The sequence below is a fragment of the Enoplosus armatus genome, chromosome 18 (assembly GCF_043641665.1).
Source record: "Enoplosus armatus isolate fEnoArm2 chromosome 18, fEnoArm2.hap1, whole genome shotgun sequence".
Classification (NCBI taxonomy): Eukaryota; Metazoa; Chordata; class Actinopteri; order Centrarchiformes; family Enoplosidae; genus Enoplosus; species Enoplosus armatus.
The window spans coordinates 9,516,851-9,586,953 of record NC_092197.1 but is presented as its reverse complement, the minus strand read 5'-3'; the positions used below and the strand labels follow the sequence as shown (position 1 = coordinate 9,586,953).

At 42.0% G+C, this 70,103-nt stretch overlaps 7 protein-coding genes across 9 annotated transcripts in view; 3 read left to right on the top strand and 4 right to left on the bottom strand.

Annotated features, from left to right (window-relative positions):
• Positions 1-6,133, top strand: part of LOC139301649 (ADP-ribosylation factor-like protein 3) — a 13,590-nt gene extending 7,457 nt beyond the window's left edge. Inside the window, exon 6 of the mRNA XM_070925090.1 lies at positions 6,070-6,133. Within this exon, the coding sequence (XP_070781191.1) occupies positions 6,070-6,084 (15 nt within the window). The 3' untranslated portion in view covers positions 6,085-6,133. The remainder of the gene's footprint in view (positions 1-6,069) is intronic.
• Positions 6,134-13,732: 7,599 nt separating this feature from the next.
• pax8 (paired box 8) lies at positions 13,733-21,835 on the top strand. The gene is made up of 11 exons (XM_070924249.1): positions 13,733-13,754; positions 16,327-16,492; positions 16,700-16,897; positions 17,053-17,129; positions 17,328-17,453; positions 18,054-18,229; positions 18,411-18,516; positions 18,725-18,970; positions 19,382-19,483; positions 20,628-20,717; positions 21,765-21,835. Exons 1-11 carry the CDS (start codon positions 13,733-13,735, stop codon positions 21,833-21,835), a joined length of 1,380 nt encoding a protein of 459 aa, XP_070780350.1.
• A 7,172-nt stretch (positions 21,836-29,007) lies between these two features.
• On the bottom strand, positions 29,008-39,922 carry LOC139301034 (PH and SEC7 domain-containing protein 4). 2 transcript variants are annotated; one of them, XM_070924285.1, is made up of 16 exons: positions 39,825-39,922; positions 37,348-38,025; positions 36,912-36,993; positions 36,471-36,795; positions 35,347-36,330; positions 33,896-33,976; positions 33,686-33,798; positions 33,534-33,592; positions 33,354-33,443; positions 33,222-33,265; positions 32,954-33,126; positions 32,076-32,146; positions 31,795-31,940; positions 31,561-31,705; positions 30,754-30,900; positions 29,008-30,657 (listed from the first exon to the last, which is right to left on the bottom strand). In XM_070924285.1, the coding sequence occupies exons 2-16, from the start codon at positions 37,846-37,848 to the stop codon at positions 30,370-30,372; spliced, it is 3,249 nt and encodes a 1,082-aa protein (XP_070780386.1). In that variant the 5' UTR covers positions 37,849-38,025; positions 39,825-39,922; the 3' UTR covers positions 29,008-30,369. The 2 variants fall into 2 exon arrangements, with proteins under 2 accessions (XP_070780386.1, XP_070780387.1); XM_070924286.1 differs by lacking the exon at positions 39,825-39,922 and adding an exon at positions 38,424-38,535.
• Positions 39,923-41,547: 1,625 nt separating this feature from the next.
• LOC139301648 (zinc finger protein 300) lies at positions 41,548-44,774 on the top strand. Its single transcript, XM_070925089.1, has 2 exons — positions 41,548-41,746; positions 43,141-44,774. The coding sequence occupies exons 1-2, from the start codon at positions 41,548-41,550 to the stop codon at positions 44,772-44,774; spliced, it is 1,833 nt and encodes a 610-aa protein (XP_070781190.1).
• A 2,064-nt stretch (positions 44,775-46,838) lies between these two features.
• hcar2 (hydroxycarboxylic acid receptor 2-) lies at positions 46,839-47,729 on the bottom strand. Its single transcript, XM_070925088.1, has one exon. It carries the CDS (start codon positions 47,727-47,729, stop codon positions 46,839-46,841), a length of 891 nt encoding a protein of 296 aa, XP_070781189.1.
• A 3,989-nt stretch (positions 47,730-51,718) lies between these two features.
• On the bottom strand, positions 51,719-62,870 carry sapcd2 (suppressor APC domain containing 2). Its single transcript, XM_070924852.1, has 6 exons — positions 62,069-62,870; positions 58,712-58,845; positions 54,934-55,080; positions 54,049-54,150; positions 53,464-53,583; positions 51,719-53,367 (listed from the first exon to the last, which is right to left on the bottom strand). The coding sequence occupies exons 1-6, from the start codon at positions 62,856-62,858 to the stop codon at positions 53,239-53,241; spliced, it is 1,422 nt and encodes a 473-aa protein (XP_070780953.1). The 5' UTR covers positions 62,859-62,870; the 3' UTR covers positions 51,719-53,238.
• Positions 62,871-66,468: 3,598 nt separating this feature from the next.
• On the bottom strand, positions 66,469-69,454 carry tmem141 (transmembrane protein 141). Of its 2 annotated transcripts, XM_070925156.1 has the most exons (6): positions 69,325-69,454; positions 69,082-69,148; positions 68,270-68,353; positions 68,028-68,138; positions 67,760-67,839; positions 66,469-66,528 (listed from the first exon to the last, which is right to left on the bottom strand). In XM_070925156.1, the coding sequence occupies exons 1-5, from the start codon at positions 69,376-69,378 to the stop codon at positions 67,778-67,780; spliced, it is 378 nt and encodes a 125-aa protein (XP_070781257.1). In that variant the 5' UTR covers positions 69,379-69,454; the 3' UTR covers positions 66,469-66,528; positions 67,760-67,777. The 2 variants fall into 2 exon arrangements, with proteins under 2 accessions (XP_070781257.1, XP_070781256.1); XM_070925155.1 differs by lacking the exon at positions 66,469-66,528 and having other exon boundaries at positions 67,630-67,839.
• Between the last annotated feature and the right edge of the window lie 649 nt (positions 69,455-70,103).

The following is a 70,103-nucleotide window of genomic DNA, read 5'->3' as shown; positions in this document are numbered from 1 at the left end:
ATAGATTTCCCAGGCCTCAGAGCCTGGCTAGTTTAGGGGAAAGGGCATAATTTGTGTAATAAAAACATAATTATTCATTTGACTTGCTTGATAATATGTTACTCACGTGTTCTTAGGCATTACAGCTAAAATATGTGAATTTTGTGTGTGTCTGCATGCTGGTACCAGTGTGGGTGTTTTAATATATCTCAGGATGGGGCTTCACCATCTTTTCCATTAAGTTTTTGCGTTCCTAAGTTTTAACAGCTAGTTTCAAACTAATGATTACTAAATCAAGTTGCACCATCAAAACTTAAAAAGTGTCTTAGCTCGTAAAGACTTAAGTAATGTGTAAATCAGTTGCTAAGAAACATCTGTAACTGTGTCCAGTAGAAAGTTGTTATACATTATTGGGTTAGTAGCATTACTGCCAAAAATAAGAGAGTTTTAGGGGGCCAAACGATATGTTTTAAACTTACCAGATAATCCTTTGTAAATGTAGTTATGAATTTGTTTTGTTTATATATGCATACATAGAGAGAGGGGGGGGGGGGTAGTATTCATGTAGTTCAGAGTTATGGGGAAATTCAGCTAACATTAGCCTAACCGATGTTTAGGCTAACATTTTTTAATGTCAGATCAGATAACCTTCTTTTACCCCTCGGTCTTAACAGGCAATATATTAGCAAGCTAACATTAGTTTAGTCCGTTGGCTCAGTTAGCTCGGCAACAGTTACACCTGGCAGTGAGTTGGTGTAATTATGTAGTAACAACTTATCTCTATGTGAGAACTAGTTTGTGTGGTGCAACCCTTTTTTAATTTAGTGCTGTGTACATATCCACTCAGTAAACACTAACTAACATTGTAACTAAGCTAACCATATGAGCAGCTGGTGCAACCAGCAAGGACTGAACTAGGAAGTTTAACAAACAAAAACAAATTGAGATACATCACAGTACAGAATACAAACAGCTTTATTTCCAAGGTACCTTATCTGTAAATAAAATAATCTATATTTCCTGCAGCAGTGTGAATAAAATGTTCATGTTTATGATGCTGCTTTCATATTATAAATTACAGCTTAATGCACATCAGTGGTGTGTGTTTGTGCACAAATCTCTGCACTGTTCTGTCTGACAAACTGAGAGAGTGTGTGTGTGTGTGTGTGTGTATGTGTGCCAGAGAGGCAAAGGGAAATATTGTTTGGGTTTTTTATTTTGTTTAAATCTCCCTGCCTTTTATGGCCTTGCGCTCAAGCTTTGCCAGCACCAGAGAGGGTAAAAGAGAGGGAGAGAAAGAGAGTATTCTCAATTTCCTTCTAAAAAGAAAATTCATTTGCAGTTGCTAATGTAATGTCACCGTTGTGTTTACTGAGCGTGGATGATGTATAGGGGATGTTGCATTGAGTGAGACTGCTTAATGATGCATAGAATTAAGTCTGTGGCTTTCAGCTGAGCTCCCCTCTCTCTCTCTCTCTCATACTCTCCCTCTTCCTCCCTCCCCTTCTCTTCTTTCACACACTCTCACTCACACTCCCCATTCCCTTCCTCTTTCCCTTCCCTCCCTTTTACCTCTCTCTTCGTTTAATCCCCACCCTCCTCCTCCCCCTCCTCCTCCTTACCACCACCACACCAACCTCACTCTTTCTCTCTCAGATGCAGGCTGTCTTGGACTGTTGGCCACACGTTGCTCTGTGCTCTGTTGCCTAACTCCATCAATCACTACGAAGGGAAGGAGTGTGGAGGGGAAGAGGAGAGGGCGGGGGGCGATAAAAAAAGAATAGAAATAAGATATGGTTGGAAAAAAACGAGCAGGATGAAAACACACATTGGGTATAGACATCGGGTCGGTTTTAGAAACCTGGAGGGAAGAACACCTCTTACATTTAATGATCCGCTGTGCACGATGGTTGTCCAAATAATTCCCTGAATACTGTGTGAATATATGGATACAATTGTGTTATGACTATGGCTCTAGATATGATTGTAAATGTGTTGGGACCTGGGACGCTGATGATAATGATGATGATTATGATGATGTGATTTTAGTGCTTATGCTAACGGTTATTACCTGAGGGAGATGACTACCTGAGTGGGAGGATATTGTAGCTGTGGATGAGTTGCAAGAGAAAGAACTAAATGTGGTTTTTTTTGTTATCGGGGGAAATATATTCCTTAATTCATACATCAGGGAGTGATGTAACTGAAATACACCTGTTGTTTTTGTTCTCCAAATTACTGATATGTGCCTCTCGGAAATAGCTTTGGTTGATTCTGTTTTCACTCTTCTGTTTAACAAGCATTTAAAAGCCAAACAGCCCGTTATGAAGATCCTGCAGAGTTGTGTATTGGACATCTGTGCCTGTTCAGTTTTAATGAATGAGATTTTCCTTTTTGATTGATCAAACTCTCCAGTCCAATTTACAGAAGCCCTCGTGATTGTTTTACAGTCCAAATATAGATATTTAGAAAACAGGGCCAATACTTGTCAGAAAAGTCGCCTGTAACATGAAGCCCTGAGTTGTCTCATGACGAGTATACGACAATAGACGAGACGAATATATGTCAGCATTTATGTTATTGGTTGTGTTTTGAGGCTGTTTTTAGTGGCATATTTTCCCATATTTCTCTTCGTATTTCAAATAAGTATTGCCTGAACTTCATCTGAACTTCCTTCCTTCTTTATATCTTTAATAAGCATGGCTAACTGTGGAGGAGTTCAATGTGTACGATCTAGACCTGCTTTATATGAAAAGTGCCCTGAGGTAACTGTTATGATTTGGGGCTATATAAATAAAATTGAATTGAATTGAAAATGCCTAAATAAAAACAAATGAAACAAAGATTGATATACCAGTATGTGGACCCCTCTGTCCGTATACTTTTATGTTTGATCTGGGGCTGTTTTTCATGTTCTGGGCTCTTTTCTTTAGTCTCAATTATGGGATCTTAATGCTACATCATACAATGACATTATATATACAAGTTTGCTTCAAATCTTTCCTTTTCTGTTTCAACATGACACAAAGCCAGGTCCACAATAAAGTTTTTTTCTTGACTATCCTGTACAGAGCCTTGCTCTCATCAGCCGACACCTCTGGGATGAGTTTGAGTGCACTCAAATCTGTACCCAGTAGAGAAAAGGCTGTCATAGCAGCATATTAATGCCCGTGGTTTTGTAGTGAGATGTCTAACAGTCACATATGGGTGTAACGTTCAGGTGTCCAAATGTTGATTTGGCCAATTGAGACAGGGATCAGACTTGTCCGCCCAGAGTTACCCTGTTACAAAACCATTTCAGTTGTCTGACCATGTTTTGTTTGCGTGTTGATTTTTACAGTTTCTCTACTCCTTCATCTCTCTCTCTCTCTCTCTCTCACTCACGCACTCCATTGCTCCGTTGTGATCCAGCTGTCCACCCCATTCATCATCCCGCCACTCTCCCCCGCACAGAATTATTATTTCTTTGATGTGTTACTAGTTGAAAACAAATCCATTTTTCTGGCCATCAATTTATCATTTGGAATGGGGAGTCACACTTGAGTTGTAGGGGCAACCACATTTTCCCAATTTCAACTTGCACTGTGTGCGTGTTTGTGTACATAGTGTGTGTGTGAGTGTTTCTCTGTGCACTTGAAGTACATGCATGTATGTATGTGTTTTGATCTGAGCTTCCTGTAAATGTGAGACGCAAGATGAGATATCAGAGGTAAATAGAAATGATAGGAGGAAGTCGAGGGAGGAGTAGTTTGGGAAAGTGAGTGAGGATGGGAGAAAGGAGTGTGTGTGTGTGTGTGTGTGTGTGTGTGTGTGTGTGTGTGTGTGTGTGTGTGTGTGTGTGTGTGTGTGTGAGAGAGAGAGAGAGAGAGAGAGAGAGAGAGAGAGAGAGAGAGGGGGCTTCCCTCTTCCTCCAGTCACCCTCCTTCACCTAACGTCTGTGATAATTTATCACTCCTCCTAGCTTGGCTGACAAACTATTTGCAGGAAAATGAGTTTTTCCGCCACGGATTTGTCCTCTGGGAATAGAAAGGGGAGCTGCTGTGTTTTTATTCCATCACACACACACACACACACACACACACACACATATATATGGTTGTTCACGTACATGCACACACACATGGATTGAGGTCTCCAGTATTTATTGGGGGGAGGGGGAGGTGGTTAAGATAAATGAGGTAAATTAATAGAGTCACTGAGGGAAAAGATCTGCTTCCGCACCAGCAGATCTGCAACTGACACACAAGAGATGAGCACATACACCAACCCTCCCTCCCTCCCTCCCTCCTTCACCTGCCAGGTCCTCCCTCCCTCTCTCGCTTTGCTCTCCAGTCCTCCTGATCCCTCGTTTGCCCTCCCACAGATGACAAATGTAACACTCAGACAACAGCGATCAGGGCCATACAGCATAATGTCAGCTTAGATCAACACAGGGACAAAAGCAAATATCACAGCATCAACACTGCATTACAAACACTCTGCCTGTGTGTGTGTGTGTGTGTGTGTGTGTGTGTGTGAATGTGTGTGTGTGGTTATTACAGCGGCTGGCCCGGGTCACTGGATCCCAATCTCACTTTCAACCTCATCAGGCAAGCTATTGACAATGTGCTTGACGGAGAATTACATGACAGTAAAGGCCTAATTACATTGCTATTACCCTGGGCTGTCCATAATCGTCAAACACGACGCATCAGTGGGACATCACAGCAGTAAATCTGCAGGAGCTCTCTCTGTCTCTCTTAATGCCTGTTACCATTACAGTGTTAACATCTCTCTCCACTTTATCGTCTGTTGACAGCAGAGACAAATATACTGAAGTCGGTCACACTTACATTATCTAATAAATACAAACCTGACTGTATGAAAATATATGGGTTGCAGGGGAAGCTGCATACCTAACTTCTCTCTATTATTCTTACACACCTCCCTATGTGTAGCTTGACAGTAAAAAGTGTCCATCAAAACATGATAGAGAGTAAAGCTATGCTGCCACTATAATGCTAAACCTCTTTTTTGCTTGTCAGATGTTTCCATGTGAAATCTCAGCTATAGGTATATTAAATAACCCTGTGACTGACTCTATCTGGGGTACAATACACAATCGTAATCGCTGTGTTACAAATGTGAATGTGGTCCTCAGCTTCAGATGTCACGAGCCAAAAGTAAACTGGAAACCTTTTTGTGTCCGTTAAATGACCAAAAGACTAAGAGTCGATAGCCATTTTAGCAGCTGTATGTGAGGCTGTACTTCATGCTAACATGCTGATGTTTAGCTGATATATTGTTAATCATGTTAACCATCTTAGTTTGCACACTAACACATGCTAATTAGCACTAAACACACAAAGTACAGCTGCGGCTGGTGGGAATATCATTAGTTTTGTAGGTATTTGCTCATAAACAAAAGTATCGCCAGATGAATAATTAGGTGATCACCAAAGTTATTAAAATTCATCCTGAGGGGGACGTGAATATCTGTACCTAATGTCATGGCAATCCAATCAATAGTTGTCAAAACATTTCACCTAAAAGCACAAATGTCAACCTCAGGGGATCAACAAAGTCATTAGGGTTCGTCATCTGGGTACCATGAATGTCTAAACTTTCATGGCATTTTATCCAATAGTTGTTGAGATATTTCAGTTTAGACAAAAATAATGAACCAACCAATTGATCGGGCCGATCAGAACTACCTTCTACTGACGAAATAGTCCCTAAGAAAACTGTTGACAGCTCGGGGTGAGTAAGAAAATATGTTTGTTTGGCTTTTGTAATTTTTGTAATTTGCTTGAACTGACCCTGTAAGTTTAGTCAATTATAAATCTAGACCTTCTCTCAAAGACACTTGTGCAGAGCAAAATGTACTCTTGTGTAAAGTGGCCCCAACGTGTCGTCTTCTGAGTCTCTTTAACAAGTTAATTGGAAGCTGAGAGAAACGCGACACTAATCCAGAGGATGACACAAAGTGTTCTGGTTTCCTCACTGACATTCACTCAGCCTGCTAACAGAGTTTATGCTTTGATATTTTCTGCATTACAGCCACATCCTGCTGCATGGATAATGAGACTCTTTTGCTGTCCGTTTGATTAGCTCTGTGGCCTGTAAGTCTGCAGTCGTGGGAGGAAGACCTGAGGACGTTCAGCGCCACACCCCATCAAAACATCACAGCCAATTGCCAACTTTGTGATGCTCGTCTCCGTGGAGACCAACTCTGACCGACAGGCAGGTCCACTCTGATGGACCGCTCTGATCTTCAAAGTCTGCTGCAATTACTAGTGTGTGTCGACGGAGGTGCGTGTGTGTGTGTTTGTGGCCTGTATCACCCACATTGGATTCATTCATACAAATCATTAAAGTAAGGACTGCAAATTTTGGTAAATTCTTATACTTTTACACCATTTTAGGAGAAGTTCAATCTAAAATGAAGCGAGGAAGAGGGTCGGTAACAGACCAACAGGAAGAGAGGCAGAGCAGATTAGAAACTTGAGGCTGGCCAATTGAAGATTATCTGACCACCAGCCCAAATTGCATGTGGGCTAAACACAACTAAACACTGCTCACAGGCCGAACCCCCTCTGTTGCTAATGGCCATTACTGCCTGTTTGCCATTGTAGGCCTCACAATAGCAATCACGCTGGGATTTTGTGTGGAGCTTGCTGGCAACAGTTATTAGCCCCCAAAAAAAACTTAAAGGGGGAGCAGTCAAGAGAAGAACAAGAAGATTTGGGGTCCCTGGCAGGGGTGGTGGTGGTGGTGGGGGGGGGGTGTCAGCAGGAGGCACAGGGGGGAGGACAGGGTCTGGGGTCAGAGGGCAACAGCAAAGCGGAAATGGGAGGCGCAGGGGGGAACAATGCACGGGGCTGGACTAAGACAGACAAAGCTGGAAGGAGGGTGGACAGTGCACAAAACACAGGAAGATGAGGAGAAAAAGATGAGGGGACCGAATGGAGGGGAGCCAAAACAGATGGTAAAGGCTGGTCGGAGAGAAAAGGGGCGGCACTGAAAGGATGAGAGAGTGTGTGTGTGTGTGTTGCGGAGGGGGGGGCTGAAAAGCTATTGGCAACACATGCATGCATCATGACAGTAACACCGAGGAAGAGAGGCTCAACACCTAAACATGACTGAACACCAACAAACAGGCAACAGACCGCTGTTGGTCTGCAGCCAAATAAAATTCCTCATATCAACTATATCTACAGACTTCACTCTCTCTTAAGGGTGATATGTTGAGTCCCAGTTGTCATGGTGACATTCGGGGACCTCCTCAGAAATCCCTTAGCAAAATGCAAAGTATCATATTTAACTCACGGATAAAGTCTAAAGACATATAAATGACATTTGAGTGAATAAACATAAAGTATGACTACATATAAAAAAAACTTTAATTATTCTCCATGTGAATGAAACCCTCTTAACCAAGAGCAGCTCAGAAAATATACGTTTCAGCACTTGTGAGGTGAGGAAATCATCTCACTAATGGGGTCATCAATAGTGAGGTGTTTCTCCAGCTATTATGACCTAATTATCTGCCTCATCTCGACTCGCTGACCACAAAGAGTCATGCGCTCGGCTCGGCTGAGATTTATAAAAGTTGTCATTAAGTGGGTGCCTTTTTTTTGCGTTTCCCCGTGAAGCATTCATCTTGTGCGGGAGCGCGCGCGCGCAGAGGAGGCAGGAGGCGATGCATCACTGTCCGCGGGAGCGCGCGCTGCGAGTCAGGCAGTGTGAGTGAGGGATGAAAGATGAGAGAGGAGAAACCTGACTTTTATAAGACTTTGTATGTGTGGGCCACTCACTGCACGGTGCTTCATAATTGAATTTATCTTCAACGGGTTTCACTGTAATATTCCTCCAGGTGTGTCTCTGGTTTACCTGTTTATTTAGATATATTCCTCATGTACTTTTCATCTTATTCTCCCACTTCTGGGGTTTGTGCTGTTTTATTTTGACTTATAAAGTCTAGTAAGGGTTTTGCCATAATATCCCTGATAACAGATATAAAACGTGCAGAATTACAAATAACCTGTAACTCAAAATACAGATCATATAGAAAAAAATCCAAAATCTAATCGTTTCCCATTTATTTACTGCTGTATTGCATTAGGTAACTTGCAGGCAGCTCCGTTTAGAGCTGAGTTGAAAATATCCTAAAAACTATAAACAGTAAAATAGTTGTGCGTGTTTTCTTATCTCTGCAGCAGGAAGTGTTCGCGCTGACCTTTTACCCTCCTGTTGCCACCTGTCGCCGCAGGTTACGCTGCTTTTTCTTTTGCGAGGGACACAAACTTTGCTCGGGGAAGTAAATCCGGAGATACACCCGTCAACAAGACACACCCGCAGATGAGGAAGAAAAGAAATCAGCATTGGAGGAAACTCGGTTGTTCTCGGCAGTTTTCAACAGTTTTATCCAATGTAAATAAATGTACTGGAAACAGCTTAATACAAAATCAGCAGCAAAAGGGGCAACATGATGGGATGGCAGATTTGAGGATGCACACAAAAATCGAAAGAGGGCCAATAAGTCAAAGTGTCTTTTATGAATCATTTTAGCTGCAGTGGGATACTGCTCATTTTGAGTGGCTCGAGGGGCGATGCAGAGAAAATCCCACGTCTGACGAGGTTTAGTTTGGATAGTTAAACATGTTAAATATAATGTGCCAGCTTGCATACATGCAAAAATATATTTTAGCAAAAGCATTTTTATTATTTGTGCCTTTTTAAAATGATGTGTGCACCTTGTCAGCATCAACAAAGCATTTGTATTGAGCAGTTGCACCCAACCACTCAGCATGTACCATTTAAAAATCACCTGTTCATTAAGACACATAGCCTCATGGGCAAGTTCATATGCACGGTAGAATTGCAAATTGTTTTGTTAAACTCTCTGTGTTCTTTTTGCTATATCAGTTGTAAATGAGGACACGGTCTGTCTGGCCCATAATACCTTTCACACATTTGTTTCGTTTGAAAATAAAGATTTGAATCACTATAAATCCTAGAATACCAATTATTTTTAACGAAAATGTATTTCTAAGTCTTCTTGGATTTCTCTGAGTGTTCCTGCAGTCCAAGCTGAGTCTACATTATTATCTGTAGGTATTGCTGGCATCTAACATTAAGAATAACCACAACTATACACGTGTTGTGTAGCCGAGATACGCACCCTGTCAGTAGGCCATACTGTATGAACACCGCTGGACGGAAGCTTGAGGGAAACACCAAGATGCTCCAGTGGGACATTTTCTAAATATCGGGCTTTATGCGTTATGAGAGTCCGGATTTAGGGCGTGTGTGACTCCTGCCCCTCGGCAAGTGGACCTATATAATTACGCACTATTTTAATTCACAGTATCATCGCGATAGATACCAATCTGCGAGTTTTAATCCCTTGTTAAACTCTCTGTAACCTCCTCTCTCTCTCCCTCTCCTCTGGCTCTTCTTCTCCCTCCGGGCTCTTGTCATTTTCTCTGCGCTCTGGTCACTTTACAGAGGCCTGTCTCTGTTTCCAGCTAATGTTGTGATTCCCTTTAGTCTCTTGGCACTTGTATTTATTTAAAAACAGTCGCCCTATTGTCCTGCAGCGGCACTGATGTAGAGGCAGAGCAATGACGGACTTCAATCACAAACTGACGAGATAAGGACTGAAGTCGCCTCTGCAGCATTTTGGTTCCCCTTTTCTTGCTGTAAACCCGTCGCGAAGCTGAATACATCTGTATGAAACTATTCATTAATGATCGCAGATGAAATAAATAATAATTTACTTATAAATGCGTCTAATTTCCTCTCACGAGAAGAAGATAAATCCCCCACATGGCTGAATAAACCTGCCTTTTTTTATACCAGACAGACGACGCGGTGCCATGAATGAATGGCTGTCATTAGAGGTGTCGTGTTTGTTTTACAGGCTCGTGAGAACAGCATTAACAGCGTTTCAACTCGGGGGGATCCTGACACCCTGGTGTGACATCACGCGCATGCAAGCCCTGTTTCACGCGGGGTGCAGAAAGTCAAATCAGCTCTTACTCAGAAGCCTCGAGTCGTTTGCATGCGTGCAAGGAAACGACGCATTTTGTGCAGAAATCTCTTCTCTAATGTGTCTTTGTGCAGCATCCAGATGTAGCATCGCCATTGTTGCACGTGAGTGCTCTAAAGGAGTTTGTTTTATTTTGTTACTTTTTTTCATCTAAAACTCACCCTGTGTTTAATCCCATTTAATTTTCAAGATGAATTCCAGGAAAAGAGCAAGATGAGGCTGCACTATTACACTGCCATCAGCCTCAAGAATTAAGCCCAATTTTTATTTGCAGATGTTTTAACGTGTTTGAGCAAAAGACAGAGGAAAGAATATGTTTTCCTGCATTTTTTACAGGACAAATAGGGATAATAAAGAGAGATTTCTAAGTGAAATGTCTCCTTTAATGAACATCCTAATTCACTGTCTGAGCTTGGACACAACAATTATTAAGAATCACATCCATCTCTCATAGAATTACAGGACTGTGCTGGACTGCAGAAGTATTTTCTTCCCAACGAGCTGTTAAAAAGTGAAAAGTTTTGAAACACACTTTGGGGTGAGTGGTTCACCATTCGTGCTGGATTTCCGGTCACTTCCTCAGCCAGGTGTGTAAGTCTACCTGTCAGGGGGAAAACGGTGACGGATTGCAGCAAATCAGGCACTAAATCGTGTGTGAACGCGGCGGAATCGGACTCACGAGCCTGTACAGAGTCTAATTAAAGCGGGGCTGTCTGCGGGAGGAGAGTGGAAACAAGCCGTCTCCCTGACAAGTGTTTCCGTACAGTCACTCAGTGGGTGTAACGCCATCAAAACACGGGGTCAGTTATCCTGTCTTTTTTTTTAGTGAGAGATGAAGGGGGGCTGCTCGCTCCTCTCTTTTCCATAAAACCACACCTCCTCCTCCTTCCTCTCCCCTCCTCCTCCAATGGCTGCAGGGCTCCGTCCTCTGCGCAGCCCCGGTTGGATAAAACCTGGCTGTGTTGGCAGCGCACACACACACACACACACACCACAACACAACAGCAGCAGCAGCCCGGACACACCGTGTTACACCGCCAGAGTCCCCATCATTTGGATAATAATCAGAATATCTGTTTGGGAGACGTTTTTTTCTTTTATTTTGAGCTGCGTCGTTGAAAGGTAAGCCCTCGTTTCAATCCACTCCTGTTATGTGATGTCTGAATAGTGATCCGCAGTCCTGACAGCACGGCGAGCTGGGAAACGTAACAGAGGAGACTTCAATTATCCAGAAAACCACTCGCAGGAGACGCTGCTGTAGGCTCAATGTCTCTGCTGTGGTGATACACAGAAAACTGAGGCGTCATAATGAGAGCAGTTTGTTATGACGAGGGTGTAAAGATGTGACCCGGTCCTCGTGAGCGCAAAGTTTTCTGAAGAACAGTAATAATCAGTCGTCGTTGCACAAAAAGAGCTGAAGGATTGTGGTGAATTTTCACGAGTTGTGTTTTTCAGCTTCACACATGCTGCTAAAAATGAACCCTCGTGCTCGGGCCCGAATTAGAGGCTGTAATTATGATGGATTACACATTTTATTCCCTCTCATCTGTTGTAGGCAAATTATAAAAACAAGTCAGAAATCTGCCTGTAATGTGAACATCAGAAAATGTTGTAAATCATTCGTCTCTTTCCTGAATAGAAACCAACATAGTTAAACCGAAATAATTCATATTTAACTGGAAAACAATAGGAAACAAAAAGCGAGCTAGACGTGAACTGGAATTCAAATGCAAAAAGTCACTTTAAAAGAAAAAATGACGGTGAACATGAGATGTTAAAATAAACTAAAAATGTCTGCAAGGCACCGAGGCTAAGCGCAAAAAAACAGCAGTCATTGTTCAAATAAATACATATTAATTATAATTATTAACAGGAACGATTAACAACAGAAAGTAACAGTCAAAACAGTTGTTTTATGCTAATATTAACATTATAAAAGCTACACAAGAGCCACCAAGTTACATCTAAAAATCATGGAAATATAAAAAGTTACTTCAATCCTTTCTTGTTTTTCCAAAAACTCAGACCTCATCGCAAACAACTGATTCCATCATTCATGATGTATTAATTACTGAGAATGATGTTTTGTTATAATAATGATTCTATAATTTTGCAACATTTTGATTTCAGCCAATGAAGAAGTGAAATCTTTTTAACTCACGTTATATAAAGATGTGTAATTTTTAAATATGATTCAAACCAGCTGCTTTTATTTTTGCATGAAACCAATAAAGTTATAAATTAGAATATTGACAACTCACAAACGTCATGCTCAACAAAACGTTGAAGAGAAATTCTAAGTTACACCACATTTTACAAATAAATAAATGCCAATTAAGTGAATCCAGACACAAACAGGAGCTAATTGAAGCTGGTAATGCACAGTAGGGTTTATTTCTAACAGTAACACGTTATTAGCTACAAAACAAAATAAGTCTGGATCAAACCGAACACTTCCCCATAACTTATGTTGTCAATCATCACAGATATCTGACAGTCTGCTGATTATTTGTGTAATTTTAAAGTGTCCACTCAGCAGGACATGACAACACCTCACACACTTTAATAGCATTTTAGCATCAAACAGTTCCACACAGTAAAATGAACTGTGGCTTAAATCATTTTTTCACAGGTTAGATTGTTTCCCACCTGAGTCCTGTGTCACCCTGTAGAACCAAACAACAGATAATAGTTGATGTAAATTAACAGCAGTCCTACATGTAAGTCTGTGCGTCAGTGAAGGTGCTGCCACTGTCTTATTTCGCTTGACATATCACATGAAGTTCGCCCAGCAGAGTGGAGAGGTGTGCAGCAGCTGAGCAGATGGAGCCTGTAAACAAGGCTGATACATGTGGACAATAACAAGTGACCACATTTACAGCAGATTTAGCATCTTTTAGTTAAGAGATCCTAATAATTTGTCTCACCTCTGAACTCCACCTGAGTTGTTTCTTACTTCTTTTTAATTTCATTTCTGTTCAACACATCAGAGATGAAGCAGCCACTTGACATCTTTGATTCATGTTCACTTGACACGTCATACTGATTGCACTCATTCTAATTGAATCTGGTTTGTTTAATATCAATTTTAGTTTGAAAGGTAAAATAATTCATTTGAACACAGTCCTGAAGAGTGATTCTCTCGCCTCAAACTTTTTCCACTTGCACCTAATCTACCTTACATCATTGTACATATATCACTCCTCAATTTTTTCGGCTCAAGACCAAAAATAGAATACACTTTCTGGTTATAATAATTATAAAGTGATTAATGGGAGCAGTCAATCCTAATTACCAAGCGGCTAATGAAGGGAAATTTTATGTATAACAGGAGGAGCCGTCTGGGTTGGCCGAAGGGGAAGAAGATCTTTCACGTTTTACAAATACTGCTTAAATCACAGTGTTTTTACACAAATACAGATGCACAGGCCTGTTCTATATAGTCTTAAGTCTCTTCTGCTGTCCACAGCCTATCACATGTGCAGGTGACCTGGAGACAATATTCAGTATTTTGCTGTATTTCTCAGAGGCACACAGAGTATTTGAATATTTGACAGTTTCCCAAACCTCTGCTCTCCAGCAGCGATCGGTTGACAGTGACGCTCAGGAGCACACTCATGCCAGACGAGGCAGGGCGTGGAGTAAAAACACTTTAACTGGGACAGTGTGGAAGAGAGCGTCACGTTCAGCTGGTGGAGCAAGGACCAAAAGCTCAGGGAAATGTCCATCAACAGTGGAAGAGGTAACTACACAACACGAGCTTCTTTCTGCTGCCGACTGAACATATTGGGCCATATGGAGCTTGAAGTTTGGGGGGTTATACAAACATTTATAACACATGCACATAATGTGGTTGTAGGCAGATATAAGTGTAACTCCTCCTGTGGGCACCCATAAGCAAATTGTCGACAAATAGTAAAAAAGTGGACAAAATGTCCTTATATCTGCTTACAACTACATTACAGTATAGTTAGAAAGCCTTTAGTGTGCATCATTTTACACACATTTAACCAAAATGTGGCCTGACATATTTGGTATCTTTGGAAACTTATTTTAAACCTCCTCTACAGTTTAAAATAAAGTGCTGTGGGTTTGAACACTGTTTGGCAGCACAGCAGCAGACTTTAAAAGGCAGGCCAGCCAAACATTAGCAGTGAAACATTGGAGACACTGTTGTCTGTTGACTGTGAAGAAGGCCTTCGATGGGATGCAGAGAGGTGTCTCTTCTGCTCATTGTGACTTCTTGAAGGAGTGAATTGTTATTTTCCTCTGGTTGCAGTGCAGGATATTAAGGAAGTTAATTGGATGACACTTGAAGCTGTCAGAAATAAATTTGGAACAACCCTCTCCTGGTCAGAGTCACTTCAGCTGGGTCAATCATGGAGCAGCAGGAGGCTAACGGCTTCTTTCTATCTATCTGTATATATAGCTATGTATATATATATATATAAGTGTTTTCGTAATGAATTCACGCTTTGTTTTTTTGTGCACGAGGTGTCTGTGCACAGTGCGCGTGCACGCGAGCGTGCTCAACACCCCCCGGGTCTGCTCCGCTTTAATATCCTGCAGGTTGATGAAGCTTGGCGGGGAGATTTTTTTCCACACTCCGCTGGCAGCGTTAATAGAGGCTCCCCTCCCTCCCTCCCTCCCTTCCCCTCCCTCCCTCGGCCTCGTCCGGCTGTTTGATGTGGAAATGAAAGCTGGGAAAAGGCTGAGAAAGAGAAGTGTCTCAATGGGTTAAATTAAAAGCAATGGTGTTCTTGCAGAGTCACCACCGTGCAGTCTATAGAGAAGATAGTGGAGGCTGCTGGTGAGACGTAGCGAGCGCTTTGTCTGCTGCTGCTTACCGGGAGAACCGTTTTTTTTGTGGTTTTGTAGGTTATTTTTGCAGGAGCAGACTTTGACAGATCTGTGCATTTAATTTAGATCAATGCACGTGCAACATATTACAACTGTAATACATCTATATTTATCAAAATCAAATATATTGTTAGTGTCAGTTTTTATTATATTCACAATACTTTCAGCATGAGTTCAAACACATTTCGTTTTGATTAGCACTAATAAATGATAAGCTTCAAATGCATGTAAAAATGTAATGAATAATATAATCATGTCTAAAATGTATTGTCACTATATTGCAGGATACCAAAGTAACTTTTTATATTATAAAATCCATATTTATTACATGTGTACATGAATAAAAATAAGCAGTCTGCCATCAATTTCTTATATATTCATCAAGTTTAATGTAATAGTAATAATAAACATTATTTGTATATTTCATACAAAAAGATGCAATACAAAGTGCTTCACAAAAGATGAAAAATACACATAAAAAGACAGATAATACCACATATTTAAATGACATGTTTCTCTATAATTTCCAAGCACAAAATAACAACAGCCACCTTCACTGAGAATTGTGAGAGTAAGCCTGCAGGTATCATTAATAAGAAGGTGATTCGTCTGTTAGTAATCAAACAATCATCAGTTTAAAAGTATGTGCTTTGCAGTTGGGTATAAAGTTTAGACCCAAATAAAAAAAAGTGTGAATGTCTATAAATGACAGAAATCCCTCCTTTTTAATTAAATATAAGTAAATCAACTCTGAAACATGGATGTCTCCATCTTTGCCATCACTCAGCGCTTCTTGTTTGCTCACTGCAGTGAAGGTTTGTTTCTTCTCGCTGCTGCTTCCACCGTCTCCTGTGTCCTCCACTGTTTTAATGTAAAAACTTCATCACACTCCTGACAACGCAGCTGCCGCTACTGACACATCCGACCTTCAGCCCGTTAGAGACTGAATGATAAATGTCGTTTTTAAAAGATTCAATATGGCTCTTCAGTTTTCAGGGACAACATAATATTCTGTTTGGGACAATGAAATCTTCATCTTCTAATATTTTAGTTACTTTGCTGTACTGTAACATTTCCTAAGCTTCTTCCTTCATTTCACAGCCACTTTTTCATCATCGCTTGCAACATTAAATGAGTTGATGACTTAAACGTGCCTTTCATGCAGTCAGAAACTCTTTGCATCTGTGCAGTGTGTGTGTATGTGTAATGTATTTATTATCAAAGAATCTGATCATTTTGACAATGGGGAACAGCTTTTATGGATCTAAATTTGACTCCTTGGTTTAGTTTCACAATATTTTCTGTCTTCATTGTGGTTATTCTGGGTCTGCAGTGTCCCAAAAGGGTGTGTTTGTGTCCAGGTGTGTTTGACTTTTATAATTGCAGTGCGCTTGAAGTTGGCATGTCTCTGGGTACATGACATTTATGAGTGTTCATCCCCCCTCCTCCCCCAGGTCATGGGGGTCTTAACCAACTAGGTGGAATGTTTGTTAATGGACGCCCGCTTCCGGAGGTGATCCGGCAACGCATCGTGGACATGGCCCACCAGGGGGTTCGGCCCTGCGACATCTCCCGGCAGCTCCGGGTCAGCCACGGCTGCGTCAGCAAGATACTGGGACGGTAAGCACGCCGACGAGTGCCTTACTGGACTTCCTGTCCTGTTGCTGTTAATGAGCCTGTTGGTGTTCTTTGACCTCTGAGAGTCTGTTGACTTGTACAGGACACTTTGATGATGTGTTTGTCTCACAGCCAAGTCTAAAGTAATGACTGAAACTTGCTTTACCTTTATACACAATCACAGCACCTTCCTTCTCCTCCATCTTCCAGTTACTACGAGACAGGCAGCATCAAGCCGGGCGTGATTGGCGGCTCCAAGCCCAAGGTGGCCACCCCGAAGGTTGTGGACAAAATCGCAGAGTATAAGAGGCAGAATCCCACCATGTTCGCCTGGGAAATCAGGGACCGGCTGCTGGCAGAGGGAGTGTGTGACGGCGACACGGTGCCCAGCGTGAGCTCCATTAACAGGTGACAATCTGAAATATCAATTAATTCATAGAGGTACAAATATGTCTCTGTGGCTCAGCGGCACATCGATATCTGGTTTCCTGGGTCATAGATGAGTAGGATTACACCCACCAAACTACATTTAAAGAGAGTGTTAAATGTTCTTTTTGTTTCAGAATAATTCGAACGAAGGTCCAGCAGCCGTTCAATCTGCCTCTGGATGGAAAAGGCCTGAGTCCAGGACAAACCTTAAGTAAGTCTTGCACACATGCACAATGAATCCATATCACCAATCATTATCATGTGATGGCGAAGGATTAAGGTTAAAGATTAAAGAACGTGCTCATTGTCCGGTAGGATTAAGTTCATGACCTTGTAGTAACAGGACTAGTGAGTATGTACAGTATCATTTCCGCTCTGTGTCTCAAATCTGTCTTTGTCTCTCTCTCAGTCCCCAGTTCAGCAGTGACCCCTCCCGAGTCTCCACAGTCGGACTCTTTGGGCTCCACTTACTCCATCAGTGGCTTGTTGGGCATCCCCCAACCCAGCGCCGAGGGCAAGAGGAGCCACGATGACAGTAAGAATTACATCAAATGGACAAGACACCACACATTGGCATAATTTTGTTTTATTGTGGCGGTGCATGGGAGGAAGCCCATCAGACTTGTATCATTGTGAAAGGTGAAACATGGCAGAGGGTGTTGCGTCATGTTTTGACCAAAACAAAGAGGCAAATGTGGTTGAAAAGTAATTTTCTGCTAGTTTCTGGGGCAACATGAAGTAATTTCCAAATACAAGCAGCTACATTCAGCAACTTTTTTCAGGTTAATGTTTAGTTTCTGACAGTTTATTGGCATCTTGCCTAAAGTGGAAAAACACCTTTATTTAATAACTTATTTGACCTTTATTTTATTTGAAATTCAATAAGAACAAGTTTTTCCGAGAGGTATCAAACAAAGAGCAATGAAGTGTTTCAGAAAAAAATCTGTTCAATTGAATTCAAAATACTTCCTTCGTCCCTTAAAGGGTAATTTGAGGCCTGTTGGTGTTGCAAGCATTAAAAAAACAACACATAAACAATTCATCCACACTCTTAATCATTAATCATTTACTGCAGAAATGATTTGCAGTTTTCACTACACACACATCACATACAAACATCCTCGGTGTCTCTCAGGTGATCAGGAGAGTTGTCGGCACAGTGTGGACTCTCAGGGCAGCGGAGGCGTCCCGAGGAAACAGATGAGGGTGGATCACTTCTCGGCAGCCACGCAACATCTGGACTGTGGGTTCGACCGCCACCACTATGTCCCTGACTCATTTGGCTCAGCCTCCAGCAGCAAGACAGAGCAGGTAGACACGAGTCTCAGGTTCAACATGCACTGAAACACTGAAACATACTTGAACGTGAACGCAGCTGCTTTTCTTGGTCATCTTCAGTCGTGTGAGGGGTTTGACTTGCACGTATGCATATTTGCTCCTTCTCACACACACACACACTTTACACTAATAGCTAATCCCTGTTCGTCCACAGACTTTGTACCCTCTGTCCCTCATCAATGGCAGCCTAGACGAGGCCAAGACCAGCTCCGCCATTGGACGCAATCTGACGGCGCACCAGAGCTACACCATGGTGACTGGTGAGACTCTTAATGTTAGATGATGCCCTTTGGTCTGCGTGCTGACTCTCACCACCACAACAGTGTCCTGCAGCCACTCACTCTTTGTTTGTTTTTGACATCTCACTCAGTTTATTTTGTTCCACTCATGTTCACCATTTGTTTCCATTTTCTCACCCACCTGCACCCGGCCCCCTCCTCACTGCACACTGGCTGTCCTCCACCTCAGAGCCCCTACAGTCCCTGCCGCTCTGTCTAAAACAGGAAATGTCCCCAGAAGTGACCAGCACGAGCCCCTCCCCAAACATGGCAGCATCCAACCTGGCGTTCGTAGAGCTGCAGGCGCTGCAGAAGCCCGTTTCTGTCAGCAGCAGCAGCAGCTGCGGCAACTCCAACCATTTCCCCAACGCCTTCAACTCATTCTCCCATCATGCACCAGTGTACGGGCAGTTCAGCAGTCAGCCTATCATCTCAGGTAATGCAGGCCATCCATCTCATTCATGTTCACACTCATAGCAAATGTATTTGCATTTGTGCTGTACAACTTCTGTGTACGCCAGAACCAAAGTTTATTTTCATTATTGATTAATCTGCTGTTTATTTGATACATTTTTCAATATAGGTTTTGTGTATGAATTGTCCGAAAATAGTGAAAAATGCTAAATAGTTGCTCTTGTTTTGTCCGACCAACAGTCCAGAACTCCAAAACACTCAATTTACTGTCATACAAGACAAAGAAAACCAGCAAATAGTCACATCTGAGTAAATTGTTGCAATTACGTTAGGAGCAAAAATGTTCTGACGATCAGCTAATCAATTTTGCGACTAATAGTTCAGCATCTTGTAGCTTGATGTTGAAGGTGCGTGTTCTGGTGTGTGTTTTCAGGGCGTGACATGGTGAGCTCCACCCTGCCAGGCTACCCACCTCACATCCCCTCCCCTGCCCAGTCAGGATACTCCTCCTCTGCCATCACGGGCATGGTAGCAGGTAAGGCACCGTTTTCACTTTAGGAATTAGGTAGGAAATAAAAAGCAAAGGGGCGCCAACGGAGTCAGACAGGTAGAAAGAAAGAGACGGGAGAGGTGAGGAAGAGAAGGAATAAAGAGAAGGAGAGGAAGCAATGGAGGCTTGTAGATTAACAGGAAGACAGGCTGAGTCAATGAGTAATCTTGCCAGGGTGATGGTGGTGTGTGTGTGTGTGCGGACGGGTGCACATAGGCCCAGGGGGTACAGGGAGCAGGCTGGGGGTTCCGCCCTGCTGCCCACACCCCCCACCCAGACACCTCTGACCACACATCGCCATGGGAACCAGGGGGCCCAGGAGGGAGATGCAGGGTGGGCGGAGGGGGTGTAAAGTCTGGGTATGAGCGAAGAGGAGGAGGTCTTTGTGGTGTGTGTGTGTGTGTGTGTGTGTGTGAGAGTGTGCATGAACGTGCACATTTGTGTGGGTATCAGTGTGTGCGTCAGGATGCCTGCATACGAGAGAGAGAGAGAGAGTGTGTGTGTGTGATGTGCCTTTTTTTATTTGAAGTCTGCCCTCCGAAGCGCGAAATGAGAGGGTCTGATTTATTATTTTTCTGGTGGGCTCGCTGTGAGGAAGCGTTGCTACACAATTACTGAGTGGGGGGGGGGGGGTTAGGACAGGAGGAGGAGGTGGGGAGCTCAGGGATTCATTCCAGCCAACATAATTACCAATTAGATATTGGAATGTTAAAAAAAGAGAAAAGAAAGAAAGAGGAGTGCCACAGAGGCTAAAGCAGGAAGTGTAGGACGGAGAGAGGAGGAGGAGGAGGGCATTTCAGAGGGCAGAGGCTGAGCGACGCGAGGGGCCGAGCGCTCAGGAGAGAGGGCGTAGAGACTAGCTGCATGCACGCACCAGTGGGCCGAGGGATTTTACCCTCAGCCATCCACCTGCACCACAGATTAATGGTTTACAGGCTGCGCTAACTGTTGGTGAATTATGAGCTAAGGCTGAGCAGATGCTGGCACACACACAAACAACCCGACTCCACAGAGCTCCTGGCGACGTCTTAGCTTTGCCTTTTAATAACCAATGTTGCCTTTGTTGCAATGATGTGTTTTATCTAGATGTGAGTGTTTGATGAAGTTTTTATTTTTTTCTTTCTTGCAGCCGGTGCAGACTACACAGGTCAGACCTACAGCCATTCGCCCTACACCTCCTACAGCGAAGCCTGGAGGTTCACCAACTCCAGCATACTGGGTGAGTAAGGACACACTGACTGTACTGTGCTATATTTCTGTTTGTTTACTGCTGACAACTGTATGCACTCAGCACATTACCTCCAGATGTATTTTAGTTTTACTTTAAGGGAATAATTGTGACCTCCACAATAAAAGACAAATGATTTAGATGATCTAGATAGCGAAGAGGAGAGACTCACCAGGAGGCCTCAGTCATATGATCACATTACCAACTACGGTTTACTGAAGGCTCTCTGCTCCACCTGATTTCAATTCAAAAAGTCCCATTAAGGCTGGAAACCTTTTTTGCAGCATAAAAGGTCACCGGCAAAACAATATAAAATCAGGCGACAGATAAAACAATACTAACGGCACTAAAAAGGCTAAAATAAACACAGAGAGGAGACGATCAACAGAGGAGAAATTCACCAAATATACATCCAATTTAAATTCCTTTTACAGCAGTTTTTTTCCCCCATCTCTGTTCATACATCATTACATTTATATTTATTCATTTGGAAGACTTTTTGTTTTGGTCCAAAGCGACATACTAATGAGGCACATTAGACCGAGGAGAAGCCTTCAAAAACAAGTCAGTTCCATGATCCACCTGACTTTGGGAACAGACAGCAGACATACAGTATGTCTTGTAGTCGCGTAGTGTGTCATTAGCAGAGATATAGTGGTAAAATTAAAAAACATGGGTTTCAAACAAAAATGCTAGACAAAAAACTGGTACATCATCTTGTTTTTGCTCTGATGATGTAGACTATGAATTGACATCAGACTGGTGTGTATCAGCCTAGAGGCATTCTGGGATATCTCCTCCTCTGCATCACCAGTCAACCTGGTTAGAAAAGGAAAAGTCCTGCATTTGTCTCGTCTTCAGTCATGTGAGGGGTTAAGACTCGATGCACTCGCCAGACAAACTCCAAGCCGTTCAGACTTTCAGCTCGACCATCTGCTGTAAAACCTCAGATCAGATGGATAAAGAAAGTCTGATCCAGCACCACCCAACACCTTCCTCTTCTGAAGGCCTCCATCTGTGTGTCTCCTCCCCCCGCAGGTTCACCCTATTACTACAGCTCGGCCTCCCGCACCGCTCCACCCTCCGCAGCCGCCTACGACCACCTCTAGTCCCACCCCACCCCCCCTTCTCCCTGATGCGTGGACAGACTCGGGGCGCTGGTGCTGGACCTGACTTGACCCGGACTGAGACTTTGAATCGGCTGACACTCATCTGATCAAGGACCAAGGCATGAAAGTCAAAACTGGATGTGAACTTCAGACTCTGCTGATGAACCAGCAACACTTTTTATTTTACATCCTCTCATGGTTCACTGCTCACGTGTTATTTATTTGTCATCACTGATGCCGTTGCCCGGGGTAACTCATGCACGTTTACACATTGCTAACACTGAACCTGTTTCCAGAGACTCAGCCTGACGTCTCACATCAAGGTGCATATTTTCAGTATATCAAGCTCTTTAACGCTGTTTTGGCCAAAGACTTTCTTTCCTCGCACATCTGCAACTTGACCCCACTGATCCAGCGAACACGGATATGCAACTTCTTTATACTGAACTATGCCTGCCTTTTGTTTACAACGCTTTTTCAGTCCCATCATCGCAAAATCAAGTCCTTCTCTTGATCTGTGTGTGCTTGCAAATTCATTTTGTGACTTGTTTTCACTGTAAATTCAGATTTAAGAGCTTTCCCTGTAGTGAAAATAGACTAAAAGGTGACACATTAAATCACAATGACAACAAAATGCCCCACATATGCCCCTCAACAACAATTAATGTGTTTATCTAGCAATATGTACATATTGTAAATGATGAATGACTTACGGGGGAAGTGATGCAATTTACCGCAGAGAGTGACTGATGGGGGACGGGGATGACGGTGATTTGGCTACTAAAACCAACAAGGCTTGAAAATACATTTTGTTTTGAGTCAAATAAATTTAGTTTGTTGTCATGCTGATGTTCTGATGTTTGGTAAGAACTGTGACTATTTTTTCTTATACTGTTATTAATATTATTGCAGATGTAAATAATGAATTTCTAAAGAATTATTTTAATTAAAGCATGACAAATTTACTGTTGTTTTTTACTGTTGTCTTTTTGAAGTATTCTGATTTTACAAACTAAAAGCTGATAATAAACACTTTAAATTGTAAATAATTATTTGTATAGAGTAGAGCTCACAGTACTCATATTTTCACGTTGATTAGTCTTTAGCTGAAGTGGTTTAGTGTTTAGTTTATTTTTTATGTTGTAATAATCAACATAAAAAATAAACTATTACTATTATCATTCTTATTTGTAGTAATAGCCTCGTACTTACGTGCTAAAAGTCAGCTGCATATCCTGAAATGTTGCATATTTTATTTTGCAACTCTCAGCATTTTTAAAAGGACGAAAGCAATGATCCTGAAAACATGCGCATCTGTTTAATTTCTTTTTTTATTTTCTGCATCATGTAGTTTTATTCGCAATTATTTCGTCCCTCTTTGCGGCCTCGTAATTGCAGCGCGTTAACGATGCCACGGTTCGGCGGTGGCGCGGCCCACCTGGTGCCGCCGCGTGGGACTGGCGCGAGGACGGTGTGATGGAGAAGGGAGGCCGCGCGCGCTCCAGGACCGAGAGACCTGCAGCACGTGAAACTGGGTGTTTCGGCGCGCGCTCAGAACAGTTGGCTTTACATATTGAACATATTGAAACTGTTGTAGTGAAACTATGCAGCGTACTATCAGAAGTGAGTTTATACTTTTATTCAAGTTAATGTACAGGAAGTGGAAACAAACCTTAAACGGTTTATTACCTCTGCCTAAATAATATAAAACAGTATCCACACTGTCAAAGATATATATATATATATATATATATATATATAATTACTGTAAATTAGTTAAAGCATGTGGTTTCACATTAATTTAATATAGTCCACTCTGTAGATGTAATATATATATATATATATATATATATATATATATATATATATGTAATAGTAAAAGTAGATAGTTTAAATTATATAAAACCTATTTATATAAGTACAATTAAACTGTTGTTATACTGTAATGTTTTACAGTTTTTCTTTACGACCAAAGTCAAGTATCTATTTACTTTATTATCATGTACTTATTGGGTATCCATTTTGGACCTGCTAAAAACTCCAACATTTTTGTTTTATGGGTTTTGTTTTTGTACCTTTTTTAAATGAGTCCATATCTAGAAACTTTAGGATTTTCTAGCAGTCTGGAAAACAAACGTGCGCTTGAACTTGCCTCAGGTTCAGTGCTGGTTGGTGGAGGCTGCTGTTTGGTCTCATTAGACCACTGCAACCTCCGCAGTCATTCTCAGTTCACGAACGTCTGTGTGGTTCGTGGCCTAATTCACCATTAAAGAAACCCTCAAACCTAATTACACAACTCTTGAATCCGACTGTATGAAGGCTTTTGTCTGACTTCTGAGACAATCACTTAAAGTCCTCAATATCAGTTCAGTCAGAGCGCTGTCTCTCCGCTGATGAAGATCAGCCCTGACGTCTTTCTGTTTACAGTATGCACTTCTCTTTCTCTCTGTCCCTCCAAGCCTTCACTCTCCTCACATTTCACCATTTTCCTGACTCACCTCTTTACACCCCTCTCTTTGTATCCCTCGCACTACTGTACACACCGCGCGCCGCCCTGTAAACTTTAAACAATAGCTGCACTTCATCCCATTGTTGTCCAAGTGGCCTGGCCCACTCCAGACAGCCCATCAACTGACTGGACACTTATTCTTTCCAGTTCCCTGCTCAGGCATGCAGAAACACACACTCAACCATATACACTCATACATACAGAGGAGCTTTCAAGTCAACGTGCAGTACAGGGACGAGGGCAAAACCTTTTCACTGAAACCCAGTTTCAAATTCCTCAGCCAGCTGATGTCCGGCCAGAGAGCTAACGGTGGCAAACGTTAAACATTAACAGTCTCGCTGCCAAAAGAGTAAAAAACAAAACATTATACTGCTACACACAAGCCACAGCAGAAATAACTCCTCTCTGTCTCTCTCTGGGCCTATTAGCGAGGAGGTTTCGGGCCACAGTGCTTCTGGTAATGAGCCCGGCAGCACAATACAGGCACCGGGCCGGAACAGCTGAGGGCAGACAAAGCTGGCAGGACGGGGCGACTGGGACTTACTACATTTAACACAGAGCCATGCTAACTGTGTCCACGTATGTGTGTGTGTGATGGAGAGACAGAGCAAGAATGTCTATCTATGTGTGTGTTTGTGTGATATAACAGTGTGTGTGTGTGTGTGTGTGTGTGTGTGTGGAGGAGAAGGCATGTGTCCCATTACCATTATGGGGACAAACTCAAAGACAGAATAGGGGCCCCTGGAGAAATTGCTGCCAAAAAGGCAGCAGAGGAGTGTGTGGCAATCAGTGGGATGACGGGTCGGGGTTGTCCTGCGCCAGTCATCTGGAAAGTTCTCCACTTATCTCTGGGCCCGAGACACTGGCCAACCAATTCAGCCCGGCAAATAAGTATTATGTAGGCTGACAGAGTTTGTCCGTCCAAATGAGCTGCAGAACACGCTGTTGTTTTAAACCATGAATGGCAGCGCTGCTGTGTCGGCCCCACCCGGCTCAGGCTTCTTTGTGGCCCTTGAGAAAACCCAGATTGTGCGAGTGAACCCATCACCTTGTTGATTAATTGCTTTGGCCGAAGCCCGGCTGATTATTCTGAACCTTTTGTCATCTTTTTAACATCAAACCATCCTCCTTTTCTTTGAGTCTCAGCCCTTTCACAGTGTGAGATTCTGATTCTGCTGCACTGACTTTGCTGTCCACGTTCCACACACTTATAACAAGACTAAATGGGTCTCTGATCGTCAAAGTGCATCTGAAATCCCTTCTCCACACACCTTTCCAACGTTGGACTTCTGGGAGCTGCATCCAACAATTTTTGTAATTTTCCGAAACCATCAATCCGACAATCAAGGCCACTTCAGGCAGCGATCGACCCGATGTGCAGACATGAGAAAGTAGGCAGTATTTGAACTTCTCTCTCAAGCTCTTTTTCATTCTTCACACAACTGCTTCTGTCTCTTTTCTTACGTAGAGCCATGTCCATAAGAAAAGCCGTGAACACAGGAGTACAGTTGGGGAATGAAAAGTTAAGGGATCAAAGTTTATATCCTCAGGGGAACATGACACCAGCTTTCAACCACATCTCATGACCTTCCTCAGCGGAAAATCTTGGAGCTCCACTAGATGAGGTTGAAAACAACGGTAACAACAAGTTAGTTGGTGCCTCAACCTTGAGATGAGATCAAAAATGAACCTCCAAGCTGAGCATTCGATAGCTGTCAAGATATTTCACTAACCACCACGGTCAACCTCCTAATGGCGCTGAGAAAAAGTCACAGGATCACCAAAGACAGTGGGATTCATCCTATGGGAACCACGAATGTCTGCACAAACGTTTGTGCAGATCCATCCAGAAAATGTTGAGATATTTCAGTCTGGATCAAAGTTGTGAATCGACTGACAACGCCGTCCACGTGTTGGTCTAAGAGACATTTCGGCCATTAAAAAAAGGGCCTCAGACCACCTGAGCGGACTTTAAATGACAACACCTTCCTCATATTTCAAGAAGCTATCTAATCTCCTCCACCTTTAACCATAATGCACCTGGAACAAATGTGCCAGTGAAACAGAGCAAAGTGGTCAAACAGAGGGTGTTTCTGTTGCAGGAACAGACGGAGGGAGGAAACACAGGTGCCCTGTGTCCGACCAGCCTATTAAACAACACACAGGCCCTGAAGGCAGGAAGCTACTATTGACTGGAAGACATCAAGAAAAACGCACCTTTCAAGGCACACACACATTCTGCACTACACACACACCGAGGTGGATAAAATCAGCCAGGTATCAGGTACTGCCCCGAGGGAGAGGGTTGACCTGTGGAGGCCGGGGGAGTCAAACACACAGCTGACAAATAGTTCATTCAACATCACACACAAGTCTCCATGATGCTGTTTTATCCCAGTTTTTTTTTACATTAAAGATGATCAACCAGAGAAATAATACATGCAAATATGAATAGATTTAGCTTGAATATTAAAGTTAAAAGTGATTCCTGCGTGAGTTGAAAGATGAAACAAGATAAGACATTCTCGCTGCGCTCTATATGTCCCATTGACCAGTGGAGAGGCTGACTTTAAGATCCCGTCCGCAATGTTTGTCCTGCGTCTTAAAAGCCACAGAGTCTGTGCCCGAGGAGTGTTGTCAGAGGCAGGAGTGTGTGTGGAAGAGGAGAGGGCAAAAAGAGGTCATGCGTGGAAATGCCCTTCAGCAAGGCACTTGCCTTAACTCTCTCAATGAGGGGCTCCTTCACTACAAAAAGCATTTGTAAAAGGCGGGTATGAAGGGTTGATTCATGTTTGGGTCTGATTGGCAAATAAAATGAAAATGTCGGGCCAAGAGTAAAGCAACACTAATGAGTGCAGTCTGGGAGAAAGATGTTTTTCTTCAGTGCCTCCCATTTCTTTCAAATCAAGTTACAGCTATAAAAGAATATCACATACCACTGAAAATTACACTCATGTTGAAACTGAATATATTGACTGTGTTCGTCTCTTTGAAGTACAGGAAAGTGCTGGATGAGAGCAGGAGAGAATAAGAAGAGAGCTGTTAGTTAATGTCTCAGTGAAAGAGGTAAAATGGAGTCTGAGTGGAAAAACAAAACCTCCTGAAGTGACCACAGAGAGACTTCGAGGGCCCTGGAAGGAGAAAGAAAAATCCGCAGCAGTCAAGAGCGAAAGGATGGAGAGGAGGGGGGAGGACGCCAAGAGAGGGAGACCAAAAAAAAATGTTTTTCCAACAGCCGGAGTGGGAGAAATCAAGTGTTAGTGCGGATAAGAGATAAAAAAAAGTAACAAGTAGAGCGTGCGAGGCGTCAGCAGCAGATGGAGAATGTGCGTCAGGAGGAGCATCGAGGGCAGGAATAAAAAAAAAAATCCTGGGGATGAATGTGAGTGTTTACAGTACAGTTTATGTTTGCTGGCAGTGTTTGCAGGTGTTAGTGGCTCATATTTACTGAGCATTTCAGAGCCATTGTGGATGCTGAGCAATGTTCAAAGCAACATTGTGAGTGTGAGGGAGGGAGGAAGAGGGGGCAGAAGTGACCTTACATGTCGGGGTCTTTTTTTTTTTGGGGAGCCCATGCTGGACAAGCCCCTAATGATCACAACTTGAGCTCTTGCCTTTTTAATTACCCACCCAGGCCTGACTGAGTCGCACAAAGCTCGAGAATGGAGTGGCGCAGATGGAACAAAAACAGGCCAACTCCTTGGGAAGGATGCCCTCTGAACCCAGCAGCTAATGCAGCCCCTGCTGCTCCAGCCGGTCATTATTGTTGTTGGAGAGGAGGAGAGAGATGGCACTCCAAAACAAGGCCACCACCGCCGCTGAAGTCATGCTCCACAGGCCATGTGAGAAGAGCTTTTGGTCTAGAGCTCCAATGCGACGCCGGCACCAAACGAGCACCTCCAGCACAGATTAAACATTTCAATTTGATCTGAAAAACAGGAGGCGCTAATGGCCGCCTCTTGCTGTAACATTTCGTCACAGGCCCGAGAGCATGTAGGTTATAGTCGAGATGGCGTCGCCTTTCAGCTCCCGCCCCGCTCAAGGTGCTATGATGGCCCGGGGCCACCTGTCACTCATGTGACCCCATCAGTCACCCTCATCTGCAGGATCTGACTTTATCTTAATGAGCTGTTGTTATTCCTGTGAATGAATGGAGACTGCTCCCATTCAAAGGACAAGAAGTCGAGCATTATCACGTTAACTAAGCACCGCAGATGATCAGTCAGAGGCTCCTGAGTTTAAATAAATCCAAGAACGAACAAGGAGCTGCAACGAAACGTCCGCTCGTCCGGTGCCTTGATCCGATTCGGACAACCACACAGGACGGTGTGTCCCTGTCTGCATTGTCTGTGCTCTTCATTGCGTTTCCTATTGTCACATCACATTCCTGGGTGTGTTGTGTGTGTGTGTGTGTGTGTGTTTGGAGTTGGGGGTGGGGGGTGGGGGCGCTTGATTCCAGACATCCTGCCCTTATTGTTGACCGCCCCAGGTCGACCGCTGCTCGACATGTCAGGTTGAAAGAGAACAAAATGGGCCCCGTGCCACTGAGAGCGATCACACACACAAACACACACATGAACACACACACACAGGTCTTCTCCACCTTTTGTTTTTTGTAGCTGAAGTGACACGTGAGGAGAGTCATTCAACTTTATACAAGCAGTATTCTAAAAAAGTGACTGTAAAATAATTATCATACTTTTCTAGGAAACCACATTATCTAATGAACAATTTTACAGACCGCTGCATCTCCAGGTCGATTTAATGGTAATCTATCTATCGGTTTGATCAGTCTGTGATTAACATTTCAAAAGCCTCCTTGAGCTCTGTGGGAAACAAATTTTATACATAAAAAAAGATATATTTTGAGATTACAAAGTGCATTTTCTCATCAAGCTAAAAGAAAAATTGGTAAACACTATAATGGTCAGTTGTGTAACTACAACCACAGATGGAAACTCACACACACTAACCCTTTTTACTGTGTTGGGGTGTTAATAATAAAGCCGATTTAAAGTAAGTTGGGAAAAATGCAACAAAAACAGATGAAAGAAATAAAAGACATTAATGAAGGGTTGAAGACAAACAGGACATTTTCTAAAAACACTTTGTTGAAAAGCTTCATCATCCTTCATTACATTTCACATGTGTGAGCAGATATTCTTATTGCTGCATCTTTTTGTTACAACTCACCTTGTTGTAATGGCAAAAATGTTTGTATTTGACGTTATAACTAACAAAACCTGTAACTGTGGAGCAAATGTTACAACTATTATACTGCTATAATAGCATATTATGTGTATAAATCTAAATTTAAGACTACATTTAAAGGCAACAACTGAATTACCGGCCCTCAAACTAAATGTGTTAATACCAATAAACAGTCTCACCCATACTGAATGATTATTTTTCCCCCAAAGAGAAAAAAACACACAACATTTTGGAAACAAACCCTTCATTTGGAAAAAATATGTAACAGTGACGGTGATCAACATCACGAATACTTGCAGAAAACAAATCAACATATTATACACAATATTAAAAACAATTAAAAGTGCAATTCTTTAAAAAACAAGTTTAAAACTGACATTACTCCCCCTTCATTCACTCAGAGATGTGCTGTACTACAGCACCCTCTAGTGGTTTACATTTTAAAGGCACATTTTTGCCCAAAGTAAAACAACATATAAAACCACATGTGAACTATTTTAAGTACAATTGCAGACCAAAATTAACACAACAAAACTAAATAAATTAGGTCCAGACATTTTGAGCCACTCAACAAATGAATCAGGCCCCCCACCCTCTCTATCCTGAGAGAGATTGAGGGTTAGGGATTCCCTGAGGTTTATTTTTGTAAAAGTGCACAAGATAAAACTGCAGAAAAACTCTAAAACTAAACAATAACTTGCAGATAAGACTTGTCTCTGCTTCCACAAACTAAAATCTCAAGTCCTGTCAGATCACAGCAGGAACGTATGAATCTGCATTAACTGGTGGTATTATCTCACCTTTAAAACACCTCTCAGGCCTCTTTAACCCATCGGGGGATGATGGTTCTGCGATAAGTCCGTCTTTCAGAGATGTTGCGTCTGACTTTGATCACCGTTGGAGGAGCCATCTCCAGCTCCAGAGAGGGGCTGGAGTAGCACTTTTTCAGCCCGCCTTCCTCCTCCTCTTGCTCCCCCACAGAGTCTTCACACACGGCTTTATCAAACAGGTTCAGGTCTGCGGTGGTCAACGCGCCCTCGTCTGTCTTCTTCGCGCTCCTCCAGGCCTCCATCATCCGGATGTAGATCTCATAGCGACACATCTGTATTTAAGAAGAGACACAGGGTCGCTTATGGGTCTTTACACACACGTATACACACACTTTGTCTCGCAACACTTTCCTTTCTCCTTTCCTTACCTCATGCTGCAGGTACTCTGCTCTGACGCGATGCTCCTCCAGCTCCTTGGCTTTGGCTTTCTTGCCCTCTGGTGGGTTTTGCTGCAGGTACAGCAGGTCCGCCTTGAAGGACTCCAGCATTCCTGCATGAGACTGCAGCTGACGTTCCTGCAAGGACAGATCAAGAATTTCATAGATCATGTAGGAAGGAATCATCCAATCATAGATGGTTTGATTTTAAAGCGAGACTATGTAACTTTTAAAGAAGGAATAACAAATGAAAAGTAAAATTCAGGAGCAACTAAACCTTTGCTCAATAAAATACACTTAAATTGATGTGTTGCTGCTACAGCCTTATTTGGTCAGATATGACCAGTAGCTTATGGACGCAAGTGTTAGCATACATTAGCAAACATTAGCTTGCTATTGCTATGTAAAAGACAATAGCTTTAGCATTCATCATTATCCCATAATTGTCACATGTAGCCAAAGTGGCCACAAGATGAAGAAAAATTGAGATTTAATGAAATTAATGCACATAGCTGCACATGTATATTATGGTAATTACTTGTAATATGAAAATAACATTTCTGGTTTCATTGAGGCTTTTGAGTTGGATCCAGTAACGGGTATTTTGTGACTTAACATGAGCTAGATTGAAGTCATAACACAGGTTCAGAGAGAGTTTCGTACCACGAGCAACAACCATTTTTGGAGCAGTTTATATAAACTGAGCTGAAAAATTTAAACATACTGATCACATTCATATATAAATATGTCATTTTGTAATTCTGAAAATGAATGTGATTAAGAAAGAGAAGTGTGTACCAGAGTGTGGGCAGACTGCGAGGCGGGGAGGATCGGCCTGAAGAACCTCCTCTGAGAGCCGACAGCGGCGGGGAACGGAGGCGAGGAGTGAAGAGCCGCAACAAGGTTGATGCGGCTGATCCATGAATTCATCTCCACTTTGGATCTGAGAGGGAAACAAACAGAGCTCTGACACTGACTGTTGGACTCTTTGACACATAAACACTCTCCCACTCCGGCCGTGCTGTGACTTACGAGGCCTGAAAGAGGAAAACCCTCCAGTCGGCCGTCTGCAGACGGAAGACGTGAGGCTTCTTGGTGTAGTCGGCTGCCTGCTCGGCCAGAGAGTGATGCACACTCACCACCTCCTCGTTAGTCGGCTGTTCCCTCCTGTAGTCATTCTGACACACAAACAAAGACAGGAAATTACATAGAAGCATTTATAATCATAAAAGACACTAAATTCTATGAATATATATTGCAGGGATTGAGTGCTGTTGAGAATCCTACTGGATAAAACTGAAAAAGCTCCCGACCTTTTGTAAGTAAAGGACCATCCCCTTCAGCACTCCATAGAAAGTCTTCCAGCCTCTCTTCCCCCACGGAGCTGCCACAGAGAAACAAATTGGACAGCAGTGATATCAAAGCACTTCATGTTACAAATGAGAACTAAACTAAACTAATCCCTTTTACATTAATGTAGAGCTGAAGCTGCCTACTGCATTATCAACATGTCTGAGAAGCATCTCTGCTATGTATTATTATATACAACATATATATTTCTTTAACTGACGGGAGTGCTAACCCACTGTAGTTCTTAGGAGAGTGAGTGCTGTTAACTATGTGACCAAAACAACACTACAGGATCATGTGGTGTGCTCAGATTCTGCGTATTTATTTAAAAATGTTAATCAAAATAAAACAAATATGAAATCCACCAGTAAAATAATATAAAATATTAATGAAATTTAGAAAATGAATCAAAATGTATGTGTGTGTATTTATATATGAATGCATGCAGATATATTTGTGCATATGTTCACACTCTATATTCATATCTGTATAACAAGATTTCATGTACCCCCCCTTCAATATTCAAAAGTAATGTTACTTAGTGTGTGTTTGCCTTTGGTAAAATCATAACATGTTTTAGGATGATACATTCTTGATATTTTCTGTTCTGCTGCCCTTATTATTACCGCCCTGTTGCAACACATATCCTCCATCATAGCAAAGCCAAACATCAGAAATCCTCAGTCCAGCCTGATGTTACGTGTCTCTACATAAAGTACACAACACCAAACCCCATCTAACATAGGATCTAATGCTGGTGTTGATTTTTTAACGTTGAACTAAATAAACTCGACATGTGTCATTGTCACTCAGTTCATCCACGTATGTTTGTCTCACTCACTGCGTTTGCCGTCGATGTCAGCGTGGAGCTTTCTCTGGAGGAACCCCTCTTTGACCACAGAGGCCGTTTTGTCATGAGGAACGTCCTGGAAGGGGTTGGCTTTTGAACGCAGCGGCGCGTCGTCCGCTGCATCTTCGTCCACCAACACGGAGCTCTTCAACTCCTCCTCATCACTTTAACATGCAAAGACAGAAGCTTTGTGTGTGAGATTATATGTGTGAAGGATATGATCGAGTGAGAAGTTCAGTATCTCTATCAGTCCACTTACACGGCCCACTCCAGCGGTTCACTCTTTATGGAATTGTAAAGACTCTGCAATGTAGATGGAAAGGAAAAGGTTAAATCATATTTCTACCAACAAGGGATTGATTTCAAGCTCTTTCTGAAAGAAAAGTCTCACTTTCAAGAGATCCTTGCTGAAGTTTTCTCCTTCGTTCATCCCATCCAGGTTGGACACAAACTTAGAGGAGGACATGGATTTTCCTACATTCTGTTAACACACGCAAGACATGCGGTTGACTAAATGCCTCGCAGAGATCGTCTGACAACACAGTGCAATGTCAAAACTAAACTTTCCCACCTGTCCATGCAAGTCAGTGTTGAGAAGCATCAAAGCACATGTAAGAGCCAACACAGCCTCTGAGGATATAAAAAAGAGGGGTAATGATACATGCATCTGTCACATGTAAGAAAATAAAATAAAACATCATGTAAACAACGACAAAGGCTCACCTGAAGAGGAGAAGGAGTCGGGGTTGCACTGATGAAAGCGGTGGGCGAAATGCTGCAGCACGCGCTCCCTCTCCTGGGTCTCTCCTATCAGCAACACCACTTTTAGGAAAGATCTGGGGAGGGAGAGAAACCGAAAGGAAAGAAAAAAAAATGACACAATGTTTTATGAGTGTATTTTGTTTTGTTTTGCTACGCCTCAGTAATTCTCACCTGAGGGCATGATCGAGAGTTTGCCCGGTGAAGTCAAACAATTTCAGATATTCCTCCCCGACAGCCCGACTGAAGTCATTACTAAACAGAGAAAAAAATGCAGTCAGTATCAGTTATCACCACTTCATTTCTTAGAAATGATATAATCTATTTTTATATTAATCTTAAGAAGTTTTGCTGGGGTCAGCATAGAAAAAAAGTCTTGATAGTAATAATAGGACAACATTTTGGGGATGATTATTGCGGCTTTACTGTGGCATTTAATGTAAACTGGAGGCAAAGGAAGATGATGTGGTCTGGATTTGTTTTTATTAATCATGTGACTTATTGAATATTTTGGCGAAGCATATAGAGGAACCTAGTGGTTATTCAACTCAACGTAAACTGTCAAAAAATGTGGCCTGCGACCAGGAAAGGATTATATTTCAGGCAGCGGATTTTTAGTTCCTCGTATGGTTCAAACTCCAAAAGCACTGAGTACTACACTTCCCATAATGCAACTCAATGGCATCTTTCATTAGACACTCCATATCTGGTAAAGTCTTTTAACTTTTATGCCTCCAGTTTGTTACACAGACTTTCTGTTATTGATTGGTAGCCGAGATACCTCTGATGACATCACCAGGTTTATTTTATCAGACTTTATCAGAAATCTCCTCCAAAGCCACAGAAGACGTTACACAACTGTTTCAAACAGGGTGAGCAGCCCTCACTATGTCTTCACGTGTAAAATCTGCTGAGTGCCGCTTTAATGTTACATGACAGCAGATGGAATAAATAAGAAGGTGTTTATGTGGAACAAATCGCACAGTTCCCTGTGGGCTTCACACAATCTTGTGGTGGATATGCTGTAAATCCAACGTTAAAGACATGGAGTAAATGTATATCTCATACAGGTGAGAGCCGCTATTCTTCCTCTGGTTATTGAGGTTGGCAGATTAATAGAACAGAGGAATAATCAGGAGGAAAACAGGAATGTTCTGGTGTACAGATGATCGCAAATTGGAGACGTTGCTTAATTTTGATATGTTTAAATTTGCTAACTTTGTTTCAAACGCCTGGAGAGGAAGGCAAGATGGACTATTTCCACCTGAAGTACTATAGTACATGTTTTTGTCAGTGATTTACAAATTTTGTTGTAGACAATGAAAGTCTACTGATTGTGAAAGTTTTTCATGCAGGTTCTCTATATTTGGACTTTTTTAATGTTTAAAAGTGTATATGCAGCCCTCTGGTTCTGGCTTATTTGAATTTATGGTGTCTTGTAAGTTGTATGCACGAAACAATAATAAAAATGACATTTTTAGTTACAAACATCTGCACCTGAGAGTTGTGGGTTTAGCTGCAGTGCTCATAACACCATCAGCCTTCAGTTACACCATCAGCCTTCAGTTATAAAGAAAGGAAGATAAAGATATATATATATGTACATATATATAATATGTTCTTACTCTTTGTCTAAGTGCTTCACCACGTCCACACGTTGGATCCCATCCAACTTATACAGCCGCTCAGCGAGGGAGCGGGCCATCTCTCTCACCTCCACGTCACCTCCGTTCATATGAAGCGCTGTTGTCTCAGGGGGTTTGGCGACAACTGTTTGGACATGTCCATCCTCACAGCCTCCTACCTCCTCAGCCCGATGTGTCTCGGCCTGTTTGTCCACCTGGTTTAACTTGGTAACCTCGGCTGTCTGCTGTGTGACTTCAGTCTCAGCAGACAGCTGCTCTGTTATTTCGGACTCATCTGTCTTCTCTGGTCGCTCGAGCTGCTCAGAGAGCGTCGGCGGAGACGAGTCAACCGTTTGCTGCGGCTGCTCATTCTGCTCTGGTGGCTCCATCTGTTGTTGCTGCTCTGCCACTCGAGGGTCTCCAGCTTCAACACAAACTGTCTGCTCTGACTGAGTGGACTCCTCTGGCAGGTCTGCGTTTTCGGGTCGGGTTGACTCCAGATGTTGCGACTGTCCTAACTGGTCTTCAGATTGTTGCTCCTCTGCTTGGATCTGCTCCGGCTCTTCTCCAGTCGTCTCAAGCTGCTCTGACTCCGAGAGTTCAGGCTCTATGTCCTGTGAAGTCGTTTGATCACAATCTTGGTGTTCTAAACAACTTGCCTCCAGTTTTTCAGTCAGCTCCAGTATCTCTTGTGCGTCTTCTACCCTCTCTGTGTTATCTGCCGCCTGGATCGACAGGTCTTCGCTGTCATTCGCAGTCTCTGACTGTTCAGGGTCCAAGTTCTGATCTACATCTTCACACATTTCTGGCTCTTCAGTCTGTCCTGTTGGATCTTCATGTAACCGTTCTAGTATCTCTACGTCTTCTTCAGTCCCCGGGCGGCGCCTTTCCTCCAAAAGCTCTGACTGTTGCAGATCAATCAGCTTATCTGGTTTTATGGTTGGTCCAGTATCTTCAGTTTGTAGTGGCTCAGCAGGAACCTCCCTACAAAATGTGAATGAAATATGCAATGGAGTTAACATTATAATAGCGCATAATACAGTGACATGATTAACTTAAATCAAGCCTTTACTGTTAATACACACTTCCTGTTCCCCTTTCTTAAGAAAGTCCATGATACTCACACATTGCTCAGACAACTGACAGTTTTTGCCTCTTCGCCTTCTTCAGTACAGGACTCATTTGTCACACTCTGCTCCTCTTCTACCTCGCCTCCTTCCTCGTTCTCTTCTTCAGTCTCAACACCGTTCGCTTCCTCTGATTCTCCCAGTCCAGTCAGCAGAACGCCGGGCTCCTCCTGTTCCTCTTCTGGGTTTAAATCTACAAAACTGTACGCCTCATCTTCTGAGCCTTCAATATCCTCAAGAGTGTCGATTAAGTCCACAGTTTCAACTGAATCTGAGGTTGAGTGTCCCCCCTCTTCGTCTGAGTCTGTCCTCAGTGGGATTTCTGGAGGGTTTTTTAGAAGGTGAACATCACAGTTTGTATTCTCAAACTGAGGAACAAATGGAAAAAACATTTGCTATTTAACACCTAATTAAGATGCCGTTCTGAGTAATACATACCGTTATTACTGTCTAACAGCTCATGTGTTGAATCTTCCTTTTCCTGTGTCATCGGCTCTGGCACATCTGCAGCATCACATGGCTGGAAATTGCAACACAGGCTCATGAAAATTAGTTGTGCGAGAAAGCTTGTGATTGCCAGTGGGTTCATGTGTAAGAAGCTGCACTCATCTGACCAACATTATGTCTACTCTAGTCCTCCCACCTCTGCTCAACCTACCACAGTAACCCAAACACGTGTCTCTAAAGAGACAAAGACTGAGGTGGGGAGGAAAGTCAAGCCAACGCTCGATGAAGGAAGGGTTAATGACACAGGAAACTATATCTAAAAGTGTATAAGCACACAGAAAAACACACAGAAATAGACAAGCTTCTAAATAATGGCTGCACGACAACATCATACCTCCTTCTGTATCTCCTCACATATAGCACATACCTGACAGCTGCTTCCTGTCCACTCTAGATTTGATCTCAAAAGCCGGGAATCAAACCCATCTTCTTCCTCTCTAACCTCCTGTGCGAAAAGCTCAGCAGTAACGACTTGAGGTTGGTGAAGTGACGGGGAAGTGGTGGCTAGACTCGTCACGCCGTCAGAGTCCAGCTCATTAGCCAAGCTGCTGCCAGTCGTGAGTGAAGGCATCCCTGCAGAGGGATCGGGCATGTCCCACTGCACTGTGGCGAAGGACAGCTGGGCACTGGAACAGGTCACCGGCCATATTATTTGCTCCCACTGTTCTGCCTCCTCAGAGAGGCTGAGTTGGTTTGTCCCGTGTGCCTGGTCTATCTGCACCTCTGTCTCGCCCCACATAATGGCCTGCTGTTCTCCGTTGATGTACTGGTGGTCTATAGAGGTCCATAACTCTTGTTGGGACTGCTGAAGGACTGAATCTGTAATATCTGGCGGAGAGGAGCACACGTTTTCCTCCTCCATTAGCATGTATCTCAGTCAGTTCTGTTGTCAGGGGTGTTTGTGGGTTTTTGGTGAAAGGTGTTGCAGCTGTAAACGCTGTCTGGCTACAAAATGTCCTCCTCTGCTATATGAAGGATGATCATCCTGTAAGATCCCATAAATGTGAGATGCTTGTTACGACCTCCAATGGCGCCATTCACAGATCTGGGACAAGACAAAAAAGCCCATTAATGTTCAAAAATAAAGTTACCACGCTCTCATCTGAACCAACATGAAGAATTCTTCCCTCAAATTTTAGCAGCAACAACAAATGTAAAATTGTTCAGTTCAACTGATTCTTCACCAATTTGAATGCTAGATTAAAAAAACGTTTTGGGGAACCTCCAGGAGGAACATCTGATTAGCTGATTGACAAAAAAGCTATTCATAAAACTCGACTACATTTGGTTGTCGTGTAAGAGTGATGTCTTTGCAGTGGCTCTATTTTTTTTTGTACTCGTCTGTGAAAGTAAAGAGTGCATTTAAAACCACTGTGGACAGCATTTCTCATTTACACAATTATCATTTACAGCCCTGATACCACAAACATACTCCACACTCACCACTCGTGTGTCAACATAATCCAGTTTGGAGATGGTTTTTGCCTGTTTTTTTAGCACCTTCTTGGTGTGGCCTTGCTGATGTGCAGTGCAATAGACTTTTAGTGAAATGTACTTCCTGACCGCAGACACAGAAAAATCAGCCCGAGCAAGTGAGCAAGAGAGAGAAAGCGAGGTAGGGGTGAACGGTGTGGGTTAAGAGAGAGGCAGAGGGTGGGGTTCAGAGGTTGTTTCTGGTGAGCAGTTTAACAGTCTGCGTCCTGTGTTTATCATTTTATCACCACGCTTGCACTGTGACTCTGGGAACAGGATAAAAACTGCGAAAGAGTCCAAATGTGAACTGCACGTTGTCAAAACAAACCAAGGGCATCTCTCCCAACAACACCAAGGCCAGCAACAGCAAAACACCATCAGTGTTTGTTCTGGGGATGTCAAAATATCACACCTCATATCTCATTATTTTCTGCCTACTTTTTCTCACCTTCCTTTATTTCTCCCTCTCTCTCTGTCTTGTCACACTTTGTTGTTTCTATACTTCTCTGTCTATCTCTTTTTTTTATTCAATATGCACGTCATGCAACCAACATCCGGGACAGACCTTGACCACATTTCCTGTGTGGGTGCTCACTTCTCAGTTCCTGTCAGGGTGCAACAAGTGTACGAGCTTTGGCAAAGATTAACAAAGACGATCATCTGTAAATGAATCGCACTGTGTTTTGAAATGAAAAATGTGGAAACACTAAAACTAAAGCAGTATTGTCTCTCTTGAGGTTTACACAGTTTAATAAACTTCAAAGTAATTTGGATCTTTCTAACATTATACAGTGCTGACTACAATCTCTCGCTGCTCTTTGATAAAATATAGTGTTTCACATGATAACACAGTTAATCCCCTGTGTGTGATGTTATCTTTGGTTGCATTGTTGATGATAAAAACTATACAAGAAATGCTCAGATGACAGAAAGAGACACCTTTTCGCCTTTAACAAAGAGAAAACAAGAATAAATCAGGATACTTTTAGCCAAACGTAACATTTCTCAGACAAACTGCAGTCTGCCCTAAGTGGAGAAGTTGCTTACCGTGCATGGAACGTTTATACAGCATGATCAACACAATATTAAAGGAGAAGTACAAATGTAAAAAAAAAAAATTAAAAAAAACATACCAGAGACAAAATAAAAAGAGGAACACAGCCACACTGGGTAAAGTGAAAGTTGTGAAATGACTTATAAATATATGTACGTGTAATAATAGAATTTGTCTAAAGAGGATGAATGCTGCCTAGTATGTCATTCATTACAACCAGTGAACATGGCAGACACAAATTTGAACATTTTCAAACCTCAAAGAGCAAAAGAAAATCTCATTAGAAGGAATCTTTTCAACTGTGAAGCATGACTTACCCCCTCCAGGCTCTTTAAAGCAACATCATATGATCAGGCTTGTGAGGTTTTAAGTCAAGTCTTGTGGGAGGGAAATACACACCACTGTGTTATACTGTGTTTATATCGCTGTCAAAGAGCTGTGCCTTCACAGACATATTCACTCACACACACACACACACATGCATACAAATAACCCTCCATTAATTATGTCTAAACCTGCCGCACACAATAAACAAGCCTCACATCCACTCTCTTTAAGCCGAGCAGAGTTTTAGTCTGTGGTGTCGCATAAAGATGCATGCAAGTCACAAGTCCACGTCTGGACCGGGACCTCCTCCTCCTCCTTCGTGCTTCCTGTCCATTTTGGATAGATCAAGATCAGACTTCCGTCTCCCTCTGTCTAGTTCGTCTCCCAGCAGATATGGCTGGTGGAAAAAAGGGGAGAGTTTAGAGGACAGACGAGAAGGAGAAAGCTGCAGAGTGGCAACAAAGAGGAAGAAAAGGCACATTGTGATTGGCAGATGACCCAGGAGCTCAGAGACACCTGAGAGGCCTTGTCACACGCCCACTAACCCTGAGGGCATGCTAGCACACACATACAGGTCAGGTGAGGGGAGTGGCTCAGCTTCATTCCTGCAACTAACACAAGGAATGATGTGGTAAAACCAGAAGGTGTCCTCTAGATTCAATTTGCACAAGTCATTAGCTGCACTGGAATTAGGTGTACTGGCTTGGTGTCTGGCTGTGCACAGAAAAGCCTGTTTAACACAGACCTACAAGTCTACCCACAAGAACAAGACTAAATACACTGAAAACATCTTTTAGTATGTTTTTTAAATTGTTTTTTCCTACTATTTTTTAATTTCATTTGCTTTAAATTATTTTCCGAGTAACACATTTATCTGTATTTAATTGATGTAACCACTTAAGAAATAGAAATTGTTTTATATCACATAATTTATACTATAAGCTTTATTAGTAACACTAGCTAGCGTTTAATGTGAGTATCATCAACATTTTTAGCCAGTTAGCTTTTTCCATTCAATTAGCACTCTTGTTAACTTTGTTAGTTAGCTAGGTTATAGCATACTAATTAGCACATTAGCTAGTAGAAGAAGCCAAGCTAGTTTAACTAGTTAACCCAGTTGAGTTAGTAATATTATATAACGTTGTTATTCGTTGCTATCAACGTTTTTACATGATTAGCATTGGCGTTATTAGCTTTTCCCTTGATATGACCTAAGTAGCGTAAACATTGTAAACTGTGTTAGTAGCATGATTAGCATTAAGATTACCGTTGGTATTAAGATATGAGCTTTACCGAGCATGTATGTGAGCATCCTTGCAGTTGTAGTGAGTTAGTTAGCTAGTGGTTAGCTAATTTAATGGTAGTGATACTGTTAGTATTAGTAGTAGAGATCTAGTAGTGCTGCTACGTTGTTGTTATTTAAATACCATTTATCACCTTGATCATTTATGTAAACAGTATCACAGTAACGTTTGCTAGGGCCCCGGCTACTCCAACGATCCCACTCCACATCGGCAGGGGCGCTACAGACCTGTTAGCAAAGCGAAACCAGCTTCTCCTCGCCGTCACTTACATGCGACTGTCTCTGCTTTGTTTGTTCCGCACACGGCAGCAGAGTCGCACACACCCACTTTTTTTTTTTACCCCCAGATACTTTCAACTGTGTACAAACCATCTGGTGAGTTGTCTACTGCCGCAGCCGCTCGGTCTAACATGGCCAAGTCGAGTGATCTGAAAATCTTCCTGGAGTCTTCTCTGAATGAGATCTTTAAAGCGACAGTGAGCGACATCCTGGACTCAGTGGACCGGACCCTGTCCGAGTACCAGGGCACAATACAGAGGATCGAGTCCGAGAACGAGGGCCTGAAGCGGCTGCTGTTCGCACAAAAGAGCACGGAGTCTGCTGCCAGAGGTATGGTTGTCTGCACTCTGTATTTAATGGGTGGTGTCTGTGTTTGTCACAACAGCGGACAGTGTAGCTTCATGCAGCCACTGACCTTTTGTTCAACCATCCCCTGCATTGTCAGCAAATTGCGCCTGTGTGTGTTTACCTAGACATAAATACAAGGTAGCAATACGACAGTATATGAAACAGAAGACTGCAAGCAGATGTAAACAATGCTGATTTGTATGTACTGATGAACAATAAATACATTTAAAACAGGGCTGTGCAAACGTTCATGAGGTAGGAAACAGGCCTGGGGATCACTGTGTAATACAGAACTAATTACACTGTAGTGCAGTAACGTTACTGTCACATTATCCTGCCTGTACTGAAGATGTAAATATGTAACCCTCAAATGTCAGGGTAATTTCTTAAAATGCAGTAATCAATCACACTTTTTTTATTTACTGCAGAGATGAAACAGTATGTGCCAATGTAGAGTCAGAGCCTGCCTGACTGACTGTACTGCAGCTAATGTGTGCCAACCCACCCCTGAGTCGAATGTCTGCATGCATGGGAGGAAACACCCTTAGCTGTACAGCTGATATTATCATTATTTTTTAGTCATTGCAATATATAATCTGTGATATCCCCTTGTGTGTCTTCTAACCCGCTGTACACTGACTGTCCAACACCAAACAACAGACCGACAAAGTTAGCGGCAAGCTGGTGAACATAGTGGAGCATCTAGCAACTAAAGAGCAAAATGTGGAGTGAATATTGGACTTACATTAGTCAGATAACCAGAAACACAACTGCAAATGAAAGCTTATGTTGCTCCATATCTGCTGGATGTATAAATAAGCATAACTTAATAAGGTTGTTTATTTATTTATTTATTGGTTTATTTAACAGGGTCAGTGCACATTAATATACATAGCTGTAAATGCACCAGAGGTTACCAGAGGCTATTTTTCATTTGTAGTCCTTGAACAGATGTTACAAAGTCACCCAATTACAATAAATTACAAGGTTATTGAGATAATTTATAAGCATGCAGAACAATAATTAAAAGAAAAGAGAAATATTAGTAAGAAAAACATCATCCAAGACAAAATTATACTACATTGTCAGGTTTTAAACATGCAACACAGAGGCACACAATACAAGACATACAAAGCAATATTCATTTTATTTTATTAAGTTATAATAGTCAGTGCTAACTGCTTGTTTTGCTGCCCTCAAATGTCCAAAAAATAAATGAATGCAGCTTTAAATTATAATGTACCAACCCGTAAGTCAGTTGAGTTTCTTCAGGTTGTTTGTTGCTTCAGTTTGTTCCCTAGTTTTTAACTGTGATGTAGTTATGTATGACTCTAAATAACATTATTTTACCCTTTAATTTTTCATAGATATTCGAGAACAAGATGCCACTGAAAAGGTTTCGACTTCAGAATGGAACAATCGTCCCATCAACTCCGCCCAGGGCATGTTCAAGATGTCCATATGCAGCAGCGACAAGAAGAGCTTCAGGAGGAAGCATAAAGACAAGGTGAGGGAGAGCATGTCGTCTGCCTCCTTCTTACTTCAGACTGATCACATGGTAGAAAGACCATGTGTGAACACAGCAGAGGTAGGTATCTCCACCCAAAGCTTGATATCTGTAAAAACAGAGCCCGACCTGGATGAAAGCGGCGCTATTGACCTCTCCCGGCCTTCATCCCTTCTCAATCTGACAATGAGGCCAATAAAAAACGAGAGCATGGAGGTCAGTTTTGACAGTCATGATGCATATGCACCTCTGCCGCCATCTACAGGCCTCGAACAAGACTCCAGAGGCAGCGGCAGTGAGGTAAAAGTCACCATTGTTTCTGACACTTACATGCAGGATGGACAGTTCATTAAGACAGAGGAGGAGGAGCAGAATGGGGTGTTGCAGTATGGTGACAATGACTGTTTCTCTAAGCAAGAGTTGAAGCATGCATTGAGATATTATCCTGAATCAGAAATAGATCCAGAGGGAGCGAGCAGACCGGTGGCGGAGCCAGAAGTGGTGACGCATGAGGGAAACGATGCGCCCGCTGTTCACGCAGATGAGTTTTTGGAGATCCGTGACAACTTTTTGCGCTGTCCCACCTGTCCCAAAACATTCAGTCGAGCAGCATCGCTCAATGTCCACATCAAGACTCACAGCGGCGAGAAGGCCCACAGCTGCAGCTACTGTGGTAAACGCTTCGGCCGGGCAGATCTCCTCAAATCCCACAAGCGCACCCACACAGGAGAAAGACCCTATAGCTGCAACATCTGCAGTAAAACATACGCCCATCCCAGTCAGCTCAGGATACACAAACGAGTACACACTGGAGAGAAGCCGTATTCCTGCTCGCACTGCGGGAAGCGCTTCAACGAGCACAACCAGCTGAAAGTCCACTTGCGTACTCACACCGGGGAGAGGCCTTACAGCTGCCAGGAGTGTGGCAAAACCTTCAGCAATGCAGGCAACCTGCGTATACATGAGAGGATCCACACCGGCGAGAAGCCGTACTGCTGCGCTCAGTGTGGGAAAAGGTTCAACGGCTTGGGTGACCTCAAAACACATTACAGGATTCACACTGGAGAGAGGCCCTACAGCTGTGAGCTGTGCAAGAAGACCTTCAGCCAGGCGGGCCACCTCACGATACACATGCGGATGCACACGGGAGAAAGACCCTACAGCTGCAATGAGTGCGGCAAGAAGTTCACAGTGGCCAGCAGCCTCAAACTGCACCAGAGGACTCACACAGGAGAGAAGGAGTACATCTGCTCGTACTGCAGCAAGAGCTTCAGCAGGTCGGGCCACTTGAAGAGACACGAACTGGTCCACACCAAAGAGAAGGTCTTCCTCTGCAGCCAGTGTGGGAAGACCTACACTGACCAGTCGTCCCTTAAAAAGCACCTGAAGATGCACGCAGCCAAGGAGCAGAAGGCTCAGAGTGAGGGAAGCACCAGCGAGGCCGAAACAAACCCAGCCCGGCCGTCAGCTGCTGACACTCTTTCAGACACTGATAGAAATTAGAACCAAATTCTTGGAGATGAGTAATATAAAAGCTGAGAATGAGTGCTGTATGTGGTATGTGGAATATTCTTAAATCAAGGTCCACTTACTAGCTTTGAAGATCATCTCACAGCCTACATTAGCATCTCAAACTGTACAAACTAAGCCTTGAAACGCTTAATCTGTTACTCAAGCTGGACTTCCTGTTTTGACACAGGGCTGAATCCCCGCCAAGGTTGTGTTGTGTGGTTGAAAGCACCGGAAAAAGCTAGTAAATGGACATTGAGTTAATTATTTTGTTGCAAAGCTCAAAACTGTATGTGATGTTTGTGCAGTGCAATACACTGTTGTCTGATCTTTGCTGTGTACCCTTTTAGTAGGTCAAAATATTTACCAATACCATTATGACTGATTATTTTATTTTGATTTACAAACTCTAATATTCCTCCTATACTCTCTCACAGCACAGAGTAAAGAATTACAGACTGAAAATGGGACCCAGCTGTTCTTTTAATTCTGCTGTATGTTACCACACTGTCGGTGGTATGTTTTTGAAATGCTTTAAAGGGATTATTGAATGAAATGTCAGATTGGCGGGATGGTTCATCCACTGGTATAAAATAGAAGCTCTTCAGGGGTCAGTAGATAATAACAGTATAATTGTTTTGCTTCTACATACGCGTTGTAGTAGCCAGAGGTTTAGAAATGTGTGCTGCAACACTGATTTAAGGTGAAGATCATTAATATATTGCTGTATATAGCTTTAACTATACAGTCTGATCCATTGAACTGACAAGAATGTATTTGTGTAATAATGTTACTGCAGATATTCAGTATCGATTGACCAGCTTTCAGTAGTAAATTAATAATCGTTTTGTAAGCCATGCTGATCAAAGAATGTGGAGCTTCTAGAGGATTTTGTTTTAGGCTCCTGTGTCTCACCACACAGGAGTAAAATGTCATGTTTGTGATGATAGGGCTACTGTTTGTCGTGGCGACTGGTTGATATACCTGCACAGCAATGTATATTAAACTGAGTGTTTGCTACTAGGAATTTATTGTGACTTTCGTTTGTGTGATTTTTGTGTCTAAATTAAAGAGAAAACTTAACCAAAAGATTTTTGTGTATTTTGTTTATACTTTGTCTGAAATGACAGGCAGTGTGCAAGAACAAAAATCTTTATATGTTCACTAAAATACAAACAAATACAAATACATTGTGAGGTATTTTTTTTTTTACACATTTAGTGCAACCATGAAAGCAAATGCCACACGGTATATAGACAAGTGCCTGTAATGCAGTGGTTCTCAGCATTTAAAGTAAGGAAGATTGAGCTTTATTAACCACTTCACACACATGTGTCACAAAAAGAAAGAAACTCTGTGGCTGAGATGTGTCCAACTGTCCATAAAGCCAAAGTAGAAATAACTAAATAACTAACTGTCAAACTTTGTTTTATTGCTCATGAAATGTTTCGTCTTAGATACTGTATGTTGTTATTTTACTGGTGAAACAGTGAAGCTTTGACAGACAAGAACGCTACATGTGAAAATTAGTTTTCTCCATAGGATTATGAAACAGTTGCATGACTTGTTCTTAGTGGAAGTGCTTGAGGATTAGATTTTTAGGATTTAAATTTTCTGCTGAAAGTTCATCCAGAATACAAACAAATTAAGTTTCATGTGCACTGGTTTTGACTGGGATTTTCCCAATACAATGGAGGTGAATGGAATTTACTTTGTGCTCACAACATTTAAAAATGTTTCGTGGTTACTCTGAATTGTCCACAGAGGACACTGTCAGCTGTTTTCATGGAGAAGAAAGAGGTTCAGCGAGGTCTATGGATTATCCTGAGTAGCTGGTACATTATTTATGGAAAGACAAGTTCGTATTGAATTTTCTGAGCACTATCATACATAAGAGAATAGGCAAGAACTTTAATCTTTGGAGTTACCCTTAGGGGACCCAGACCTCAGGTTGGGAACCACTGCAAAATACATCTTTTTAATAATCACCATTTTCAACTTCGGATCAGGCAAGAACACAATATATTCTCCTACGTTTTGCAACAGGAACATGTCTCCCTATTGGATTTGGGTCTTGCTGCTCTGGCAGCAGTTGAGGCTCCATGGCAGCTTTTCCTTGGACAGATAGAGCATAGGCTGGATGCTGCTGCTGAAGTCCATCAAGCCAAATGCCACATAGTGAATGTAGCAACGAAACACGGCAGGAGAGAAGTAGTGCTGGAAGGGGAACAGTGCGACAGGTGGGAAGTAGTTGAACACTATGATGGCCAGGATGATGAGGACCATCTTGAAGGCTCTCTTTTTCACTGGATGCATCTCGTCCCTGCCGGGCCCAGACTGCCTCAGCGCCCAGAGGATCATAATGTTGCAGAACACCATGAAGGCGAATGCTATGAGGATCATGGCCGTGAAGACCTTCTCGAAGTTAACAATGTTGCCTACACATTTAGCCGCAGCGTAGGCCAGAATTATCAGCCAGACCACGAGGGCCAGGACTGCTCGGTGTTGACGGTCCTTGAGCTTGGTGAAGGTGATGGGGTGGACCACGGCCATGTAGCGGTCCAGGCAGATGCAGGAGAGGAAGAGAGGCGAGGAGTCTTTCATGCCATAGAAGAAGCGCAGGACGTACCAGGTGCTGCTGGTGGTGAGGAAGACTATGTTGGCCAGCTCAAGGGGAGGGATGAGACAGAAGAGTACATCTAAAACCGCCAGATGCAGGATGAAGATATCTGAGGTGGAGGAGTCCCCCTTGTTCTTATGGATGAGCCACAGCACCATGAGGTTTGCCGGGATGCCCAGGAACATGTTAATGAACTGCAGGCCCAGGTACCAAATAATGACCGCAGGCATGTCTTTGCAACGCTCATAAATTGTCTCCTCACGGGCGCTGTAGTTGAGGGGTCTGTGAGAGACGAAGAGCAGAGAGGAGTTGACGTATAAAACCTCCATGACGGCCGGAACAGACAATGTCTGCCAGATGAACAAAGACCTGTCAGACAAACACATATTGTTAGAAACAGTAGTATTAAAATAGGCCATAAGTGATACTGAAAAGAGTGTCAGTTAGGTATTGAGATAAAGATAAATAAAGATAATACACATATTACAATCAAACATGTGCAAGTACGGTTGTGATGTGAAGGGTTCACTGACACAGGTAAAGAGATTTCAGGCTGATTTCATACACTAACCATGACCAATCATTTGTTCACTTGCTGTAAAAATGGGAATATCATCTGTGACTGTGTTGATTGTAACTTGATATAACTTAAATATTAGTTACTTGTCACTGTTTACAAACTGTGTTACTCGGCTGTTTGACACTCAACTTCACAGTTCAACCTGAGTGAAATGAACGTGTTCTACGTGCCTGATCATCTTTTCTACTGTAGATTAATTTTGGTTTGTATCTCATATCACCTACCCCGACTTCAGATGAAATGCTCATGAAATGGTCATTGAGTATTGCCACATACACTGTTGCTAAGGAAGTACTGCAAATTCAAATTCATTATTCACTGCGGTTACACAGTGGAAATTTGAGTATCACTAAACTCAGATATCACACCTTTATTTTAGAAATGGTACTTCCCTCTGTAAAAACAAACTCTTTACTCATCGAGCAAAACATTAATGATCATAGACCACAATAAAACAATGAGAAACAAAGTCTGAGGCGTGCTCAATAAATGATAATAATGATAATAATAATAATATTGATAATGCATATTTTAACAGCTAATGCACTGGAACAAAAAGAGAAAGAGAGAAAAAGCAAACATATAATATGGTATTAAATATAATGGTATTAAACTATATTTCAGTCAATCTGCTTTTTCACTCATGTAGTACACCACATGTAACAGTATAATGAGACATTTTGCAAAACCCAATGCACAATTAGTTGGAAAAATTAAATGGACTCACACATATGTAAAATTTAAAAAATTTTTCCATCCGGATTTGTATTGTAAGTGAAATCTCTTACCTATAATTGGCACATAGTCTAATGAACTGCCCCCCTCTGCCGTCAACTGACTCTGCTCAACTGTATCACCGTCACACTGACTGCATTTCAATTTCCTTCTCACACGCTCATGTAAAAGCTGCTCAGGCCACGTGGTGATATGGCTGTATGTCGAATGTGCCTTTATGAAAATGGTGGCACAATAGTTTGCATGTGTTCCTCCATATTTCCTCCATATCAACAAGTGACTCATTCTACTATCTCTGTATCTAAGGGAGACACGTAAATATGCAACCATACTGACTGTAAAGAGAGCCTGCGGAACATATTATCTCATAACGTCTGCAGTGCCAGAATATTGCCACTGTAAAAGACATGGCTACACGACAAGACACAAGACATCTATGTAGAATTACAGGTCAAGACTCACCTGTTCAACAGTGACTGGTGTCCTCACTCCCCACCTGATCCTTGTTACTCCTGCGTACGTCTGTCCCAGTGTGAGCAAATGCTGAGCCCTTGCCTCCACATTGAATGGAAAACATTTTTTGGAAGATGACCCAACACTTCAGGGATCCTGCTCCGGTCTGATCATCCAATCACAGCGTTGAGACGAGGGTGTGGAAGCTGAGGATCTCCCCCTGGACGCCACAATGTCTTGTTTGGCCCCTGTACATCCATCACACCTTTAAAATGAACAGATTAAATAATCATAAAATGAGGATGATCACTTTGAATGACATAAAAAAGTGTGAAAGTGAGATGTGGTGGAAAAAAGCTTTCAAATATAAGACAGGTTTTGTAAGACGTGTTGTGGCAAGCCATCATCCATTCACACCGATTGGCAATGATGCAACAGACCAATGGTGCCTGACGGAAAATCGGCGGTAAACAACTGATGCAACAGTCCAGAAAATCACTTCTGATTCAATTCAGTGTAACGATGTGTAATATGTTACATGAGACTGACATGTTTTGAGGTGTGATGTCCGACGGTGGGTTTGTGCTGCACCCGAACATGCGGAACAGGGACGAGTATCTCTACTGAGGGCCACAGAGTAGAGTGTGTACAGTATGAATTTAACTGGGTTTTTTCTGAGTGCAAGGTTGTTCATGGCATCTACAGGTTGTGTTGTTTAGTTTGCGTTGAGGGTTATTGAATGACCTCTCAGATGACCTTTGACTCCTCTTTTATCAGGCAGTGAAAAGACTGCTGTCAGTCAGTGTTGACATAGTCAATATATTACACTCGTGTTACAGACAAGACTAATTTAGTCTTGTCTTCATTAGTGTTCTACAGATTATGTTGTGTTTGTGGTGCCACAGTATGTGTTTCAGGCTGCTTGACCAGCTCCACTCCATTGAAACTCGACCCAGGTTTGTTTACTTTTGTGTGTCTGTCTCTGAACTATTGGTGTCAGGTTCACAGGAGATGTGTCTCCCTCCTACAAGGTAGAAGACTCTCACAGGTTCGCTAAATTCTACATCAGAGCTGCTTCTGTCCACACAGGCCCATTTCAGACATCGTCATTCAAGCCTCCAAGATTCACATAGTTATTCAGTTCATTATTGGGGAACCTTGTTAGTTCATATTCCTGCATAAAGCATCACAGGGTGCACAAAGAATCTGATTAAAGTTAAAAACCACACCAGCACAGTCCTGATGAAGCAGATTAGCTGAGTTTAAAGTTTAAACCCTTAATAAATAATACATTTTTCTTTTACATTAAATGTTATTTAGTCATGAATACTTAATGTTATACAGAAATACCTCAAATGTGAAACCAAGTTTTCAGGGGCTTTAAAATGACATGATGAAATTTTGATTTTTTTAATTTCAAAAGTTTAACTGCTGGACTCAAGATGTCTCTTACTTCACTGTAAAGTCCTTTCTCAGTGTATGCGACCTGGAGGTTTCAGGTGTCCACATCCCACTTGAGTTAAGTTGTACACTGGCCCATGATTGGTTTCCAACTAGTTCTAACTAATCCTGCTCCCGTAAAAACTCTGATTTAAGCTGAGCACAGAGAAGCTTTCCCCCTCTCAGCAGATGAATGTGAAAAGAGCCATCTAGTGTCGAACTCTGCACATCATTCTGCACCATGAAGCTCAAACATCCAAGTGAAGGAGCAATAAGCAAACCACATTTTTGAGTGGAGGGCGGCTTTAAAGAGCTCATATTGCAAATCACGTGTTCAATTATGTAATGAAAAAGCTGGTGACCAACATACTGCAGCAGAGCTAGATTTATATAGCATACAATAGAGGATTATTTAGGAAAAAATCTTCAGTTGTAGAATAAATTTTCCAGGTATTCTCCTCATTCAAAACAAAGCAGTGCTATTCACATCTGAGGGTGAGGTGCAATTGTGGAGCATGAGTTACATCAGATCATTCTCACTATCTAGGGACGTACATTTATGACAGAAAAACAGAACTAAGCAGGACAGACCATCCTGGAAATTCACTGATTCTTTATGGAAAGTCAAAGTTTTTCTCCTTTCAGCTCCTTTCAAAGTGACACACTGTTTATGAAATAACAAACATTTAACACAACCAATCATTCACATCAAAATGTGGAAGCAGAAAAGGAGAAATGAAAGCACTGAGAGACAAGTTGCTCTGTTAGGTCGTGATCTACTTCAATGTTGAGAACGGAGAGAGCTTTTGATCAGAGTTGATGCATCAGCCACAACATCTGAACAAAAACCACACTGAAAACAAAATGAGCCTCATGGTTAGATTGAATTGTGTAATTCTGAAAAGACAGCTGTCTTCTCATGCAAGAACAAGAAATATGACCTCTGAAAATATATTAAATAATTTCTATATATTAATTAATTTCAAAGTTTTTTTATGGACTGATTTGATTTAAAGGACTTCAAAATAACCTATTTTACACTTAACTGTCTGTGTTTAGACGCAGTGCAGCCTTGTGAAGATCATGAGGAAAACACAGAACCACAGTCAGTGTTGTTTGGTTGTATTTATTATTTTACATTTTGGAGTACTCCCGATAGAAAGAAGAAGGAAAAGAGTGTCACTCACACATAATGTAGTTTGAGCAGCAGGAAACATACAATCAAACAGGTGGGAAACGGACATCAACAATATGTTAAGTGCAGTCATCCCAGCAGTACCATACAGATCCATTATAAAACTACAATGTTTTTTATTCTACCACCACCCACTGACTAAATATGTCTCTTGTAAACTTGTGGATGGCTGAATGTTTTTACACTTTTAGTCTAAAGCCAACCGTTTCCAGGCTGATCCTGGTAAACAGAGACACTTACGAGGACAAAATTTTGTTTTGTTTTTTTACATCTGTGCTAACGTTTAATCTCACAGAAATCTCTTCAGAAGATAAATATGTTTGAGCTAGAAATATATGACCCATGCAAATAATCCACTGTAAAGACATACAGGGGATGTAACACTAGATAGCCAAAGTGATTTCTTTTTTTTTTGTTTAGTTTCTGACATGACATCAGAAGATCTCCCAACCCAGGAGCTCGGGCTCCGACACATTCACCGTCTACCATGTTCATCCTCCTCATCTCTCTTCTACGTGCAAACTTCCAAACTTCTCTCAACCGTCTCTGCCTCTACATCTCAATGGCTTGTAAGGCTGTCCTCTCGTCTCTTTCCTCAATCTTAAAAACAAAAATCATGAAAAAATGTCTTGACATTAAACATGCTACTATAATATAAAAGCTGCTCTTTTCAGTAATTCCTGTCTCTCAGTGTTTGAAATTAAACACTCTAAAACCCAGAAAGCCAAATGTCAGGTAAACATATTGTTATTAATGTACATTAAAAGGAAGGAAATACTGAAAGACATGGGCAAAGTGTGTCTTATTATCATTTAGATCAAAGTACCAAACTTAAAAGATTTAAACAAAAATGTAATTGATAGGTCACAGCAAGCAGATGCAGCTGATGATTTGTTTTCATATTAAACTGTAAGAACATGGCATTTTATTCCAACAGAAACCATCCTCCCCCTATTGCCCAATTCCTTTTTGGACCACTAAGTTTATGTTTTTTTTTTCCGTTGCCTGTTCAGTCGAGCAGCAGAAGTTAAAAAAAAGTCTTTTGGGAGTGGGAGTGGAGATCTTGCAGATGCTGTAATCCTGCAAGTAATGTGAGTGATGGGATCTCATGAGACCCTCGTTGCTTGAATGTGTTCCAGTCTTTTCAGCTTGGTGTTTGTGCAGGAAACGTGAAGGCAGCAAGTAACAGAGTCTCTGGACTCTCGGGTCAGGTATTCCTCGGAGTGTTCAAATCTTGGTAACGCATGTATTGGTTTGGGGTGGAGTGGTCGCATGCTGCTGCAGTCGAGGGTGTCATGGCTAAAAGGTGCGTCACTGCTACAAGTGTGGGTAAACAACAGACAGCTTCAGTCTTATAAAAGTTTTGCTCCAGACCAGCGTTGTGATGATTCCTAGCTGAAACACAGCGATGATTCTGGTGTTGGGTGGAGTGTTTTCAGATGAAGGTGGAATCCATGGTGCTGGTGTCTTGCGCGCTGCGAGCTCGGGCCTCAAAAAGCTGTTTTATCAAGGCCGACTTCTCCTGCTCCAGCTGGGCGATCCGCTCGCTCCTCTCCGTCACCTCCTTAATGAAAAGAAGAAGAAGAAATGAAGTGAGTGATACACATACTCACAGTACTGACTGGTAACGATTAGTGACTTCTAAAAGACTGTGTTAAACCTGTGTGAGGAGTCGGTTCTGGTCCTTCAGTCTCTGGATGGCTTGAGGAGGAGCTGGACCCGGAGGCTGGGTGTTAGCTGAGAGTGCTGACGTCTGTGCAGCACTGGAAGGAAATGACTGCTGGGAAACAAAGAAGGACCAGTGTTAAAGGAAAAATCCACCCAAAACATATAGTTACATATCATCAATAGAGTTTTCCAGAAGTTGCTTCTTTGTGTGTGAAGTGTCTAATATACATACATACGTATAGAGTCCACAGCCTTTTTAGCAGCTCTGAGTCTGTACTTTGACACAGAGGTGCTTTGAGTTAAACTGATTACTGATAACTGATTGAATTTCTCACAATATGTGTCAGAGCTCCATGTGGAGCGGTTATTGATCCAATCCAGTCCAGCACTCCTCTCAAATTTCAACAGAGGGCAGTCAACTCTCCGACCACATCACAGATTAACAATTTAATCAAAACATTGTGCAGTTCAAGTTTTATGCTACAGCAGTCATGACGAGCCAAAAGAAAAAAAAACTTCCATATATCTTACTAGAATCACATGGAAATAGAAAAGTCAATTGGCAGGCAACACTCACCATCCCTGTGCAGGAAATAAGGTCATTAAGGCAGCGGTTGACTTCTTGCAGTTTGGGTATTAGAACATTCATGCGGCTCTGATTGGCTTCTGTGAAGAAATCCTGAGAACATATAAGACATTTAGTATGAAATTCAAGAAAGTTGTGAAAGGTCTGAAAATTGTCAAGGATGACAAGGAGGTACAATGACTTAACAAAACAAGCACAAGCTGTGGTAAAAGGAGGTTCACTTAAATTGGTAAATAAGGAGGTATTTGAGAAAAAGTTACAAAACTCAATAAAATCACAGAAAGACATAAAGCAACACTGGCTGGCACTTTACTTTGCCCACTTTGTACCCAAGTTCCCCTTAACCTGCCTCATCTGGTTCTCCAGTTAGCAGTTTACAACGTTTCCCAGAATGCCTTTCTCAAAATGAAAAGCTGCACTGAAGACATTTTAAAAAGAATGGACAGCCAATGGGAAGAGTTATTGTTAAAGTAATATTCCCATGACAGGACATGAACTTGCTGCATGAGTTGTGTCACGAGTAACGTTCATTTTATATATTATATATAATATATCTCTCTTTTTAATTCAATTAAATCGTTTCAGTCTTTTGTTTAATTAAATCAAACAATAACATTAACAAATAATCTGAAGTAGTACACTATCAAATTCTCTTTTAGTTTTTTAACACTTCAGTTCATACTGGAAGGAAAACCATGACAGATTACTGGGACTACTGTGGGAGAAAAATGTCTGTCTCTTCCTCTATCACAAGGTATTTTACTCTGTTTGACTGCTGAATAAATAAACTCAACAATACTCAACACAATCCAACAGGTTGCATCTCCAAACCTTATACTTTTTATATGTGCTTTTGAACAGTTTTAGATGACTGACCGTGCAGTGGGAGCTCTGGCCGACCTGCCGCTGTCTCTCTGTGACATTGTGGATTTGGCCCTGGTACCAGTCGCGGGCCCGCTCCACCACCTCCAGGCCCGCCAGCAGGGAGTCCTTCTCCTGCTCCAGCTCCTTCATTTGCTTCAACTGAGAGTTGAAAGTTGTAAAGGAGGGTGTGTTGTTGGGGAGTGAAAAGGGGGGACAGGAAAGGGAGCAAAATGGAGAAAGAGGAAAGAAAAATGTGATTAAAGACAAAAAAAACAGCCTGAAGTCACTTTCTGTACAGATCTCTAAGAGACCCCATGGAGAGAAAACATTTAATTTTCATATTTCCCATGCCATCACTAACAGAGCTTTCAGATCGCTGTCAAGATTAAATCTAATGATTGATGTTGGGCTGCCAGCAGCCTGCATGGTAGACAAACTCCCATCTTTTCACAAGGGCATCTGCAGCTAACTCTTTTGTGCTGCTGGAGACAATGGCGCCATACCAATTGTGCCGGACTCTCTCCCATCCTGAACAATGTTTAGAGGAGCAATCAGTCCAGTGCCATGGCAACCGCGCAGCAACCTAAGAATGGAGTAAACAGCGGACCCACTTCAACTATGGCTGCCCCAGTGTGTGTGTGTGTGTGTGTGTGTGTGTGTGTGAAAGAGAAAGAGGGAGAGCTGTGTGTGTGTGTGTGTGCACCCCAGCAAGGCTACATTGAGTTGTGCTGACCAGGCTGTCCATGCGGCACACTGCCACAGTCCAGGCCTCATTGCTGGCATTCAGCCACCTGGTGTGTCATCTTTCTATCCACCCATCGCTCCATCCCTCCATCCCCTGTGTAGCTCAGTACATTCCACTGATCACCGCTCATCAGTGCTGTTTAAAACGCAGCTCATACACAGGGACGCATGTTGCGAAAACAAAAGAGGACAAGGGATTTAAAAGTCTAAAATCGAACCACGTTTAACATATTTGTGGTCTTTCCCAAAGTGCCAGAAGTGAGAGAACACACAGAGGAAGAGAGGAAGGGGGATCAGGGGACGAGGAGGGGGTCGGAGGCGTAGGGTCCGTGTCTAGAATGAAGCATGACCCAGTGTCAGGCTGGGAAAGAAAGAAAGAAAAGCAAAGAAAAGGAAATACACACAGAGACGGAGCAGAGCAGCAGAAAGGCTGTGGAAATGTCTATGCATGTATGTGTGTGTGTGTGTGTGTGCTGGCTGAGTGAGCAGGCATGAATACACACAACATACAATAACATGACACCGGTTGCACAAGCTGTTTAGCTAAAAACACAAAGAAGAACATAACAGCCTTTCAAACTGCATCTACAAAGCACCATGAAACAGTGTGGTCTGAACCTTGGAGCTCTACAAAACAGCAGCAGTTCAGAGGCAATATACACATCCAAAAGTCTCTCAAACAGGGACAGTTCAGCTTCAACTAACAACTATTTACATAGAATAATAATGTCCACTATTTATCTGATTAGTCGATTAATTGTTTAATCTGTAAAATGTCAGAAGTTTCCAGAGTCCAATGTTATGTCTTCAAATTTCTTGTTTTACCAACCAAAACTCAGAAAAACAGCAAATGTTTTGCAGTTTTGCTTCATGAATGACTTCAAATGTTCTGTCAATCAACTGATTGACTTCTTTCAGCACTATCCGAAACTTGAAGCTCTACAATATCACAACAGGTTAGAGCTAACCAAAATCCAAAGTCCATGAAAGAAGAAAATATGTAGTTTCATTATTGATCTGTCAGTTACTTTTTAATAAAGTTTATGAAAGTTCTTGAAATTGCTTGTTTTGTCGAACAAACCCAAAGATATTCAACTTACAGTGATGTAAAACAGAAAAAAAGTAGTGAATCCTCGCATATGAGAAACTTTAACCAGCAAATACTTTTTCGCTTGATAAACAACTTGAAACATGGTAATCGATTAAGTTCTGGAATTATGCTAAACGATTAATAGTCTACTAGTCTCAGCACTGGTTCAAACCCTAAAGCTTAATAATACCACAGCAGGTTAGTGCCAACAAACAAGACCCAAAGTTCCTAAAACAAGCACAAATAAAGAGTTTTTAGTATCATGTTCAACATACACACCGAATTCCCAGCTGCTGAACTTGATCACAACTTTTCATCTCCTCTATTTGTCTCAACTGTCACAATCAAATATCAAAACAACCTGATGCACATCTTCAAACCCTGAAAAACACTCAGAGACAAACTTCAATTGCCTATATCCTCTACAACCATCTCTCCCTTTCATTCTCTCCCTCTCGTCTTACTCACCCAAAGGAAAAAGTGCAGGGCCTTGCTGCTGTAGAGGCTACTGCTGAGGGGGATGAAGACGGTAGTATAGGCAGCCCACACGGCTGTCCAGGCTGGGCCGGGCCGGCCAAGCGAGTCCTCTAATTCTACCAGGCCCCTGGGCCCAACCCGGCTCACTACCATCAGGGCAGCAGCGGGCCAAGTCGGCCTGGGTGGGAGGGCCGCGGGGAAGGGGGAGGAGGAGAGGGGCAGGGAGGGAGGGAGAAGGAGGGGAGTCGGTCAGTCAGCCTCTCCAGACACAGAGGCCAAGGGGAAAAGAGACGGAGACGGCGACACAAACAGGGAGAGAAAGAGGGAGAGGAGGCGAGCTAGAGAGAGAAATGGAGAGGCAGGGGGAGAGACGGAGAGTGAAGGGAGGCATGAGCTCCGGACTGGAGGGTGGGAGGGGCAGAATGAGGGGGAGGCAGCGGGCAGAGGGATGGGAGGGGAATGTGGGGGCCAATAGAAAGTGAAATGTAGAAGAACTCCAGTACTAGAAGAAGTAAGTACTAGAAACCTTCAACTATTTACTTTTCCACATAAATAAAATAAAATATTTTCTTCACATATCTTCAAAAGCATCAATCCCTCCATCTCTCTGAATCTCTTTTACCGCTGATCCTCTACTCTTTCACACAATTCATGACAACTAAAATGATGGTAGATGGCACAGAAAAACATTTAAAATGTGTAAGACTTTCAATCCACTGGGGAATTTTCAGCTGAAAACTATGGAAATACCCCACCATCTTCCTTAGTTACTTACTTATGTAATGTTTCACCTTCATTCGGCGGTTGTCACATTTTGACAGTTTTGAGAATGGGTACAAAATTACTTGACACGTATCTTTGAGGCTGCAATTAAAGACTGATTAATCTGTCAGTCTAAGCAATGTCAGAAAATAGTGAAAAATGTCATAATTGCACAGAGCCAAAGGTGATATGTGTAAGTTGCCAACCAACAGTCCAATAGCCAAATATAATCAATTTACCACCATATAAGACTACATACAGTATTTTACATGCTAGATATTTATAAATCCAGAAGTTCATTCTAATACAGTGGAGAGAAATGATGATCTCAGTAGGCAAAGTAATAAAACCCACTGATTGCTACCATACTTTTTTTGTGCGTTTGTGCTGTAATGTAAACCAAAAGTGAAAAGACGATGTTTCCAAGCTGCGGTCTTCTATATTAAAATCAGCCACACAGTGCTCTGAGTTTGTTTTTTTATTATCAAAGTATGAGCTTCACTTGATCGTTCCAACCAACTGTGAAGACCAGACGTTTCAAATGAAGTGATAATTTAAAAGGAATTTGAAAAGGTGTGTAAAGTTGTCTAGTAACAAACAGCTGGGTGCGTTGCAGGTAAATTAACAGAAACTGGGTGGATTTGTTTGTGTGTGTGTTTCTGTGTGTGTGTGTGTGTGTGTGTGTGTGTGTGTGTGTGTGTGTGTGTGTGTACTAACCATTCCATAATCCACCCCGTTGGATATGGTATGCCGCCTCTGCTCGTCCCGACTCCGCCTGTGTCGCCTGGAGCCGCCAGTAAATCCTGTTGCTGATTCGCTCTGAGATCTTGGTAAACCTGATTTCGCAACACCTAGACAAATGTAAAACAGACAGATTGAATCAATTTCAACAACACTGTAGTCTGGAATGTACTATGTAAATACTGCAGTTTTACTGGTTGCAGTATAGAGGAAAACAAATAAACTTTGTACAATCCTTTATGAGAACATTTGAAAATATGACTCACGCTAACGACTTAGGAAATTAAAAATGCTCAAGATTTGTTGTGGAATACAACATACGTCTGACCACTATGTACAACTTTAATAGCTAAGAAGCAGAGTGGTAAAGAAAGTCTTAAAGAAAGTGTTTTTACAGTACACACAATATATATCACATATGTAGAATTATGTCTTTTCCCGTATTCAGAGGAAAGCATTCAGTCAAATTGCATCTGTTGCACATCTGTAGACAGAAAGTAATGAAGAGAACTAAGAAAAATACAGACAAAACATTCATTTGACACGATAATACATTTGGGTTGCCAGAGTATACCACAGGAGGGAGCTGTACTCTGCAAATGTGTCTGGTATCAACAAGGCAGCATGGCTTTTATTACATTAAGCAGACTGAAATAAACACAGACTGGTAATAAATGTAGCAGAAACATTTAGATTTAAATTACAAAGGAGACAAAAAGGCTTTATAAAAAATTACTCATGGTCCCTTGTTTGATTACTTGACTGAGGATGAGTTCAGTGGAGTGGAAGGAAATATGTGAAGTATCTGAGCTAAAATACACTGTAACAGATAGTATCTCAGATATCTCAAAAACACAGGATTTTAGAATTAATGTTGCTTTCAGAAACCTAAAGCAAGTCCTGAGACAATAGCGGGATTTTCAAGCTACTAAATAGGCCTTATGGTGAGATTGTTGTGTCAGCTGCTGTTTCTGAACTTTGAAACTCAACCTTAACAGAGTTTTCAGTTATTCCAAAGACAACATATAAAAAGATTTCCTCCTTCAAATCTCATTCAGTCTCTGCTCCTTTGTGTGTGGAGTTTGTATGTTTTCACTGTTTTTCCTATCACAGTTGGGTGGGTTGAGGTAGAGGCTGCCTCCAAGCTCTTCAAATTGAGTGTGTGAACTTGGCAAAGCCTCTCAGAGGTAATTTTCCGTGGCATTTCCCTCATATCACCTGAGGTATTTTATCATTATCAGATTTTTAGACTTCAGTGCGCACCACTACTGCTTTCCAAAACCAAGAGAGAGAGAGAGAGAGATCGTGGCAGGACTTTGATGTGATGTCCACGGTGTTGGGGAGGATTTCACCACTGCCGTGATTCAGTGAGCCCTGGCCTCTCTGCTGTAATCTGGCCTAATCCAACAGGGTTTGGCTGCATGTGAGAGATTACAGCATGGACTGGTGGTCTGTCTGTCTACATATTATATGGCCAACAGTATGTGGACACCTGAACATAGTAAGTGGACATAATATTACACACATATTTGATTTTGTATACACTATCTCATTCCAATGGATATTGATATGCTGCTTTAACAGCCTGCACTCATCTGGGAAAGCCTTCCACAAGATTTTAGAAACTGGCTGCAGAGATTTGCGCCCATTCGACCTAAAGAGCAACTGATGTTGGGCAATTCATCCCAAAGGTGTTGGATAGCGTTGAGGAGGACTCTGTGCAGACCAGTCAAGTTCTTCCAATCAACACCAAACTCAGGAAAGCATTTCATGGACCCTTTGTGCATTAAGGTATTGTATCATTGTATATTGTAGCGTTAAGATTTTCTTTCATTTGAACAAACAACAGACCAAAAGTACTCAAAAGCATGTGAGTTTTTGAACATATAGTGTATCTGTCCATCTATCCAGTTATCTAAAAACACTGTACTAAGTGCAAGTGGTGTAAGCAGTGAAAGCCCAGAGGGCTCGACAGAGCGAGTGTCACTCTTATAGCTCCAGACAGGCATGACTGTACAGAGATCAGGCAAACTCGGACAGACTCTAGTTGAATGTGTGTGTGTGACACAGAGAGTGACAGAGCATGTGAAAGTACTCTTGTATGAGAGCCTGGATGTATGAACAAGATAATGAGCAGGCAAACTGGAAATTTCTCAGCAGCAGCTCCTCCAACCTACATGCAGCTCAATAGGGAACAACTGAACACGCATACAACTGATCATCGCCCGTTCCCGAGTCAGAGGGGCCATGGCAGGGATGACTGTGCTCCCTCCACAAGGCAAACCCTCAAGATAGATAAATTTCTGCAAGAATTTCTGACACGACCTCTGACCTGACCTGGGGTTAACAACGGCAATTATTCAACTAGGCACCCACCAATGCAGCAGAGGCTCTTAAACAGCCTGTTTAAGCTGTGACATAATACTGATACCTGAGAAGTGTGTTGCCCAAAACCCAACAATGACTGTTGTTGTTGTTGATGTTACCTCCCTCTGCATGACAAATACTGACATGTAAGCACTCATTGTGCACTTGTGTGTGCTACATGGATCACTGCATTCAATTCAATTAGAATATGAGATCGAAGATGGCAAGGCTGCAGTGGACATATCAACTCAGCTATGCATGCAATCAAAAAGCTTGCTCATGGGGATTCAGTCTCAAATGTAGGTATTCAGGGACACGGTAGCTCTACTTCTAACTCATCCTCATGCACATTTTTTGGTGTCCAGATAAGATTTTGTCTTTGTTTAAAGTCAGCAGCAACAGCAGCAAATTGAAACATCTGAAATGATAATAATCAATTAATCAATATTTAAAATCAACAAAAAAATACATGACAACATTTTTTTCTAATTGATTAATTGATTATGTCTTTTAAATGTCAAAACAATTGCAGGTTCAAGCTTCTCAGAGCTGCTTTTCTGTTTTATGTCACTGTAAATTGAATATCTTTGACTTTTGGACTGTTCGCCAGACAAAACAAGCTTTTTAAAGACCTCATCTTGGGCTTTGGAAAACCGTGATGGGTATTTTTCATTTTAAGGGTTAAACATTAATAGAAAAAATAGAAAAATTAAAACAATCCTGCAGACTTAAAAAGGTGGTGGAAGTAGTGAGCTGCAGATACAATGCATGAACTATTGATTGGTAGATGAGATCAGCGCTAATATCTATATTTGTATTAGTGTGAGTGTGTGTAGCTGTTATATCTGGATTTTGACAGACAGGGCTTTAACTTATTACGGACACGAGTCCTGCATGAACTCACTCCAAAACCCCGTCACACACAGATATAATAACTATTTATATGGCGTTCATGGTTCCACTTACTTGGTCCTTGGAGCTGCGGTGACTCCAGAGCAAGCGACTCAATGGACCTGACCCGGCTCTGCTGGGGTTGCGTTGGTTTGGTGGCATGGCCCGGGTCGGCCCGGTAACACCCGCCCCCCGGAGCGACGGAATTCCGCTCCAAACTCCGCCCGGACCTCTCGAAACCAGCGCTGTACTGCGCCAGTCCACACACAGGGTACCCGGTCCCATCCTCCGGCCTGGCCCGCATCTGCAGGGAGGACGCCCGGTGCTGTTGGGTGTTGGTCACGTTGCTCGGCCCCAGCGGACGGACCTTGTTCTCAACCCGTGTCCCAACGCTGCATGTGGACAGCGGGGCGGGTTTCTGGGTCTGCTTTGGTGCCTGCTGTGGGTGCACGGCTGCCTGGGCCTTGAAGTGGCTGCTGTTCTCCGGGTTGAGCATGGAGTACCGGAGCCCCGCAACGAACCGCTCAAAGGTGAGGCAGCCATGCGGTGGGGTGACCCTCCTGAGGCAGCCCAGCACCCCGCCAGGCAGGTCCCGGGTGTCTGCGCCCTGCCAGCGGCTCTCGATCTCCGAGATGTGGACATATCCCCGACCACAGTCATCCAAAATGTCAAACAGGGTCCTCAGACTGTGCAAGAAGGCTTTGGGCAGGCCATCTGTTGAATACTCCGTCTCTTTTGACTGCATTTTGGCAGTTTTAAAGCCCTCCGCTTTGCCTTGAAACACCTCTTTTCTTGGTCCAACTCTGCCGTAAACCGCCGAAGTCCCGTTCAGTTTGCAGCCCTGGTCGGTCGCTATCAACGCCATGTAGATTCTGATAATGTCCACTGACTAATCAATCAAAAACACGCCAACACAAGTTGGCTAACTTTATATAAACACAAAGCTGCACATACAGAACAATAAAAAAAATTATACCAGCTTACTGAACAGCAAAATACATATCCTTATAAAGAGTTTAGCCTAAAATATTCCCGATATTTTACCGTTTTGAGTGTCTACCTTCCCACCGAAACTCCACTGCTCTGTGATCCATACTTTCCTTTTTCTGCCGAGGACCGCCCTTCAAACGGCTGTGCGCGAGCGTCCCGGGACCAGCCATTGGCCGCGGTGTGCACGAGCTCGGCGCTCATTGGTCCAGGCCTGAGGTAGGCTCCAGTTTGAGTTGCGCTTTTGTTATTACTAATGCTGAGACGTTATTCATAAAGCCTGGATATTACCCCCCCCCCCCCCCCATCCCTCCACATAATCAGAAAGAGCTGGGTAAAGTATCACCTTACAGCCCCCCACACAGTCATAACGGGAACAGGAACCTTTTGTTTCACATCATTAAATAACCTTAAACTTATCACTCTATGATTAACTTGCAATGTGAATGGAATATATTATTTTATTGAGTAAGCATACACCCATTCACGTAGTTTATGTCTCAGAATGTACCATTATTGTTAATGGAGGGATTTAACTCCTTGTCAGAATAAAACTAATTTAATTAAATGATTATATTTTGGCATAATAAAAGACACTATACAATGTAACACAGTCTAGTTGGCAATAATATACCTTTAGTAAAAGATATATCATTGGGAAGCTTATAAACAATGTTTATAACAATATAATGCAATGCAAAAAAAAATAGTATTCAACACGTCTCTGGTATTTTCTGGCAAACAAAACCTGCAGCTCAGGTTTATTGAGTAGCTTATATAGTTTTTATGTCAGTGCAGTGACGTTTAATGGAAATTTGTGTATTATTTTACACACATCTTTGCTTTTTAGTCTAATATCTTAGACTAGAATTTAAAATAATCTTCTATGGGTAATATTGGCTCATATTTTGTATACATGATTTAATAGCTTTTATGCATGTTACAGTAGCTGCTGATTTGCTCCAATTTAAGATTAAAACATAAATCTATTCATTTTTATTTGGCACATAATAACCCTAACTCCAAAACTCCTATCAAGTGACAACAATAGCAACAAATAATCCTATCTCAAAGTGTTAACTGTGTTTCTTTCTCTCTCAAAAGACCCTTTCATCATGCATCAGTTTTGATGTTACGTAATGTGATGTATATCAAGGTTTTCTCTCAGTCGGACTGGAAAGCTGCATCACTGCACACAACTTGAATCCAACTTTCCCCGAGTCAAAACACATCGCAACCATTTCTGGCACTTCAGGGTCACTTGTTCTGTTTCTCTTTCTTTGGCAATGAGTCACTTAGAGAAACTCTCAGTCCCTGCACAGACCCATGTTTATCTCTGACCTGCCCAGACTTGAACTCTCATCCCATCGTCATCTGCAAAAAGCTTTAGCAGTGATTAGTGTTGAAGATACTGTCACACTGTACAAAGGACTCCCTGTAATTTACCAACTGTCTAGTGCGTGGTATTCAGTTATTTTTCCTGTCAGACCGGGTATTGAATCACATATTTTCCCTATTATGTTTGTGCACTGTACATTTTTCTTTATGAGAAAAGAGGCTGAAAGAGAGGACACAAAATCAATAAATCCCCTCACAACAATATGTGACAGTCAATCCCACACCAGTTGTTCTCGTTAACACATTAATTGATTATGACTTCAGGCTAGAGAGAAGGGCCAAATAGATCAGATGTTCAAATAATCCAATAATAGTGTTTCAAAGTATAGATTTAAATCAAGCTTTTTCCAGTGTGAGGCTGCTGATTAAAAAAAATGTAAATAATGTTTGTTTTGGGGCTTTTTGTGGACTTGCATTTCAGGCTCAATTGTTATATAACCAAAGGAAGACAGACAGTGAAAGAAAGAGGAGACTGTCCAGTCGCAGCTCAGCTCAGTGCGATCACTCGACTCACAGGGTCAGACAAATGAGCGCTCCTGCTCTCCGCATATCTCTTTTTCTCATGTTGTCACGCACATGTACTGCTGCACAGAACAGCCAGACACACACACACTCTGTAGGCTTTATAAAGGTTGCCAAGTGTGCCAAAAGGCCAGTCTATACCACTGTTTGTTTTAGTTATTGGACATGTCCTGATCCTCAGCTCCACAGGCCAGTCAGTCCTCTCATGTAACACACTTACACACACACATGCAGTCTTTTCCCCTCATTATCTCCTGTTCTGTTTGCTCTCTGTGTCTCTTAAGTCTTTTCCTTCGACTGCATCAGCGTGCATGTGACAAAGGATTTGAGAGCTTATTCATTTCATTTTTTTGGACGGCGAGAGACACAGAAAGAGAATTCAAAACCCTCAAATCTTGAAGGTGTTAAATCAGATTTGAATTACAGTGGGAGGACGAGAGCGAGGGGAAGCAAGCGTGGGGGTGGATTCAGGCTGCACAAAGATGGAGAGAAGGAAAAAGGAATATTAAAGCAAAGCCAAAACCTTCCCTTATTCAGATTGCCTTTACTATGAGGATCCCCAATCCAGATGTTTTTATTTTTCGAACACTGTAAAACAGTTTCCCTTCGCCGGTGTGAGCTTGTGTTTTCAGCTCTCAGAATTAATGGACTTTCTTTGGCTTGATCTCCATGAGTCAAAGGCCTGGACTTTGGTCGCTTCACTCACTCGAGGTGTTAAAGCATGCTTGAAAGACTCTATTGTTTCACTGGCCTGCACTGCATGGTGCAGAATTTATGTTACTAACACCTTATTGTACAAACTAGTTCAGCTATGCAAAGAAACACAGTGTAAAAGCAGAATGTAATCACAATCACACTTTTCTTCAGTGGACATGTGCCTAAATGTTATGAGACACATTTTTTAAAATTAAAAAGATTTGAGTCAGAATAAAGAGCAAGTGTCCGCAGCTCTTCATGATCTGGATAGATTTTAAACGAACTTTGCCTCTACTCAATATACAATTTAAAACCACATACAGTTGATAACATCTGTCTTTGTGAATGTGGCAAATGCCAGAGGATGGTTTAAATTCACAATGGTAGTACCTTTGAATCTGGGTACTTGCCAAGGTAGGATCAGCTCTCTGTGCAGGGTATTGTATGTGTCTGAGCAGCAAGCATTGTGTAAATACACTGCTATGCTCATATATATATATAAATATATATATATATATATATATATATATGTATATACATATAAATATCTGTCTTTTTAAAATGTTGTGTCTTTATGCTTGCTAAGTCAAAACCAGTGTAGCCAGGGAAGGCAGTGGTATTCCAGTGTATTATTGGACAGGTCATAAACAATACATGTCTTTTTAAAGTAGTTACAACTCTAACTTTAACCCAGGAAATACAAGTTACTTTCTTACTGCGTCTTGTCTTAAAGATATGACAATGATTTTGAGATATCTTTGCAACTTTGACATATTCTTTGATATTAGTGCTCTGCATTTATGATGGTTTTGGGTTAGACGCTGGGCACCTGATCCACTCTGACAGCTGCACAGTACTCCACTTCTCTTTCATGGTACATTGTCCTATTTTCTCATCTTTGTTTTGACATGAACATGTGGATGTCTTTGTGTCTGTGGATGAGGGGAGGATAGATCAGTTTTATGTTTTTGCACTTGTAATATACTACATGACATTTATTCAACAGACACTTTTGTCCAAAGCAACTCACAATGAGTGCATTCAAACTTGATAGGAACACGATGTCTAAATATACAGCTTATATAGTATATCACTTTTTATTGCATTGTACTTTTAAATAACGGTTTACTTTTCAATAATAAACCACATACAACAATTAGAAGGCAGCTGTTAGCAGGATGGAGGTAGATCTAAAAATTCCCACAGGAGATAAAATGACAGAAACATGTCACTGGTGCTTCTCCCTTATTCTTTCCTCCTCTTGTATTTTACACTCACCTAAATCCAGTGACAATTTCTTCATTTAAAAAAAATAAAAATACTGAATTTGCAATGACTTCTACACTTCCCCTCCCTTCTTTTCATCTTCCTGATCTACTGCTCAAACTGTCATTCTAAATTAGCACCTGACCTCATGGAGTTTATGTTTTTGCACAGATGCCAAATTGATATAAATCCAAACAGGATTAGTATTTAGTCATCCTGAGATATCACAGGGTTCATTACAGCATCACTGGATGAATGAACATGCTGTGGCTTAAAGCAACAGCAGTAAATGGTTTCATGTGGATTACAGTGCAACCCTGAGCTTTTCATTAAATAGCTAAGAATGTTTATTTATTTAAATAGATGAATAAGTTTCTCTCTGTAGTCCAACACATACATGATTCAAATGATCAATGTTGAATTTAGGTCAAACAAAAACTGGTTTACTGGTTTGGTTGAGCCACCACTGACTACAACATACAGCATCAGCAAACCTCATGAGGTATAGAGTGACAACTAGTGGCTGGTTTTGGCAGTGCAGCGTTAATTCTGTTGCATGACACACACCCAAATAATAATACCGGATCACAGGCTTAACATGGGATTCCTCCTAAAATCCCAAACTAATTCCTGACCTCTGATTCAGGAAACCCATCTGTTTATCCATGAAGTAATGCTGTTATGAAATTCAAAAGCTCCACAAACTCAAATGACAAATGACACTTCATTCATGTGGTGTATTGCAGAAATTAAAAAAACAACACTGGGATGCAATTAAATAATACAGTATGTAAAATCACACACCCAGCGCTCTCTCTGTTAATAAACAGCGTATCTGAATGTCTCCACCACAGTACATTTTCTGAAAAGGTGTAGTTATATACAGTAGATACACACGTTTGTTTAAAACTATGTTCAATCCATCACGTCGCCATATTTTGTCTTCTCAGGTCCTTTTGATACCTCTGGTTTGGGCACTGAAACATAAAAAGACAGACAGGTAAGCATACAGCATAAAAGTCTGCAAACTGTTTTCATTTGGGTCACTATGACTGAAGAACAGAGCGGATCTAACAAGTTACCACAAACATGTCCACATTTCATCATTTTCCAGTCTGAGCCATGAGGGACAGCGAGCAGGTCTGCCGCCACACGCTATACTCACCCTGCGGTGGCGATCTGTCCGGGACTTTGCCGGTTTCTAGCAACATCCAGAGGTCTGAGCATTTCTGCGTTTCCCAGCGAGTCACTGCGTAACTTCCCACTGACGACGCCACTGAGAGAGAAGAGAGAAGCACGGTTAGAGAGGGAGGAGAAAAACAGCTGTCAGAGAGAGAGAGCTGAGAGGAAGTATGGGTGGCTGGAGAGCAATTAATTGTTGATGTCTTGTGTGTTTCGATTTCTCACCTATTGAAATGAGTAGGTTCCACTGAAGAGGATAAGGAAGCTTCTTCTGCAGAACCTTCTGAATGGCAAATAAACTGCCAGCCCCTGTAGAAGCAACACAGGACACATCTCAATCTAGCAGACATGATGAACATTCAAACTTTCCGTGGCTCATTCAATTTCCATAACACGCATTTTCATTTCATCACAAGTACTTTTATCCTCTTTTTTTGATCAACTGGTTTACAGTTGGTATTTCAAAAAGGATGCTGTACACAGATTTCTCTTGAAGTTTATGTTTGACCAATCAGGGAGGTTCAATCATGCAGTCTTTGCCCAGCTTATTTGTGGCGTATCAGAAGAAACTTAATCAGAAGCAGGGACTTTCAATCCCGATCGGATCTTTGTCAGGAGTATGGCAGCAACAACAATGTCCACCAACATGGATGGTTATCAAAGTTCATATTTTTATAAAGCTACACTCTGTGTTGAGTTCAGTGTGCACCATGAAAATGCTTTTTTTATACCAGAAACATTTGCAGAATATAGCTCCCTCCTGTGGTATACAATAGTCAAAACAATGTTTTGTCTGTAATTTCATTAGTCTTCTTACTTCTTACATAATGTTTGTCAATAAACATGTGGGAATTAAGCTCATTAAAGTGTATCATAGATTTGTTAGATCAAGGACTGATTTAGAAACACTGAAAGAAAGAGTGTAAAAATACACAATAATCTATACAATGAATTATAATAAAATGTCTGATAATTCAGTGATCACAATAAAGCAGAAAATGACTGTATTTTCTAGTGGTAAATGACACATTACTCACCAAGTACGAAGGTCCCAGTCCCTTTCATGAAGGCATGAGACTGACAGGCAGCATAGCTCCCCAAACCCTGAAAGTGACCAAACACACCACAACAGCTTTCACTACACGATTAATCATGTTAAAACATGTCTATAAAAGTACAAAGGCTTCAATATGTGCAGCAGCTAGTTCATTTGACTGTCAGTGTCCTCCAGAGATCAGCAGACTGCAGAGATGAGAAAAAAGGTAGAAACTAAAACCCACCGGGTGTTTTGCTGCCAGCGTATCGTCCACTTTGGTGAGACCGATATTGACCATTTTATTGGCTGTTGTGAAGCTGGAGGTTTAAAGTCTTAGATGAAATATAGCATTAGCTCATGCTGAGAGTGTATACATAACCCCACTGTTATCAAACTTCCGTGCTGCAAACCAAGAAGCACAGAAAAGGAGAGGAACAGCTGTTTGTCTAAAACACCGGCGACACCTGATGGAGGGGAGGTGGTACTGCAGCGTCTCGCCAATGAGAAGTTAAAGAGTTTTGGAGTTTATCAGTACAGGAAACAATTAAATAAAAAAACAACATACATTAATGGAGAAAAAGAGAGATTGTGCTGGTGACAAAAAATACAAATTATTATGAATTATGGAGCATGAAGCCATCACACAAAAAAGAAATAAAATAATGCCAATAATGACTAAAATCAATGATCAAACAAAGAACAATGAAATAATTATGAAACAGCATAATATAGAGAAGAAAATATATATAAGTTGATGGACTCCTGAATGCTATACAGGGGGTACAAGGTGAGCTAAAAGCAATCAAAGAAGCTGAGGACAGAATTAGCTCCAACCAAGACAATATCAAGGTCCTACGTAGTACAATGAATGTGTTATATACACAAGAACTACCTATTATCTATAATTAATGATAATTTCCCACACATTAGACTTTGAATTTGGTGCTTCAAATAATATCTTGCCCGTTTTTAGCCACTAAACAAGGACATTTATTTGTAAACTGTTAACCTACAGCAGTATTG

What these genes read in the sequence shown, in the direction of transcription:
- pax8 (XM_070924249.1), top strand. Translation starts at nt 13,733, where the DNA reads ATGTCCATCAACAGTGGAAGAG. An exon ending in GAGCTACACCATGGTGACTG is followed by an intron (nt 18,517 to 18,724) that starts GTGAGACTCTTA and finishes CCTCCACCTCAG; the next exon opens with AGCCCCTACAGTCCCTGCCG. An exon ending in CATCACGGGCATGGTAGCAG is followed by an intron (nt 19,484 to 20,627) that starts GTAAGGCACCGT and finishes TCTTTCTTGCAG; the next exon opens with CCGGTGCAGACTACACAGGT.
- LOC139301034 (XM_070924285.1), bottom strand. Translation starts at nt 37,848, where the DNA reads ATGCTAATGGAGGAGGAAAACGTGTGCTCCTCTCCGCCAGATATTACA. An exon ending in GAACCGCTGGAGTGGGCCGT is followed by an intron (nt 33,127 to 33,221) that starts GTAAGTGGACTG and finishes TGCATGTTAAAG; the next exon opens with TGATGAGGAGGAGTTGAAGA. An exon ending in TGGTCCTTTACTTACAAAAG is followed by an intron (nt 31,941 to 32,075) that starts GTCGGGAGCTTT and finishes TTTGTGTGTCAG; the next exon opens with AATGACTACAGGAGGGAACA.
- LOC139301648 (XM_070925089.1), top strand. Translation starts at nt 41,548, where the DNA reads ATGGCCAAGTCGAGTGATCTGAAAATCTTCCTGGAGTCTTCTCTGAAT. An exon ending in CACGGAGTCTGCTGCCAGAG is followed by an intron (nt 41,747 to 43,140) that starts GTATGGTTGTCT and finishes TAGATATTCGAG; the next exon opens with AACAAGATGCCACTGAAAAG.
- hcar2 (XM_070925088.1), bottom strand. Translation starts at nt 47,729, where the DNA reads ATGGAGGTTTTATACGTCAACTCCTCTCTGCTCTTCGTCTCTCACAGA.
- sapcd2 (XM_070924852.1), bottom strand. Translation starts at nt 62,858, where the DNA reads ATGGCGTTGATAGCGACCGACCAGGGCTGCAAACTGAACGGGACTTCG. An exon ending in ACCGCAGCTCCAAGGACCAA is followed by an intron (nt 58,846 to 62,068) that starts GTAAGTGGAACC and finishes ACATTTGTCTAG; the next exon opens with GTGTTGCGAAATCAGGTTTA. An exon ending in TTATTTCCTGCACAGGGATG is followed by an intron (nt 53,584 to 54,048) that starts GTGAGTGTTGCC and finishes TTTGTTTCCCAG; the next exon opens with CAGTCATTTCCTTCCAGTGC.
- tmem141 (XM_070925156.1), bottom strand. Translation starts at nt 69,378, where the DNA reads ATGGTCAATATCGGTCTCACCAAAGTGGACGATACGCTGGCAGCAAAA. An exon ending in CGCTGGCAGCAAAACACCCG is followed by an intron (nt 69,149 to 69,324) that starts GTGGGTTTTAGT and finishes GGTCACTTTCAG; the next exon opens with GGTTTGGGGAGCTATGCTGC. An exon ending in GACTGGGACCTTCGTACTTG is followed by an intron (nt 68,354 to 69,081) that starts GTGAGTAATGTG and finishes TTGCTTCTACAG; the next exon opens with GGGCTGGCAGTTTATTTGCC.